The following is a 72,089-nucleotide window of genomic DNA, read 5'->3' as shown; positions in this document are numbered from 1 at the left end:
CAAGTCAGGGGGCCACCAGGAATATTTAAGGTCCCCCAGTCCAGGCGCCTCGATTTCAGTCACTCATGCGTGGGGCCCCCAATGTGATCAAAGTGCTCTACTCCTCAGTGGTGGAAGGAGGACACTCCTGGAGGCCAGTCCCCAGGCCTCTCGCCTGGGCCCTAGCTCAGTCTTCTCGGGGCTATCAGGGCAAGCCTCTCTCCAATGTGGCATCAGCAGGCAGCCCCCCCACCATGTGGGCTTCCTTGGATTCCCCTGTGGACCTTTTCTCTTCCCCACCCTGCAATACCTGGGTCAGGGACATCTCGCATCCTGCTCGCCATTCACAGAGCGGCGCCGCCATTTTACAGCAGTCAGGGACGGCGGGGCCCCTTGAGGTGAACGTCCTTGTGGATGGAGAAGTATATACCTCTCACCGCATGCTATTGGCTTTTTGGGTGTATCAGTTTGACTCCTAAGGAGTGCTTCGATTGCAATGCATGAGGGACTAAATAACTTCTCAGAATATTCTGACTCATTAGGCATTATGTTGTTTAGTCTAGTAGAAACGTTGTGTAAAAAATGCAATTATTTTGTTTCCCACTGTGTTTTATTTTTAACGTTTGAGTCAGCACTAAAAACGCAAGCCTGGCATATTGGGTAAGTCAATGTTAGTTCTCCCGTCCACCCCTCCCGTGTATCCTTGTTTCTAGTTATTTCTATCTTCCCGCCTGATTTATTCCCACTGTCACAAACAACCCGAATCTAAACGCCCGCTTTTGACAAACACGGATGGTTTTTTGTACAGAGCTATTTAAAACCTCGACTCAGAAACAGAAAATGCAGTGTTGCGGCACCCGCTCTATTCCCTATTGATACTTGTTTGAAGGTCATGCAGGTCTTTTCATAATATAGAGCATTATTTCAAACAGTGTTCAGGAGATTGCAGAAGCGGTCTTACGAGTAGTGTATGTTTAAATGGCACCTGACTAAATGTGGCAAGCAATGAATCCACCGATAGCAGCAATTAGCCTTCGAAATATCTTCCCCAAACTGGCCCGTTTCAGATATCAAAGCCCCGAGCGATTGATGCCAATGAGGGCTCTGTCTCCGTGACTCCCTGGGCTCATTTCGCCTTCGAGGAAGGGGCTAATTTTGAGGGGGAGATGGGGAGACGGCGTCAGATCCAACTTATTCAATGATTAGAACAAAAAATCCGCTCGGCGTCTGACGTGCCATCGGCAGTTTAAGGGCTGCTCACTCAGAGCACTGATGATACATCGCCATTGTATGCGGCAATGACACTATATTTGCTCCATTAACCCCCGGGAATTCAGTTTCCTCAGCGACTCATTATGTCGCGTGATGCTTTTTTCTCTTTTCATTGTTTTCTTTTTTTTTAAAGGGGTGTTTCCAAAAATATAGGATTAATAGAAAAGTCAGGTCGCTGACAGCCTATGTCTGTATTGCTATGTCTGTGAGTTTATCTCTGGCTGAGGCTATTGAAATGAGTACCTTCGAGTTTTGAAACTATTTACAGGCGTAAGAAACGACGGGGGCTGCCGCGGAAAGTCTGTGTTATAACTAGATATTATGTTATTATTACTAATAATAATGGTATTATTATTATTATTAGTAGTAGTAGTATTATTACAAACTTTTAGTTAGCAGTTACGTCATTTTCCTAAAGAGTGAGAACCTGTAATTAAGGTGACAAACATTAACACTGATCGTTATTTAATTTGGATTGTCCTTCATAGTTGCTGCAGGTGGTTACTCAGTCATAAACTATTGGTGTACCGAACTCTTCAAGGTTTTCACTATCTTTGTATGCAACGTGTGTGGAATGTTCAGTTATTTCAGGATGAATTATCGTTGGAAGGCTGCGCGTGAATTATTATGAGGTATCCAACAGACTTCAGGCGCTTTGTATAAATATGCCACTCAACGCCCCATCAATATAACCTGAAATGCCAACTGGAATGGCAGCCTGACAGGGGGTATTAGAAAACGAGAGGGTTTTTTTTCGTTAGAAGCGCGCTTGGATTGTCCACCTCGGAGACCCGTACACCACTGGGTGTTCTTCCGGGGGAAGGAAGGGGGAAGTTCAAAGGCCAGGGTCCCGGCCCTCTCTTGACAGGAATACATCCCTGTTCTGTCGGTTATAGCAGGGAATTGTGAGCTGTGGTGAAACCTGCACACTCGGCCGTAGCTGCTGACTCGTTTCTTCATATCTCAAATATACCTGCTTTATACAGGACTTTTCAGATAGCACCCGGTGTTCATGACAGACCAAACTAAACAGCCACTTTTAACCCTGAGAAGCAAAAGTAAGTGGCACAATAATGGACCTGGGGAAGGAAAGCGAAGGCGTTTAGGAGAGGATGGGGAAAGGAGAAGCGGGGAAGGTGACGGAGAGGGGCGAGGAAGGGAGGGAGGGGCTCCTTAACCCGGACAGTGCAGGCTTCGGATGTATCCTCAGACTGCCCATTTCATGGGCTAAAAGTACCTCTTTAATTATTGCTTACCAAGAAATCATCAAAAGGCTAATCCACTTTAAGCCACCCGGAAGTCTAGCGGACACATTCTGCGAGAACGAACTCAATGGACGAGTCGACAACAGTTGAAGTTGATGAATGAAAGTTGTTTCCAAATGCCAGTAAAGTGATCATAAACAGAATTCCCTACCTGGAGAAATATTTATTTATTTGTGCTCATGTACCCTAGCCAGCGCGCATCTCTCCCTGCCTCAGTTTCCTTGCAATACTACATGCAGTTCATTTATGGGTGTGAATGTGCAGTGCACCTCGTGTGTAGGCCCTTAGCGTTTGATTCACCCAATATCTGAGTTCAATGAACATAGCCAAGGTGTGGCCTCTTCGTTCACTCAATGTCTCAAGTGTATGGATGTCCTCCATTGGTGTATTTCATGCATTGGAATCCATGTGTGGCTCATACATGGGCCCTACACCCACGTGTGAGCCCTAAGCCTGCACCTCCTGCATTTTATTGTATTGCACATTTATATAAGGCCGAGGCCTATGTACCTACACCCCATGTGTGATCCCTCCCAGGCACGATATTTGTAGACCCACTTCCTGCATTCGTTTAGTTGGCCCTGTAACTTCACTTTTTGCCTGCGTTCCATGCATTGATCCAGTCTGAAGGTCCGTGACTGTACAAATGCATCCAATGTATTGTCCCCACGCATGCACTCCATATGTGGGCTCTTTTCCTGCACCATAGGGAGTTACGTGCCTTCACCCCACGTGTAATTCCTCTTTATGAACCCATGTGTGGATTCTATCATGTGCAGTAAATGAAGGCCCAATGAATGCACCCTATGTGTGGGTCGTATGTATTCCCGCATTGCATGTGTGTCCCCCATGCATGGTAACCGTATGGGTAATATGCATGCAACACACCCGTGGGACCTCTTCGTGCATTTTATGTGTGCCTCCTACGACTTGATGGACTCCATTCATGTGCACACATGCTAACAGACTCGGTTCAGGTAAGAGACTCCCGATCCTTGAAACCAAAAATGGCGTTGTTTCAGTTGTCTCCTTCCTAAAATGTCCTCTTCTTCAATATGCCAATGGGGAAACAGAATGCCCTGATTTTTGCTTTTTTTTAAATCCCACCCTCCTGCTCTAAAATGTTCCCATACATGCACGTGTTCCTAGCGTGCACCCCATGTGTAGCTCTATTCCTGTTCCCTATATGTGGTTTTACATGCATGCATTTCAACAGTGGGCCCTCCTGCAACCCCATGCATACAGCCCACGTGCGGGTCCTATGTATTTAAGCACCGCACGAGGGGGCCCTATATTCAAGCACTTCAGGTGTGGACGCTGTCCATACAGCATACGTGTGGGTGATACGCACGTACCACCACACACACTGCAGGACATAGGGCGGATGGAAGGGTGAAGAGCAGAGGACCAGGTTGGGGGAGGGGCTTGACGCCCCCGGGAGCCGGCCGGCAGGAGCTGAGGAGTGAGTGTGTTTGTTGTTCTGTCTGTGCGCTGAGGTGTGGTGGCTCCGGGCCCTGCTCTCCCAGGCCTGGCAGATCCCCGGCCCGGGGCATTCAGCAAGCCTCTTTTAGCTGATCCCAGAGACAGATAAGGAGCCGCCGAGCCACCAGCGCTGTCTAGACGTGGGACCTCACAAGTCAAACTTGTTTGGATTAGTAGTCAAGATCAGCCCGATCAGCCTCCTGGCCCGGGAAGGCACACACCAACACCCTATGTTCCTCTTCCGAGGCCCGGATTAGTTCCCAGGGGCTCGGGGCCTGGGGCTTTATAGGAAGACATTGTGTTGTTATTGTCACCCGGCCGCGCTCAGCCCAGGGCTTGGGAAAAAGATATGAAGTGTGTATATCTGCGGCTAATGAGGGGCGCTATCGGCGGCACTATCGGCAGGATTGTAAATAATCTCCTGGCAGGCCCAAACGTCTTACACGAAACTTGACCTGTGTACACGAGCAAATACAGTGCAGTAATTTGTCCCAAAGCTGCTGGGAGGGCATAGGCTGTTAGGCCACAGATCACACAATGGGAGGACTGCAGTGTGGAGGCGAGACCTCATATACGAGCCCCCACCTTACTCTGCACTGACTGCACCTTGGTTTGAAGGGTGCCACGTGCTTACTAGGGCAGCGTTCCGGAAGTGAGCCTTCTTGTAAATCGGCATTCAGTGATTTGTTGATTTAAGACCTCACTGGCCTTTGGCACCGGCTTAGATGTGGGTGTTTCATTGTACGACCAGTGATGGCAGCGGGGAGCCCTCCGCCACGTTCACGAAATAAAGCATGTATGACTGAAATCGCTACACGTCAAATCACATTTTTGGTGCATTTTACTAAATACAAAAAAATTATGTCATAAGCAAATCTCGATATAATTTTTGTGCATAGGATTCAGGCCCAACACAAGAGTTCTAGTTTTCATAGCACCAGACTGCTTGCAAAACCACGTGGGAACCCCAAATAATGTATGGCTTTCCTTGACCACCTGCAAAGTGCTGCCAGAGAATATGTCAAATCAAAAGCCGAATAAAAGGTACGCACTTCATATTCCCGTAGTAAGCACAGTGCTTAATTTGTGCTTGTTGTTTCCGGTGCTGAGCACTGGCACTTATTTTTGAAGGCCTGCACTTTTCTGCCTCAAGCATTTACTGCGAATAAAATACACATCGGGAAAGACGGAGGAAGAGAAAAACAAAAAAGCGTCACAATGGCAGAAAGCTGCAAGAGTGAGCTGAAGCGCAGGGAGGGGCTTTTTAATGGATTAAAGAGGCCCGAGGTGGCTTCACCATTAGGCTGGCTCAGTACTCCGCGCGCACACATTTTTAACTGCAGCAGCCGCATGTTTCAGAGGAGAGCTCTGAGCACCCGCACGTTTTTATTTACAAATTGAGCGCTGAGTAAGCATACATAGTAAATACGCCACCTCTCTTGCAGACCCGTATGTGCTCAAAATGAACTGAAAGCAGGAGAAAGCTTTGTGTGTTGCTTCTCCAGGGCAGGCCTCATAACCGGCTGGACCCAGCATGCAATGCGAGTCCGATACCTGTCTGACTCTGACCGGTCTGTATAACACAAAACGCCACTTCTAAGCACTCGTGTCCTTTCACACAAGCTGGTTGCCGTCTGCATCTAACACGCAATTGAAATAAATCCCCACACTGAGGGTGAACGAAGATTCATGTTTGTTCATTATATTAATGATTTAAACCCACCACTATACTACCCACCACTATACTACAAGTAGCTGACCTTTTTCGTGCAAATGCCAGTGATGGGTTGGTATTAATTGCCATTAATTCAGTGGTTATGTTTATTATTGAATAAAACGCACTTTGGAATTGCCTGCCATGCGTGTTTCTCAAAATCAGCAAAAGGCAAAAACTGGGCACGCATTACAACCGACTTAGGAAACACACAGATGTCCGATGATAAACGGTCTGGTTTATGACAGGTGTGTGCAGCATCGAGCAAAGTGGTGTAACAAAGATGCCAGGGGCCCTAACACTGTCATGCAAAATTGGCTCCCATCCCTTCTTTATGTAGTGACATATTGCCATAATTGGAGTGCATAGAGCCCCTGGGACCCGGTGACCTTGCACCTGTTTAACTGTTTAGTGGTACGCCCCTGGGTGAGTCCAGAAAACATGCACATCTGTACTGGAAGCCATCAGACAAGGCTTGTGAACTGTAGGGCCTGGGCTTACTGTGTCCTCTTGCATACTCTAAAGCAGGGGTCTTCAAACTGGGAGCCGGCCTCCCCCTCAAGTGATCGGGGTGGCGGGAGGGGGCAGGCTCTGGCCAAAAGAAACATTATGCAGATAACAGTGCTTTGTTTAGAGCAGAAGAAAAAAAAATATAAAATTTTTTAAAAGGTAACAGAACTTAACTGCAATGTTTAAACATGTCTAGACATATTTAAGCATTGCCAACTTTATAGAATAATAATTGTGAAAAATTATGAGGGGGGCAATTATTTTTTTTCCCCACTGGGAGGGCTCGGCATTAAAACGTTTGAAAACCACTGCTCTGCAGTGTTTTAAATGGTGAAGCGTCTGTTTCACCATGGATACTACATCCAGCATCTTGTCCATGAAGTAGTCCTTGCCTCCATCCTGTCACACATAGAGATAACCTCACACAGTCACGCTTATGCACACACCTAGACGTGCACAAATAAGCCTACTTAAATTTACATACAAATAAAAACAGATATACCCATGCACACACTAGTGGTATGCATATTTGCAGAATGTGAAATTACTCAACATTTCAGGAAAATGATGCAAAATTATGCATCAATTTACAAAATACAAACCCGTCGTTTAACTCTATATTTTATAGTGAAAGGCGCTTGTGTAACAAATTTTGATATGAGAACATTTCAAGTTAAAACGTAGCAGAAAAGCCCATTTGCCACAAACAGTAGTGACTCATGCCCTGATTGCTCGCATTGTTCTTGCGCACCTGTGCTATAATGTTGCTGTGATGCTGTGAACAGCTGCATATTTACACAACCTGGGGGCTCATTTACAACAGCCCTTTGTGCCTCTGTAACATAATTTTTTCTGAAGCTACGGTGGCACAGAACAGTTCCCCCACCCCTTGTCGTATTTACAAACTGGCGCAATGGTACGATTGTGCCAGTTTGTAAACCCTTGCGCCACATTATACATGCACCAGGTATAATGCATGGCAGGGAGGCGTTTCCCCGCACAAGGAGTCCCGTAGGAATGGCGCAGTGAAATACACATGATTTCTCTGCATCATTCTAGCTTCATTTTCTAACACCTGCTCAGGGCAGGCATTAAAGTGATGATGTGCTTTGTTCTATTGGCTTCCCCGCGCTTTGCTCGACTAGTGTCAAAATATTTGACTCTAGTCCAACAAAGCACCACATCTGCATCAGAAATTCTGACGCAGCTGTGCTAACGAGCACCATAGTTTGCGCTACCATGGTGTCGTTAGGGGGGACACAGGGCAGGGCAAGCAAACTGGTGCATCGTGAGCAATGCACCAGTGTGTAGTAAAGAAGCCCTATAGTGTAATAGCTTCATTTTGGGGATTCAATGTAACAAACAAAATACTAAATTCCTATATATGAATTACAGCAGCATGATTTCAATTTCACATGGACCTAGATCACACATACAAAAGCATGCAGACACATCTGAAAACATACCTTTGTTTTTTTAGTGACTTTCTATGGGTTTGTTTAACTCTATTTCCTAACTGTAACGTCTGTGTAACTTTTGTTTTTTTCAGTGAATTTCTATGTTTTTTTTAACCTACAGTAATTTTCATTACTATACGTTAATCCAACTACCACCGCACACGGCCAAAGGCCGTGCATGGCAGGGCTTGGCCACAGGGCCTGGCCTGCAGCCAGTCCATGCAGCCATCCCCTATAACCACTCAAACCCAAGCTATGCCCTGCCTTTGGCTGCGGCCAGACCCTGCAGCCAACCATTATAACCACCCAACCCTGCGCTGCACATGACCTTCGGCGGTGCGCAGTGAGGGTTGTCAACAGAGCCTGGCTCATTTCAGCCCCGGAGACCCTATCTTCCAGGGTCCAGCCGAAATATTTTTTTTTAGGGGAAAGGGGCCATGCCACCCCCATCTGTAGGCAGATTTCATCCCCGGCACCCCATCCCCTGGGCCCAGCCTAATTCTTCTTTTTTTTTTTTTGGAGGGGGGCTACGCGCCCCCTCCCCAAGCCGATCTTAGCCCGGGGGACCCCATCTCCTGGGGTGCGGCCTAATTATTTATATTTTGGGGGGGAGCCGCCTGCCCCATGTTGGCCTTGTGGGTCCCCATCCTCCAGGGTCCTGCCTAAATAGCAATTATTTTTATTAGTGAACAGGGCTGTATGTTCCTCCTCCCCAGGCCAATCTCGGCCCCAGGGACCCCATCCCCTGGGGCACAGCCTAATTATTTATTTATTTTTTGGGTGGGGGAGGGAGGGTGTGTACCCCAGGCCGATCTCGACCCCAAGGACCCCATCCCCCTGGGCCTTATCATGTGACCTGGGTGCCCCAGAGGGCACCCATTGACAATGTTGGGGACCGTTGGGTTACCCTTGAAGCCCCCCACGGTACAAGCAGGCTCCCCGCCTCCTAAGGGAGCCAGCATTGCTGTCACAGAGAGGGAGCTGCTGAAGAAGCTCCCTCTCTGCGGGAGCAATTGTTTCCTCTGTCTCCCTCTGTCTCCCTGCCTACATCTCTGCAGACAGGGAGACAGAGGAAACCTCTGCTCACAGCGAGGGAGAGCTGTTTGACACCTCTCGCTCACTGCAAGCACAGTGTTTGCTCTGACTTGGTGGCAGCTGTCAAAGCTATTGCCATGCTATAGCAAGCAGCAATGTCCCAGGGGTGGGCACACCCAGGACATAGCAGGAGCCGGCCCTGGGTGTTGGTGGTTCCCAGGAAATTCTGTGGCTCCATGAGGGGAGCCATGGGCCGCCCTCCAATAAGCATTGTCCTGGGGAGGTGGTGGTCCCCAGGGCTCGAGGGGCTGAAATAGACCCCTTAACTCTTTTAGTTTAGTTCCGGGGAGAATGCAGCGACAGAAAAAGCCTTCAAGGATTGCTTTTGTGCAGAAAGATGTTCTTCCTGCGCACAAAAATCCTGCGTGTACAGCAGGCACCTTTGCACCATTTCGCTAGGGTTCCTGCCTTGGCAGTAGGCAGCAGACTGGGCACCAGAACAGGCAGAGAACAGGAATGCACCATATATTGGTAAATTTGGCAGTTTCCTGCCATCTCCCTCTCACGCAGTACAGTACAGAAAGTTGCCTTGCTGCTTTCCATTAAATATTGATAAATCTGGCCCTAAATAGGTATGTTGAAATTGTGTAAGGGACAGGGTGACCAGTCCTCCCAGATTTATCCATAAAGTCACGGTTTTCAGAGGACTGTGCCGGTGTCTCAGAGCTTTTACAAATTTTAAATATATGTCACGTTTTTTGGGACAAAGGTCAAGTGTTCCTCCAAAGCAGAATTTAATGCTTTCCTTTCGCCAGATGCCTCTAAAGACTTCAATAATTTGAGTAATGTATCTGTTTATTTCAGGCATTGTGGGAGGCAATCGGCTGCATGCTCCCAGCAGAGGGGAGAAACAGCAGGTAGGGTGGTGGCCCCCTGAGCCGGGGGGGTCTTCGATTGTCCCCCTTCATTCTTTCATTTCAGCCACAGGGATGTGACAGCTCCCAGAGCTGTGGGCAGGCCAAACGACCCCTCCTTACTTTTTTACAATTGACCCAAGGAGGTGGCGGTCTCCGAGGCTGTTGTGGCATGTCATTTTCCAGCTGTACATGAAGGGAATCGAAATTTATTACAATTTTCTTTGTGTGGACCAGGTCCCCAAAGATGAAAGGGGTGGGGACAGGATATGTCAACTAAGATAGTTGGAATCCTGTTATATTATAGAATTGCAAACAATGACCACTAAGGGATTAAATATGGATGAAGAGATGTGGACCCATGTGGGTTAAAATGTTCAACTGGTAGTAGTTTTGACATCCAGCATGTACGGGTATCAACGGCGTTTGTCCATTCCAGGCTTGATTGTGGGGTTGAATATTTATTGTTTTTTTAAAGGGAATTACGTTTAAATTACAATTAAATTGTTTATTATTACTTTTGCTTTTATTTGAATTTAATCATGGATGTCTCTTGGTGAGCATCAGGTACATCATTGACATATACTGACTGGGTTTTAGGTGCAAAGTATCTGTATGAATTAGGTGGAATTAATTATTTATTTATTCATTTTGTCATATCACATTGAATCAGAGGTTTGCTATGTATGATGCAGTAATCAGTTGAGTACAATATTTTAAGAATCAATTGGTGTAATAAGGTTTGTGAACTTGCTATAAGATGGCCGCTGCCAAACTGTGCTATGTACTATTTATGTGAGTCCGTGTTCAGTTTTCATTATTTTTACGTTAGTGATGTTCCTTTTCTTTGTGTTATAATGACCGGCGAACAATCGGATCTTGACATTTTATGCCAAAACGCATCTGTCAAAGCTTTCAAGAGTGGCCGAATAAAAATTTCGTGAACAAGGTCAACAAGACTCCTTTATATCTCCTCCGGAGTACTTAACATTGTTTCTTGAGAAACAGGAAACGGATAAATATATGTATATGACCTACTGGCAGTTAATAGTAGGTAGGTATAGTTAGGACCTAGTTTCTATAGAAAAAGCTGTTTTTGCTTGTCTACATCTTTGGCTCCACTTGACGAATCTTCACAAAATTTTCCAAAACAAAATTGACAATCACATTAGCTGCTGTTTGGAAAATTTCAGGGTGATCTATAAAGCGGGGGACGAGATAAAGGAGGGATGAAATTTAGAGTGTTTCCAGTCTTGGGTCCCATAGTGAAAAAAATAAGTCTCAAAAATAAAAAAAAATAGCACAGTCGTAATGTCAAGGACTTTTACACTTGGCAATGAGAGTCTGAGTTCAGATCGACTTGTTTCCCTCTCTTTTGTCTTTTTTTTTTTTTATATTACAAATGTTTAAATAAAAAAGGTGATTTTTAAAAAAAAATAAAACACACATTTTAATTTTTAAATTAAACAAAAATATGTAATTCTAAGTATATCATACATCAAAGCCTAAAAAAGACTCTGTCTTTCTCCCTCTCACTCTCTTTCTCTCTTTCAATCTCTTTCTGCCACTCATACACCCACTGAGACACTTAAGCACCCACTCACAAGCCCACTCAGACACTCATGCACCTACTCACAGACCCACTGAGACTCTCTTGCAACCACTCACAGCACCAGTCAGACCCTCACAGGCCCTCTCAGATAGTTACACACCCACTCACAGACCAACTCAGACTCTCACACACCCACTCACAGACCCACTGACAGCCTCATGCACCCACTCACAAACCTGCACATACACTGAAGCACCCACTAAAACACTGATGTGCGCACTCACACCCAGACAACCTCACTGCCACTCTCACCCTCAGATACACCCTCTCACACATATCCTCACACCCAGAGAGACTGCGGCCAACTCCCACCATGCACGGCTAAAGGGCTGCGCAAAGCACTGGGTTGGGTGGTTAGGGGGGGTTGTCCGCAGGGTCTGGCTGCAGCCCAGGTCTTGCGGGAAACCTCTGCGCTGCACGGGTAAAGGCCGTACATTGTGCAAGGATGGGTGCTTATGGAGGGTTGGCCTCAGTGCCTGGCTTCAGGCAGGCTCAGCCCTGTGGCCAACTGCTGCTGTGCATGACCTTTGGTCATGCGCGGCAGTGGTCGGATTAACGTATAGTAATGGAAACTACTATACATTAAAAATACCATGGAAATTAACTGAAAAAAACAAAGTTTACAGGGATGTTATAGTTAGGAAATAGAATTTTAAAAAACATAGAAATTCTCTTAAAAGACCAAAGGTTACAGGGACGTTATAGTTAGGCTCACATTTTAAATGTACAAAACCATAGAAATTCACGAGTTTGTTAGCATTACTTCAAGTAACTATAACTTGTGCCCTAAGGTAACTGTAATTGGCACCCTCACCATGCACTACTAATTAACCCATAAATTACGGCACTCATGACATCTTTGATAACATCATTGATAATATCAATGTAATATTTGCAATAACATTTTTGATGCAAAAACTGTGCATGGTGCAAGTTATAGTTACATTAGGGCACGAGTTATTGTTACTTGAGGTAACTCTAACTATAACTGGTGAATTTCTATGGTTTCGTATGTTTAAAATGTGAGCCTACCTATAACCTCCCTGTAACCTTTGGTTTATATATATAACATATCCACTAGGAATAATTGAGTAGCACAGACATGTTCTCAGGCAGTAGGTTCTCGAAAGAGGTCTTTTTTTCGGTTCCATCAAACAGCAAAGGACACCCTGCGCAATTCGACGCTCCAGGCGCCTTGATCACGAGCGCCGAAACTCGTAGGGTGTTTACATCCGTGTGCAAGGCTTTAAAAGTCTTACTTTTATGGGTGGCAGGTACCGGTTTCTGCTTCTCAATTTCTGGGCACCCTAGATAGGGAACTTCTTGCCAAACCAAAGACCGAGATTTCCAGCAGCCAGGACTGTCGGATAGATATTTGTCCACCAATAAGTTCACATGCTTTGTGCAAAAGGAACAAGGGTGTTGGTGACCCAGTAACTGACTTAAAAATCTGGTGAGTGGCTGAAGCACAAAGGACATACCTGCCGCCTCACGGCCGGTGAGGCGAGGCTGCCTTCACAGAGCTTATTGTCCCTCGGCAAACACTGACAGGGCCTCTGCAGCTCCCACCGCCCTTCCCCTTTACCCCTCCCGTGAAGACGTGCCCAGCCCTCCCCCCTCTCTCTTGAACTTCTCTGTCCACACTTCAGAAGTCCCGGGGAGGTGCGGAGAGATGCTCCGTCAGAGGCCGGGACATTGTTAGCTGTGGGGTTTATGTTTCTGGCGCCTGAGCTCAAACACTGTCATTCACTGACCGGCCCTGTTATCAGGGGCGCAACAATCAGGGGCTATCAGTAAACAGGATCCGCTTCCAGCGGCCTTTATGAGCTGGCGGGATAGAAAACAAAACCCTCCCAGCCGCGGCCCTGCGCAGAGAGGCGCTGCAGACAGGAACGCGGGCAGGGGAGCTGCCCACACCCAGCAATCACCCTCTCTCCTGCTTCACACCCAGAATTATCAAAATACGCATCCCTGGTCACGGAGAAGCCGCAGCGAGGCGCAGAGAAATGCGGGGCGCCCTCACCGAGCAAGGCACTAGCTTTCAGAACCCTGTGTTTTTGTGTCCGGAGGGCAGACTGACACAGATGGTTCACAGGCAACACCTGCCACTCCTATGCATGGGGCACCCTGGCAGTGCCCTTTAGAAACAGGGCTTAGTTTTCAGTAGTGCGGCCGGTGCAGTGTTCACTGGGGCCCAGAAGCCTCACTGAACCCTGAGTATTACTGTACTTTATACACAGCCGCCGAGGGACGCTATTGTTTGGAAACAGAGTCACGCTAATAGAAACGGAGCGTCAATTGCGTGCATGAATCGCCCACTAGACCAGGTGAATCTGCTGCCAATGGTACACGCAGAAACGGTACACACATTACCCCACATACGTGACACCACATGTTAACCTCAAACACCAACTGATATTACGAATCCGGGGGTTGTCTAAATCACCAGGTTACTCACTTATTTTAACGTTAAAGGGCATATTGTTGTACACTTTTTGCTTTATAAATATCATTCCTTCTCGGCGGGTACTTGAAGATCTGCACCACTTAGAACGTTTACCCAGGTACTGCCCTGTAGGGTCTTTCTTCAACAAAAACGGAGCCCAGGCTGAAAAGCGGCTTTATAGACCAACGTGATCAAGCCAAGGAGCACAGAGAAAAAAACGAAAAACGTTGACCAGAGAATAATATTAATGAAAAAAACCGCTTTAGTCCTACAAGAAGAGACGGCGCTGGCAATAATGATAATATAAAATGCATGCACAGCAACGTATGCTGATTTGTTCATAAGTATTCGTCGTATCGGAAAACAGCTAAAACTAAGAATGGAACGTTGGTTAAATAACAGATAAATCACTCGCACGTCACACCACACCCACATTTCATAAAACGCATTTATTTCAAACAAGAATGCTACGAAACCACTTGGATAATTTATTTGATTCCTGAAAAGCAGAGCAAGACACGATTATACCACAAATCCAAGAGCTCTAGCCTGTTGTACAACTAGCGATGTTACTCATTCACTGGTACGTGCATTTTTGTGCTATTCTCGTAAATGACTACCAACGAGTCTGTTTATGACGATAAACAGCGACATAATACCACGTGGTAATATTATAACTACTATGAAACAATTTAAAGTGTAGATACCTTAAATTAAGAAACAAATAGTCCACAAACACCTAAAAAAAATGATATAGCTGTGTGTAAATGTGAGGTTCTGAAGATAAGCCAGTATCTTAAAGACGAAGCAAAGGGCACGCGTGGCATCTCTATTGGAATTACATTTTGATTTAGCCTAATAATAGCCGACTACAGAGGTTGGAATTGAGGGCGCTAAGAGTGTTGTGGGACAAAAAGCTTCTCAGCGCTAGAGTAACACGACAACTAGTTTTTATTTATGGCTATAGTAAGATTTCAGCATCCAGCTCTAAAAACGGTCACAGAGCTGCAACATACTAGCAAATCAAATTTAACTCTCTAAAGCATAAATGCAAAAAAAAAAAAAAAATACACTGCTATGATCAAAGGCAGCTTTTTTGGGACAATTCAGGAAGGTCCTAGTTACACAATTGATATAATAAAACAATCACTGCATGAAACTTCGGCGATGTGTGTGTGATAGCGGCCCCTGCCGGCTAAGCGCTGTAGGACACTGGAAAAGACAGAATAGTCCACCGAGTGCCCAGGTGAGGTGTGCCCAGTGAGAATAATGGTAGAGATCAAGGGGTGACCGCTTGAATTCTGTAAATGTATGCTTCATCCACTTTAAGAAGATGTAGGTATTTAATAGCTCATCACTGGACAGAAACAGACGGAAAACACGTTGTTTTGTTACCAGAGTGCAAGAAAAAAATGCTTGTAGTTTTTGAAAACAACAAGCCACATGCCACAAGTTCAATGTTTTTGAAAACTGCTGCTGTTTCAATGTTTTTGAAAATTGGAAACAAGCATTTGTGGGGTCATAAAATGACACACCCTCCAATAGCAGCCTTACCTTCTGTCTCTCAAACCGGGGTTCAATAAGGAGAATGACAGAAAAAAGACAGACCTAGTAAAGCACTGGAAGGAATGCCTAAATTAATGCACAAGGACACATGGCAGAATCATCAATACTTGATCATCTCAAGCTCCCATCACTTGTAAAACCTGGACTGGGAAATACGGAGAGGCAACACACAGAACGACCCCCTGAGAGGGGATAAAAACATGAAGGGCAGATATGACAGTCCAGAGACGAGACTTGTCAGGTGAGGGAGAGAGAATAAGAGGGGGGAGAAAGAATGAAAGAGAGAGAGAGAAACTACTCGCACACAAACACAAAAGCTAGCAGCACGAGAGAAATATACCACACAAGCACACACAGCTTATATAAGTTAGCAGGTATATGCAGTTTCTTTGCATTTACACATTGACATCTGACCTATAAAGCTGAAAGTGACACAACCAATCATTAAAGCTTTGGCCTCGCAGTTTGGTAGTGTGTCTCCAAGCAGCAGATTACACACTCCAGTAAGCTGGTCTTTCTGGACTGTTAGCGGATGGTCTCAGCGGCAGAGGTGGGTGAGACACTGAAAGCTGCAGGTAGGCTGGAGTTAGATGACTGGTTTTGGCTCAGCTCGAGCTCCTCTTGCACCCTCGAGTCCAAAACGTGCTTTGCTTTCCTGCGGCCCCTGTATTTCACCCTCGCTGTACATCGTGCTGTTAGAACCAAACCATACCCCTGGATCGGCTCTGGCACTCGTGAAGATTTCTGGTCCCTGTGAGCTCATATAGGTCAACAAAGTTAGGAAGTAGAGCAATGAAGTACAACAAATCTTTAAAACTGGGGTACTGGCTCCTGTACTATCACCAAGTTTGCACAAGTACTGCCCTAACAAGGGAGGCCTGACCTTTTGTGGAGTAACTATCAGACTCCTGCATTCCTAGCCAATACTTTTCTGACATGGGCAAGTTCATTTTATTGATTTTATTATTATATGTAAACTTTTTGGGTCTGGCTGTTGTGAAGAGGTGTTTCTAATAATATACAGAGAGATGGTTTTGGGTCCTGCTTTTAATCATTGCCTTTCCTGGAGGAGTCTCTTTCAGCCTTTGACTTGAGACTTTGCCAATCATGTCTTGGCTCCTCCAAGTGCAGTATTCAACTCTTCCCTAACAGCATTGCCTGTTTCCTTGTATTCTTTCACCCTCACGCCAGGGCTTTCAATGAACGGCACGAGGGACCACGTCACAACTGAGTCCTCCCTGCTGCTGCTGCTTTCTCCCTGCTGTGACTCACCCTAACGTGCTAGTATGGCACACATTAACACATTAAAACAAGAGCAATTGCTCTCACCAAAGCCTTTTACGCTATTACATTGGTGTGGTATGTAAGTTATTTTTAACTATCCTTTTTTCTCTCTTTAGCTTTCAAATTGAATCTGTAATATTGTTTTCCTCAGTGGCACTAAAGGCAGAAGAAAAAGCTTTTAAAATAACATTGAACTGCATGGATAAGTGGTAAACGTTTGCAAATATGGCCTATACGCTTGCTAGCTGGTCTTAAAGATGAAAAAGAAGGCCATACACATGGGTAAGTAGGACTTATGTTGGCACATGCAGGCTTTGCCCTTCTGTAAGTTGTTGCATGGTGCACAAGATGTTTAGATGTATATTCAGGCTGTCTATTTGGGACATTAAGGCCCCGATTTACACTTTTTGGTGCAAAACTGCGTTAGTGCACTGGCTTGCACCATTTCTGTGCACCATATTTATGGAATGGTGCAAGCCGGTGCAAAGGATAAGCTAGCATTACAAAAAAATGACGTTAGCAGGGTGGGGCTGTTGGTATGGGAGAAGGGGGGTTTGCACCACAAAATGACGTTAGGTGGGTTAGACAAAAAAAAAAAAGACTCTAACCTGCCTAAAGTCATTTTCTGATACAAAATCATCCATACCACATGACTCCTGTCTTAGAAAAGACAGGAGTCATGTCCACCACCCCAAAGACCAGCACAGGGGACCAGGGTCCCCTGGGCGTGGTCACTGCACCCAGTGCCATGTAGGGGGCCCATTTCAGGGCCCCCAGTGGCACTTAAAAATATATATATATACTTACCTGTACTTGCCTATACTTATCTGGGATGGGGTCCCCCATCCTCCGCTGTCCCTCTGATGTGGGTGGAGGTGTTCCTGGGGCCTGGGGAGGACACCTGTGGGCTTATTCCATGATGTTCCATCATGGAAATAGGCCCACACATCCCCTAATGCCTGCCATGACCCAGGTGTTAAAAAATGGTGCAGAGCATGACCCCTCCTACCTCCGTGCGTGATTTTAGCACCGGGGGATAAATATGGCGCTAAGGCCATAGAGTCATTTTTGCACTCTGTAAATTTGGGGGTAGAGGGGCAATTCTGTGGCTGTGTAAATAGTGCTACACCTGGTAAAGCAGACCCTGTCAATGTGTAAGCAGAGATTACACACAGTCAAGCAGGCCTTAAACATCAGTAAGCAACTCCTGTACCCTTGCAAACACACCCTCAGGATAGGTAAACAATTCATATATTGGTTAAGTGGGTCCTATACATGGTATAGGACGCCTTCCTATAGTCAGGTAACCCCCGACTTTACATTCCACATATATAAACAGGAGACTGCATCGAGCTGAGGCACGTGGACATCCTCGGCATCTTCTAAATTAACTCCACATCCCATCACCCCTGCCGATTGCGTGCTACTAGCACTGAGGATGTGGTCGGGCAACACTGGACTCCCAGCTCTCGGTGAGGAGCGCGCCTCACAAGAATCCAAGCTTAATATTTTGAATTTATGATGTCCACCCACAAAGGAAGCTGGCTCGGCCTGGGAAGTGAAATGTGCACTTGGGAGAAGCAGTCTAGTCGTCTTTATGTACCAGATGCCGAGGAATTAGCAGCGAGCCCGAGTTTACGTTCCTGGCGGCAGTCCCTGAGCAGGAGTTATTAGCCAAGGCAGGCTCCGCGTCACACAGCTTGGGAAGCCCATCCAGCGCTGCTCTACTTTCGTTTTCTCTAACTCCAAGAAAACAAATGCACTCTCTTTACAGCTCCCAGCACCTCCCCGGGGAGCTGAGGTGGGGGTGGGGCGAGGAAGGGAAAAGAATAGGCAGACGTTGGTCTGCGGGTTCTGCAGCGACTTCCCCAGTCAAGCCCCCACATGTGCACCCCCCCAAGAATCAGAAACCGCTTGGTCAAAACGAAACCACGAGTGCAGACCCAGCAAACTAAACACGTCATCCTCTTCACAGCTAGACCTTGCCCCCTGTGCTAAGGAGGGGAATATCTGGAATTTGGCAACTAATTTCACCATTAACTTTCATTTTCAGCGGGTACTAAACAAATGAACAATTACCCATAGAAGTACATAAATATGTAATTCCATACAAAATAACGGTGATCCATATCTACTCATACCTAGACCTAAAATGTCCGTTCATAATTAACATATACACTACCACATGAGCTGCATGTACAGAGCAAAACGTATGCTGTAAACATAAAACCCTTATTCGTAATTCACGTATATTGCACTTGTGATGTGTCGTTATTTTCGTGTATCTATATGTGCACAAAATATATTCCCACGCACGTTTATGAGACATATACATCTGTAAATTGCAATATGTTATTTGTTGGCCTGCTGTACAAGGGGAGGGCTGTGCCTGTGAAGAGAATAGAGCCAAGAAGAGTTCGACATTACTGCCGCATCCAGAGGTGTAACCGAACTGATGAAGCGCCAACACAAATGGTGCCTGAATTACTACCAGTAGGCCTGTACGTGCGCCGTGCTTCCATAATGCCACCGATAACTCCCTGCTCTCTGATATTCCACGAGTCTGAAGGCTGAGTGCGGTGCCATTGTTGAGAAATGTAACACACGCTACCCGGTAATCATGTATTACATTGCATGGATCAGTTTTGCCTAATTGTCATGAAAAATTTAAATTTTTTCAAAAGTAGTAGATTAGAAATTGTAATATATAGTAAGGGAAGTATATTTGTCTGCAGGAGTAAGGGTTTTTGCAGGTCCTCTGTACAATGCTTTGCTAACAATGGCTGTTGATTGCGTGGAAACTTCACGTTTTGTTTACTTTTCAGGGAAACACTGCTGACTAAACAAAGATATTGTTTAAACCACACGGATTGTTTGGACTAATGAAGGCATTTCATGATCAGCGGGAAAAGAGACTGACTGAGAAGGAAATCATAATCAAGCTCTCATTTACCAGGATCTCTATTGGGCGAATTCGTAATTAATGAGAATGATGTAGTAAAATTCTTTCATGACACTCCTATGTTCTGCTTTACAACAGGGAAATATTTAATGGGCACCTATACACCCATACTAACACACACACGCGCGCACACTCAGGTTTGCACATGTTCACACACACAAATTTTGAAACTCATTAAGTATATGCGTCTGAGAGGTCATCAATGTGCCTCTTTCAGTCAAGGTAAGGTTAATGAATAAAAAATGCAGAGTACCTAAAGCATGGCAATCTCTATAAAGAGGCAATAGCGAATATCAATTTAAAAATACAAATTTCTTATTATTTCGCTCTGAACATACGTTTAACTATTTTTGCAGTTCAAAGGTCAAACATGTTAATTAAAGAAAAGGGGTTTGCTTTAGGCAATAAAATTAGTCAGTTAGAAATGGCCAGAGTGACAAATGGTCTTACAGATTTTAACAAAATTCGTCTTGACATTGCACTGAAAAATATTTCCTAATAATGTAAATGAACTATATACAGGTCAAATAGCTAAGAGGCAAAACAGCCTTTCTATGGAGCCCTCTGTTTTCACACAAGGTTAGCCCTGTTGTGAGCCTGCTGCATGTAACAAAATGGACCCAAATCCGACCCAAATCCAGCATAAAATGTAGGCCCAGATTTAATAGGGCCTATCGCCATTCTAACAACACATTAGCGTCATTTTTATTAGCTAATGTGGCGCTAGATGGCCAAAAACGCCGCACCATATTTACAAAGTAGCGCAATGCATGCATGGTGCCACTTTGTAACCCTGTGCGCTACATTATGCCTGCTCCAGGTATAATGTATACAAAGGGAGTTTTTCCCCATAAGGGGGGCTGAAAAAAAGACGCTAAGAAATCCAAGAGATTTCTTTGCGTAATTTTTTCCAGCACTTTTAAAGCCTCCATGGGCTTTGCAGGATGCAAAGTTCCGAACTAGCATATACAATTTTGACACTAGTTCCCCTAATTACCGCCATGGTGCGCCGTATCTTAGATATGGCAAACAAATGGTGGTGTTAGGGGGCGCTAAGGGGCGCATGAAAAGTGCTGCTGCACTGGGTGCAGCACCACTTTTCTTAAATCAGGGCCTTATTTAGGTGTTTTGAGGGTTTCTTTTTCAGTTTCTGAAAGCATGTGCAATTGAATTTAAAAAGTACCCCATCGTTGCATAAACACAGCGGCAATAAGCAATTATATAGCCAATATTAATATGTTTTATTCGGTCTCAGATATCCTGTCTGATCAGGAAATATCTTCATTTGGCTATATCAAGAACTTACATTGGTCTTACAGCCTGCCCATTGCTTTAATTAGTTGGCTTTGTTATAGCTCTCATTTGCTTGCTTCATAATTTGATGGCTTTTCTTTCTCTTACTTCTTCATCTTTTGTTTGTCTCTCCCCTACAGCATACCCTCTTTTTTATTGTCTTTTTACTGTACTGCTTATTCCTACTGAACTATTTGTTTTCTTTTTCTTTAAGCACTATATTAAATTGTGTGTGTTTTCTAGCTCTCTCTCTTGTGTGCTTATTCCTGCTAAAGACCCACTCTCGCACTCTGTGTTGCGCTTTCCCCTGTGTGCTGCTTTTCCCTTTTTTTTGCAAACCGGCTTTATCTTTATTTATCCCTCCCCATCGCTTCTCCCACCCTTAAAGGCAATTCCTGTTTTTTTTAGTTTTATTTGTTTGGAGGGCCTAAGAGCTACCATTTGCAACCAGGGGCTTCACCACAAGAAACGTATAATTGTGCATGTAAAATGCCAATTATTTAATAACCTTTCTAAGTGGCATCTGCCATCTTATATCGGTCAATAAAAAAAAATGGCACCCATGTCATTCTGTAGGCACACATTCATGGTAATGCATGCGTGCCTCCAGAATGACGTAACCAGCAGCAGTGATTGACATGGCAATCCTTTTTTCTTAGTTTTTGCCAAGACTACCCAATTTAGGCAAAAAACATTCCCCCTCATGCAAATGTTGCACACATCAGTAAAAAGCATTGTCTAGCAGATATGACTACATGGTGACATCTATTGGCATGACAGGTATTGTCGACCAGGTGTACCACCAGAGTAGAAAAGCACTTGTGATTAAGATGAGAGTGGAGATTTTCTGGCATGTTTGAATGTTCTCAGTGTCATCTTTGGAAAATGTAGCAGGGCACAGGTTTCACTGTCCAAAGAAAGCTTTTCTGCATAGTGGTTTTGGTTCAGTTTCAAAATACACCACTGTGCACTCCAAGGAGAGCACCACACTGTACGAATTTACATTACCAGACACACAATTTTTAGATACTGAAAACAGAGTTTTGCCATTCATATATATTTAAAGTATATGCTCTATGCATGAGTTCTATTTTTTTTACCAAATATTTATGGATTTATTTCTTACAGAATATGCGAAAATATGTTTTATGTATAAAACATATAATAATGTTTGGTGTGATTTTAAAATATCACAATATATTTTAGTCCTTTTAGCTGATCTCGAAATCATACAAGTGAATCACTTTGGTTTGATGGTTTATGGTTGCAGAAGAGCCATATTGAAATGTATAGTGATAGTCCAATGCAGTTTCCCTGTACGTGCTATTATTAAATGTTTGGACTGTGATGTCTGTCAAACAGCAGCGTTTTCATAACTCCAAATTCAAAGACATGGTGCCATGGGCTTTAATTTCTTTAATTTAACAGTATTCACACACATTTAAGTCTATAGTCGCTGCTATGACGTAATTCCTATGAATTATTGACATCCTTTCAAGAGTTAAACAAAGCACATGTTAAAACATGCTTTATATAAAATGTATACCAACTACTGGGCTAGGGTTGCATTACACAAACATTGGGATCTGATGCCAATTAAACCCAGTAGGCTCTAGGCTGTAATCTTGACACCACAACCATTTGATAGAATTACAGACTCGGTCGTAATGCATGGTTTCCTTTAATATTCAGCAGGATGGGTTGGCTATTTCAGAAACACCCCTGGCACCTATGTGACTGACGTGTCACAAATGTGATTCCAATCAACTCAGAATTCCATCCTCTTGAGGTGGGCAATCGAGTACCGATTAATTAGGTGATGCTAAGATCTATTATGTAGAGTTATTAGAAATGCCAAGCTACTAATGATTTCACCTTTGAGGTTCAACCAATCTTGTATAATTTTTTATGTCATAGTGGGAACACGATTATAAAATATATCCCCTATCGTTTTATACGTGTCCTGGTCTTTTTGTGCTGTGCTGGAGAGAATGACCCAAACATTTAGGGTTTTATACTAACAGATGCAGGAGCTGTGGCTGCACTACCCAATATTGCGCAGCATCAGTGGCCTTTTATAAGGGTAAGTTCATCGATGTAATGTTTTGGGCCACGTGAGAGCACACAGAAAGCTTTAGTGTCAATCTTAATCTGCTCGGCTGTGTTGGACCATTGTCTTTCAGCACTTTTGTACAATTTGACAACATCAATATAAGTGAACAAATTATTATGCATTTTATACTTCACTACTCAGGATGAAGAGACCACAAGATTCAATATTCTCATTTCACAAAGGAGAACAGTGACAGTCACATTAAGAATTCTAACTGTGCAAATCTTTTCTAGCTACATGGAGCATCAGTGTGTATGTATGTTTATAATGGGGTGCACAGACACACACACATAAACATACATGGGCACGCAGATGCATTTTTATATGAAAAGAGGGTGTTATCTTATTTTTAGCTACAATTAGGAAACAGAAAATTCATTTTTGTCATAACCAGAAATGTTTGGTCCTCCTAAAAATGTAAACGAAAAACGATGCTTTCAACGTGCCCTAAGAATAGAGGCGTGTCATAATTATAAACCTGTGATTCAGTTTTGGAGCTTCTAGTATTACTTACAAACTACTTGAATATTGACTCAACCAATATAAACACACACATGCAGACACTTATATTTTGATGTGGAAAATGTAAAATGCTATCTTTTACAATAGCTGAGAGCATGAGTGGCCATGAGTCATGAAAGAGAACTCTCGTAAGGGTGTCGATGCAAATATGATTTATGCCAAGGCACGTTTCTCGTGGATTTGCTAAAAAAAAAAAAACGTTTTCAACCAAAAACAGGATGCTATGGATTACAATTGTGCAGTAAGCTAAAATCACGGTCGAGAGGTCCTATGACTGTTAAGAGAGTTATTTCCGTTATCAAAATAATTCAAAAGTGCAATCTTTGAGGATGTAAACACTGTGTTTCTAATTTAAATTTCTCTGTACTATGGTACTAACTTTGACACATAACTTCGCATTATAATAATAAATATCTGATCTGCATGCGAGTTGATTAGTATATAAGCATGATGTGTTCATGTGTTATTGCCATTGTCTAAAAAAAAACAACTGAAAAAACAATAACATTGTAAAAAATTTGATTATTAGCACAATTATTCTAAACAATTTCTAATACTGATCTACACTTATTTTCACTCTAATAGTGTGTCTATGTGTGTGTGTCCCAATACAACATGCTATTAGGAGCAAAGGAGCAAGTGCTGTGATAGAAGAAGGGTTCAGGCATTTATTATTACTAAAATGAGTAGGTGAAATCCTTTGCTATTATCATAGTTCACAGGAAGACTCATGCCCATTGCCCTCCTATTCTTCATTGCTTGACATTATGGGCATATACAATGCAATTGTAACTGGTTCTGCTAAAACAACTGCATTTGACTTACATACACAAAACCATATATGTAGATGCCCAGACAGCACAGTGCTATCTATTACTGTTGTTGAGTGAGGAAAGAGGTAGCATGACCGACTCGCTGCTTCACCCTTCTGGAGTCATGACCCTCCCACACTAAAACATGGTAGTACCTAGCATATACTGCACAATGCACATCTGTAACTTATATGCGTAGAGAGAGAGAGGGAGACAGGGAGAGAGAAATCTACATACCAGATAACTGTGTAATATGATCCAGTGTTGCCATCAAAGTGTTCTAGTGATATCATAAACCCATAAACTACGAGGCTGAAAGCTGAGTGATTGGTAGATGTCACCAGAACCCCAAAATGGAAATATAGTACAATACTGCTCATATTACCAGTTGTGGATTTTTCTATTACACATTTATATTGCTGTACTTAGCTTGAAAAGGCAGATTTTTTTCAAACAGGAAAATGTTTGGTGAAGATAGTAAATACAATACTGGCGTGTACTTTTTGGTTGTGTGCAAGAAAAAGAAGTGAACATTACTTAACTTTGCAGTTATAGAGGTAGAATTGTAAAAAAAACACTCTTCGACTTGTTCATAAACATATTTTGACTGTGAGAAGTAATAATTATTGAAACTGTTCTCTTTAGGTTGAAGCTAACAATGGACACCGGTTAGATTTAGATTTTTTAGGCTTTGCGTACTTTTCTTGTATAAATTGTTGCTAAAAACAATGGGTAATGGTCAGGCCTGGCGGAATCATGCAGCTTTATGGCTACAGATGTTACTGCACAATAATGGAATTGGAATATTTCGTTTTTGTTTATCTTTCATAAATAACTGATAATACAGTGGAAAATGGTGAGGGCCAGTTGAATCATGTAACTCCGTGGCTGCACAATTAACTGCATAATTCAGAATTTGCCATATGTACAACATAGGTTTCCATAATTTCCAGGTTTCACAACATAACTGTTCCTAGCACAAACAAGAAACAATGACATGACAGCCCACAAATCACTCTGCAGAGCTTTTCTCTGTCATAGATATTGAGATTGTTCGACATCCAGTACCAAATTGTCTAACTTATGAGTCAAACCCGCATATTATGTATTGTTGGCCAGAACAAACAACCTAAACATTGTAACACCAGTTAGTGGCCACTGTTAGCTTCACTTTGAAGAAAAGGGCATCTCCGGGGTAACTACCACAAAATATACATTTAATATTAATATAACAAAATAAATAATGGGAAACATGCAATAAGCTTCTATATTGCGATCGATATTGGGAGTTGGTGACATTTGTAAAATACTTAACATTCGGCCTCATGGTGGTTATTGATGCAATCAAAACCTCCTGATGGAAATTTTATATATACATGAACATACACACACACACACACACACACATATATATATATCCTCATATTTACACACACACATACACATCTACATATAATTAGAGGATTACTAGTTATTCATGTAGTATTAATGGCAAATACTACCATAAAAGCATACAAAATATACCAGATATATAAAGTTGGAACAGGGTCAGTGAACTGGAACAACAACACCAGGGAAAGATCCTGTACTATACTGAATTCTTCCATCTGTACATCAAACCAATCTTAATCGCTCATGATGCTCATACAGCAGATAGTTATTTTACTGCCACATATAAAGAAGGGGAGGGCAATTTTAAAAATTCCATTACAAGCAGGGGATGGGTGTTGATAGATTTGTAGGCACAGAGAACTGAAGTCTGAGATGAGGGATCTCAATAATGGCAATAGCTGAATGAGTTAATTATACAAGGAGAACAACAAAAGCAAATGTGGCAGGAAAATGGGCTTTCCTTGTCGTAATCCTTTCTTCTTTGCCAATGAGATAAATATATGTATAAATAATACATTAACTGGGGAGAGGAGAACTTGCTCATATGTGTGCCACGGGGCAGCAATAATCATACCTCGCTCAGCAATGAAACATAAATGTGATATTATTCAGTTTACAATCCGTGAGTGTGCACACCCTCTTCCACACACACACTGATAAACATTTGTTGGAGAGGATTACATCTCTTATTCTAGACAATAGTGAAATAGTTAAGAAGATACAATTCTACATATGGCGCTTTTATTTCACATATTTAAGAAATAGACAGAACACATAGAATTAAACATATAATTCAAGACAATACAAACTTGTTCTTCTTTTTTACTTCAGCAAACAAAATTAGTCAAATTACATGAAAAGTGGCAAGTCTTTCGACAATAAATAATAAATTACTTTATAATTTTTTCAATGCAAGAGCAAACAAAAAAGTTTCCTTTTCTTCTCTTTATTCCAGAGAGAGAGAGAGAGAGAGAAACACTCTTATTTTTTAACCAATAACTATACACATCTTTGGGGAAAATGTTCTTGGACTGACACAATGTACACACAATCCCAAGACGCTTGTGGCAAAATAGAGGTATACCTTGTTGCAACGCTCTCTAGAGAGGTTATTGAAAAAAAAATATTCAAAAACCTTTTAAAGCAGTGTCAGTTGTGGGTTAGGGCTTCTTGAGAAATGGGGGATGGGGAAAGAGGAGTCATTCCCGTTAAAAAAATACAGCCACATGCTAGAGAAGACCCAACTTTACCCCTTGTAATAAGAGCTTAAAGCATTGCACGCCAACTCAGCTCTACCTTAAATCCAGAAAGGATCCCAACAGCAATTGTCCATTCTGCTGAGGCAACGTCCAGCCTGTTCCACTGGAATCCCGTTAGATCTCCTGTTTGGCAAGGCAATAGTCGAGCCATATTCAATAGATAAACAGCACCATTGGTATGCGGATGGAATTCATTTCTCCTTTTCTCTGTCCTTTGTGTTGCACAGGGGTGAGGGATGCCGAATAATATTTTCTAGGGCGAGAGCCATGAATATAAATCCTCTACGTTATAAAAAAAACGTCTTTGAAGTACTCCTCCGTTCATTGGACATTGTTTTTCGTTGTCAATCCTAGTAAGATCCCATGATTGTCTTCACAGTGTTGCTACCATACCACCTTGTCGTTAAAACAGACATCGTGCATTTCATGGAGCTGTCTTTCCTATGTTCGGTTTTATAATAACTCGGTCATTAAATACTTAGTTTATTTTCTTCTCAGGAGACTATGGTCACAATTCCCATTCTTGCTCCAGCAGGAAAAGCCGTAAGTGAGTTCATGAAGTCGCTCATGCTTCAATGGGACTGGCTACCATGCTGTTGGGTGTGTCCGGGAGCTGGGAGGACATTGATGCCACTTCACTTCCAGTGGAATTGGAGCCTGGTCCCCCTTCGGAAAAATTTACCTGCGGAAAATAGGTCTTCAATTAAAAGTAGAAGAAGGAAATAAAAGTAAATCCTGACATATGCAAAATATTATACAAATAAAACAGTAAACATCGGATAATGCAATAACATTTTATTTCATTCTTTGGATATGATAATTTTGTCAATGCTTTCACATAAAATATTCTCTTTATTGAAAGAACAATCAAGCCTAGTTTCAGTTTAGAGTGCCATCTACTTTGATTGTCATCACATTAGCTGTCTTCACAATGCTACATCCAACCCACCCTTTCATTTACTTACCCATTGTTAATTTTCCAAATTCTAATAGTTTTACAGATGTGTTAACAATGCTAATGGACTTTCCTGCTTTATACTAGTAGCTATATTCCACAGCTAGATCTTTAAGGTAAGCAATCAGACATAACAAGAGAAAAAAGTATTCCACTAGCCATGCCCTCAGGTCAGGGAGCTTTCTGTTTGTCATCCAATTAAATGTAAATTGTAAGAATACTGGAGGAAGTGTTGGGGGCACATTTCCACAATGCAGAGAACACCCATTTGTAATACCCAGCATGCAGTGATTCTAGAGCAAGGACTGTGGGGAGGCTGATAGAGCAATGGAGCAATGGGCTTGATGAAAGTCCATTAATTACTGTACCCTGCCAATTAAAAAAAAAAAATATATATATATATATATACACACACATATTCTCATATATATATATATATATATATATATAATTAACTCACTGAGATCTTAAAATTCTGCCAATTATTTTGAATTTGATTAATTCTCCCTTGAAGTCAGTTTAAGCTCTTTGGAAGTTTGTAAACAGCTCTCTTTTTGTGAAACATCTTTTTTTTATCCTACTACAATAGGCACATTAGATATGTTGTCAAACCGTTGGCAAGACCTGAATAAAGGGAATTATCATAGTACACAATTCTGTTGATACTGCAGCTGGCTACTGGGGTGTGAGGATTTTGACACTTTACTATAGGATACATCACTTTATGCTTCTGCCAATGCTCTGGGTCTGACAGTCATGGCCAACAATATTCTATACTTGTCTCCGCTGCTTAGTTTCATGTGCTCTTGTATTGTTTGGCAAATAAGACTTTCACAGTTTGTGTTCTAAAACAATCAACTTTCCCACTTTTTATTCTCTGAAATTTAGCTGTCTTAATAATGAACAGGCCAGTGGAGGGCTGAACGTATAGTTATTTAGGTGTTGAGAGGAATATTGCATAAACGGTAACAAAATTCTAATTAACAGTGATGATTAAATAAAAGTAATTAAAAGTAATGTGTTTTAATGTGATTTCCTGTGACAATGTGTAGTAAGATACAGAAAAGAAGATCTACTTGGAGTAAACCCCGATCAAATATTGAAAAACTGGATTGGTGCAATTCTAGGAATCAATTTATGGCATGAGACCCAATACTTCAAGCATATGAAATCTTTTTTGAGAAATTGTAAAAACTTTGCCATTTCTGAGCCTATTTTATTCTTGCAGACTGACAAATGGACCAGGCTAGAGTAGGACATTATCAAACATTTTTTATGTCAAATTACAAAATGCACTTTTTTGTTGCACAGTTTTTAATTCTTAACAAAATTTCACCTGTGCTTTAAAAACTAATATACAAACATTTGTCAGTAGAATTTTACAGCTATACAATTCTGCAGGAGACTTCCCTCCTGTGGAGTACATGATAATTTATTAATAGATCTCTATTCCTAACCCAAATGAGTAAACACTTACACAGCCAATTTTCAAGATTATAATTCAAGGCGGATATCCTGTCCGCCTTATTATGATCTCTGTAGGGTATCATGGGATCGTAATAAGACAGACATGATAGCCATAACGTTTGTGACAGAGTATTTCCCTTCACCAAGACCTAAATCAGGCCCTTAGTAGTGCTTTGAAGTTATCACAAGATGACACACAGCACTTTCGAGTGAAACAAAACACAGAAATTACTAAACGTATTGGAAGTTCTTTAAATTGTTCTACTTGATAATCTTCCTCCATGTTGATATGCAAATTGTCACTAGCATTGCCAATTAACTTATATAATATTCAGGCCATAATAAAGACTTGTTCCCACTTATTTTAAACCATTAGTTTCCACTAATGTTTGACAAGCCAGATTTATACACAACAAATTGTAATCCATGTAGTTATATTAGTTGTATGGAATCAATTAATGTATTACTAGTAACCTTCAACTACCATCCTTTAGTTTAGAAACTGATGACATGTTAGGTATGACAAGTTAGGTATCTGCCCAAAGAGCTTCCACTTTCTGAGAAATGCCACTTACCAGTTGCTGAAAGGCAGGCTGATCTATGTCGCTCTGCAGGGCAAAGTCGCTGAGAACTTTCCAGGGTGGCTGGTAGCTCTGCACTTCTACTGAGTTGGCCTGTAAACCACCATCGTGCCTCTCAGGACTGGCAGCCACCATAGGCGTTCCCGTCATCCCTTGGATGTTCTGTAAACAAGCATGACGTCATGAGAAGGCAGTTGGCTAACTTTATTGCAGGCTGACTATACAAGAAGGTTTTGAAACTTATCTATATATCCTCCTTATAGTCTCATTTCATTTAATTGGTTGTCTTCAATGTCAATCAATTTGTTTTTCTAACTCTCCAGTATGAACATGTGTCATAAACTTCGACCAAACACTATAGGTGAGATATTTTCATTCTCATCTTCCAGCATTTCAGCTGGAATTTTTCCCTATGTGATATAGCAACATTAACTCTGACACAAAATCTCGAATAATTGTTTTTTTTTTTTTTTTTTAATGGGGGTTATTTATTCAAATGTCATACATAATGAATTTTTTACACCATTATTAATATGCTGGCATTGAAAAAGACCAACCAATTCATCAATCCCTCTGTCACTACCATGCCGTTAATTCGATTGCACTCATCCTTAATATCAATGTTTTTTTTCTATTATAACACATCCTATCAACACATTATGGATAATAACCGTTATCATCATGTGCAGATCGTTTAATTCTGTGACTAAAGTCCAAAAATATCTAGAATTGTAGAGCACTAGCTATCTAAAGTTGGGTGTTTCAAATAACGGGTTCCTAGTACCTGCGCGGCAACCACAGAACACAAGTGAAACTTGACTTGTCTATGACACTGGTGGAAGCTTGAGATACAAATCACACAGTACTTGATAAACCTAAACATACCATAAAAATTGTATGTAGTAAAGGCGGCATCAGGATCCACCCCCAACAAAATTATTACACTATTGTGGAAGCACAATCAATAAGTATAGACAGTGAGAAAAGAAGTGACAGTGGGTTAAACAACACATTGTCCCATGACGGTTCTCTTGTCCTCCATCCTCCTTCCAGTCCGCCTCCTCCTGAGAAAAAAAATCTGGTCTCTCCTCCCACAACGTGAATTTATCAGTTTTCTTAGAAATTGAATAACAAAACTGTCCAGTCAGAGTAGTCCACTAAAATCTTCCGCCACCACATCACACCTTCATCCCTGTACTCCTCAACAGAGGAAACATGCCCCAGTATTTGTTCTATTCCACTCAACTACCTATACAGCAAAATTAAAACGTGCAGTCTTCTACTTATTTCAACTCCTTCTTGTCCTCCACCTGGGCCCTTGTAGACGAATAACTTTTATAGGTCATCTTTCTGCTCTCCTGGCCATACCATAACCACTTTGGAAGCTGTTTGGATCAGAGCTCTTTGTTTTTGCTGGGTTTGTTTTGGGACCATCGGTCTGTACCCTCCCATTCCTACAGGTCTTAAGCTAGTTTTCTGCCTTGGCACATCCTGCAGGCTCTCTGAGAGACGAGTGACCTGTCCTCAGTTGCCCATAACCTCCCTCAGGTCTGTCATTCTCCAAAGGCAGTGCACTCAGTTCATCCTAGTGACAGGGAAAAGCGAACATTATTTGATCCGGTCATCTTTAACCCTTGGGCACATCGGGATGCCACATCAGTCGCTCCTGGTGAAAGGTTATCAAGATGAAACAGTGGCCAACTGCTCTCTACTGGCACCTCAAGTCATCTGCTTTCAAGAGAATAAATCCCGGAAAGGCCACATCAGTCTCTCTTCTTTCGAAATCAAGTGTATGGAATACCTTTAAATGGCATGTTATTACCAGTTGTTATTTTTCAGCATTATAAATACGAGGCTTACGTTTTAAATTAACTGCTGGATGAAATCGAGTATTTTTAATATTATAAATAAGGTTTTGCGGTTACTGCTGATCGTATTATTAATATTATTTAAACAGGTGTCACCCACAAATTATAAAGGCAGCTTTCGTCGGATAACTTATTGTTAGTACAAGTGGGTCCTCTTTCTGTTCTACTTACACCTCTGTACAGAACCCCCACTCCTCACAGGGCCTTGTACATGTCTGGGAAAACTCCAGAAATAGACACCCCTTCTTGCTATTGTCTCGCCATCTTTCTTTCCGGGTACAGAGTCGCAGGTCTATCAGCAGCACTTGTTCATAATTTCCTTCAAGAAATTTCCCAGTCCCTCAGTTCCACCCAGACGTCGAGCTGGAGCCAGCACAGGGCTCTGGAGCCCTGCATGCAGATTACCGGCAAATGTGCAATACCAGGCCCAAGTAGCCTGGCCATTCCAGCCTACCTTTACTTGTGTACTAATATTAGTTAGCAATTTAGGCCTGTGTGGAAGGGGATGAAATGTATTCTATACAAATGTACACTTATTGTTCCCCCTTGAGCACATTTTCAGCTCTGAAGTAAAACTGTGATGACCTTTAAGTCTTTAGGGACACTGCAAACACCCAATCACAGGGCAGTAAAAATAAATTTCATTTTCAGCAGTGAATGGCTGCTGGTCATTCAGTGCAAAAAACACATATATTGTTCCTTTTTTCTCTTCCAATTTGCAGAAGTTGAACAACATGTTCCTCAGGAATGGTAATCCCACGACACAGCATCGCTTCCAAATTGTTTTCATTTCTATGAATGAGCTTTTACCTCTGCCTGGCAGCTGGCACGCTTTTGTGAATCTTGGACAAAATCCTCTTGCATTGACAGCACACCAGTTAAATGCAGCTTTAATTCTGCAGGGGTGTCAGAGCAGTGAAGAGTATTATATGTGAGTCCACCTCAGGTCTGCGTACAAAGCCTGCTGCACTCAAGACAACAGACAGTACTGCAACAGACGTGTTAGGGAGCCAAGGCACTAATGTCAGAGAGTAGACGGCACTAATCTTGAAAACATATGAAGGTCCCTACTCTCGTTATGCTTTTTTGTGGTCCTCGTCTGAAAAGCAAAAGCCGAGTGTAGTTTTAAGGGAGATTAAAATAATATTGCAGTCTAATGGCGGTATAAAAGCTTCGAGGCCGCCTCCTCTGCACGGAGGAAACATACATTCACAAGCTCTTTTCTCATAATGCATTTTAATACCTGACTCCAATTGTCTAATGGCACAGACTAAATTCTCTGCACCCTGCAGATTAGGGAAGGCACATTTGTTGAATGTCAAGAGAATAAGTATGGGAAATTTTCATTTTGTTTTCTGGATGCTATCTATATGTGTACAAACACCTCATTTTCGCAAACAGAATAATAAGCATGGGAAGGGTGCTCTGGAGAGAGACTAATCAGGAAGGCAAACCTAAGTTTGCAATTGCCAGGTAAATATAATTTTAATACGAGGCCAAACGATTAGTCAGAAGTTTACTATAACTGTCGTTATTTGTGGTGCAAAAAAACACGATAGTTACTCCCTGAATGCAGCAAATCTTAAATTGACATGATGAACATTTAGTAAAATTAAGGTTTGCACCAAGCTAATGTGCGATCCAATGCATAACAAAGGAAAACGAAACTTTAGATCAAGGTACTTTATCTGCAAGCATCTTATCTATAAACGTTATTGATTGTGAGGAAATTAAATAATACATTGAAATTATTTTGATAACACTGTATGCATTCCTTCAGTAGCAATATTTAAGCTACCTCTTTTTTTCAGGCTAATTATGTAATGGGGCACAATACCAGTTGTGCTGTCCTCACTACAACAAGCGATCATCTGAGATCTGAAACAATACACATGAAAGCTTGAATTACTATATTCTTTGTTTGTTGCTAAAGCCAGGCTAAATCTGTTCCATTCAAATGGCCTCCCCTCAATTGCTAACTCCCAAGAACCAATGGAAATAATTAGGAATCCAGGAATAATGTGTCTCATTTTCATTCCTGCCACAAAAGAAAATTGTAACTAACAGTGCACACTGTCAACTATGTAAGCTGAGCAAAAGTATCGCCCTTTTTAATCATTTTAACTACAAAGTGTAAGTAGCGAGCATCCTGGTGCTAACTTTCCTCTATGCCTCTGTGTGTGTGTGTGTGTGTGTGTGTGTATCTATCTATCTATCTATCTATCTATCTATCTATCTATCTATCTATATATATATATACATATATATATATATATATCCCCAATGTGAAACTGTGAAACCTCAGTTAGGGCAAATCCTAGCATTTTTGTTGTCCTGAATTTTTAATAGCACGACGTATCTTACTTACACTAGGTTTTAAAAAAAAAATGTATTATAACCTGTAGAAATGCGCTAGCACTATGTTTCAACACCAGTGATATAACAGAACTTGCTCTATTTAGAAAATTTACGAACATAGTAAGTAGCAAAACGAAATCTTTGCAAAGCTAACTGGTTGTAATTGGCACAAGAACCCTATCAGCAATCGTGACTGCTTTAAATGATGACTAATAGGCATCATGCTGAAATGTTTGAAATGCCTACTTTTAAAAATGGTTGTGTTGTCTTTTTGAGTATGTGCGTTAATAGAAAAAAACATTTTAACATGTTGTACTATTTTAAATTGATCACAATATGGTGAGAAATTAATTATTTGTTTTCTCTTAGCGTCAGGTGTAATTATTTTAAAGATTTTAATTAATCATACCAATAATGTTCTGACAACCGCAATAGCTGGAGCCTAAAAAGGACAGACACATAACACCAGAACTGAAGTCCGTAGACTATCTGTCATTGGAACATGATAATGCTTTGAATGATCACAGTACATATTGGGCTTGGTGGCCAAAGTACCCAAGCAAGCTGACGTGGCACTGTTAACCTACTCATAACCTGAGATGCTAGAAAAATATGCTGTTACTCCAACTGTCTCCAGCTACAAACACTACAGTGTAAAGACACTAGTTACACTGGGCCACAAGTACTGCAAAGTCTAAGCCCTGAACTGGGAATGTAGATCCCGGAAGGAGCTGAAAGACGCCTTCTTTTTTCAGTCCTTCCTGGTGTAAGAAACAGAAAAACAGGACTTGGAATAAGGTTCTGCTTCAGCTACGAATGACTAGCTGTTTATATTTTTATTATGTTTTTCCCCTTCCCTTCTTAGATCCCGTTGACCTTTATAAATATCAATCAGTATATATATATATACATATATATATATATATACACACACACGCATATTTACATACATATATATTACTGCAAGAAGGGAAGCTACAACTCTTTCATTCTTTCTAATGTAAGACCATTACACTGCTGCGACCAATTATTACAATTCGATTTTAAGGGCAATCTTAATTACATCAAGCATATATCACACATCAACTTTAGTAATCTGAATAGTAATATAGGGACATTCAAATAATTCAACTTTGCAAGAATAGGATCACTATGTTTTACTCCCTCTCTATGTTTCTCTGGACTGTTAAGATTTTTCATTGACAAGGTCTTTGGAGACTGCAGTCACTTACAGTTTTGTCGTTGGGTTGCTGCTGTTGAAGCTGTTTCATCAAGATGCTCCTTTTTTTGTCCTTGCAGCGCTTGTTTTGAAACCATACCCTGATGACCCTGGGACTGAGGCCAGTCATTTCCACGAGCTGCTCCTTCATGAGGGCATCAGGCCGAGGGTTGGCAGCGTAGCAGGTCCTCAAAGTGTGGAGCTGCTTTTCATTTAGTACAGTTCGGACTCGGGTGGTCTTTTCTGGCTGCTTGTGTACGTGCGGTCGGAGAGCGGGCTGCCTAGCAGAAATAGGTTCTGCTGTAAGAAAAGTTCAGGAGAAAGAGAGTAGTTTTTAAACTTGCAACATTGAGTGTGACTTTATGACAATGATATTAACTGAGAAGTCTCTGTGTATGTACATATACATATATACATTAAGGAATGAATAATGATTTTGTGTAATAAAGTCTTATTGCGGTATGCATTTTTTTTTTATATATTGTAAGGCTTGAAGCTGAAACAATTAAATTAATAATAATAACAATATACACAAATATACACCACACATGCACACTGTTGAGGTATTTGAAGTTGTAACCATTTTTTTAAATCTAAAATCTGCAAATAATACATATGTTAGTAATAATAATGTCTTGTCTAAGTATATCACTTGACTATTAACACTAAAATATACAATTCCCACACAGCACTGTCCTAGGAGCGCTCTTTAACAAATGTGTTAGAATATTAGATCTGCAAAACGGTTTAGTGTCTGGCAAGCGGGGCCCTCCTCAGAGAGGACCATTTCCTCACAAACTCCTCTGAACTGTCATCTGATGTTCAACTTTATTCTCCCCTTGTGACATATGTGAAATGTGTTTGTATTTTAAATATTATAATAATAGCCCTAGGCCGGGGTGCAGGGTATTCGGTTACCAAGTGTGAATCCTGTACGGATCCATCCTATGTGCCTGTGCTCTACAGTACTCACTGTAATGTTGCTGCCTTTTGTTCCCTATTTAAAAAAAAAAATAACCTTGGATATCAAAAAATATATATTATAACAATAAGGTACAGAACAACAACTTTAAAAACTACTGCACAAACTGTGGCACGGCCATGGCAGGATATTCTTTGTTTTTGCATTTGTTTCAGTCCATCTGAAACACAATCATGTCACAAGCCAGACAGTACATTCTGTGCTGCTCCACTTGGGCTCTACGGGTTAGTTTTCTTCAGGCTCAACAACCTAACATCAGAAACCTATATAAAAGTTTCATGTGGAACTCAGAATTCTATATATGGCCCACGGCAGCAAATTCATATTATTTACCTGCTATGCTAAATTAAGATTATAAACAAGCATGTTTACACAAGAGGCAGCCTTCTGTATGCTGCTCTTCTCGCCTGCAATGATGCTTCAGACTATGGGACAGATCATTATAGTACAAAACACATTTGAGAAACAGTTGACAATTAAGTTTTAAGCGAGAAAACACTTTGGACTAATACATCATACTGGTCAGTCTGCATGTGTTACACGTGGCTCGGGAACCCAAGTCCTAAATGTCCCACTATAGGCATTCTCGAGTGACTGTGTTGGAAGACAGAAGGCCTGCTGGAATTAGAAACTGCTTGATGCATGGTAAGCAACACAAGGTACTAGCTCCATAAGGGCGATGGGGGTGTTTTTACCCCTCGGGCATGCACTGCAATCCGTCTGTAGTGGAAACCAAGAAAGCTCGGCCTTTTCGTAAATATAGAAGATGAAAATGACCAATGTGGTTGGTTGCGCTTTGTCGCAGTGGATGTGTGCACTACTGCGGTCACAGGGAATGCATTAACTGTTTGTTGAAAAGAGCAGCAGCCTCCCAGCCAGGCACACGATGTTTATTTGGTTAAAATATACTCAGCAAAATCTGATTAAGTGAAGCTTTAAGCGCAGCAGACGGTGCAGTCTGCCCAAAGGCATGGAAAAGATTATCTCTGTTCTCCCTGAGGTACCAGAGGCTTTGTCATCTAAAACCAGTTCAATATGGATAGATATTTCCAGTGTTCAGACAAATTAGCCATCACTGACTGGAAAAATTACCTGCGCCGCTCTTGTTTGTGCCACAGTTGTCTGGCTTCTAAAGATGTTTATAGTTTGTTGCCCACTCCTGTGGAAGAAAAGGCAGGGCTACTATAGATCTTTGAGCAGGGAAGCGCTATAATAGTGGATTTTAGGGGACACTTTCGGTGAATGGCATTCAGTGTTTCAAGTAAGCAGGCTCACTCTAAAGGCAATTACGAAAGATTAGCTTGTTGACAGTTTTAAATTACACCCTAAGTGCCAGCCTGCAGTTACCAAGTCTATCTCCTTTCCAGAGTCCCGCTTTCACAAGCACACACATGAAATTAACGTTTTCGAAGAAACAGATGTAATAGGATTTTCTGGCACAAGGTAACAATGTGGCCCAGGATGCCCCTCAGCCGCTTTCATTCTCAATGAGTAAATTCTGTATTTAGACTCAATTCTGAGAAATATTGCCTTATCTGTTCCTGATACTTACACAATCCCAATATGTAGTCTAAATGCTTCCTAATGCATAGGTAGCTATTTATGGTGGATAAGCTCTGAATTTTTTTAAAGTTAAGAATTGCTTACCTAGCGTTATTTGCAGCATGCAAATGAAGGCACTTGAGTTCTTCAGTGCTGCTGGGGTGCACTGTTCACCACTAAAAATGTTGAGAATCAATGGAATTTTAGCCTATGGCTCACTAGAGTGTTACAGGATGACGTCCTCAGGGAAATGCTACATCCCCTGTAACACATCTTGTGGCCTAGTTATTTTTGCTGCTGCAGCAGTGATATACAAATCTCTTTTAAAGAGCTGCAGCGGGAGAGTTCCAGCGTCATAGTGTTCAAACGACAGCACCTAGATAATTACCCCTTCTGCATGTACCTTTCGTTCGCTATGACAAATGCATGCAGGCTCTTCCCTTAAATGTGGGCCTGGATTCTATAGTCTCCCTTTGCAGGCCCCAACCTCCATCAGAAGGTTGTACAAACCAATCACACCTACTCTCATTCTGAAAGCAGGTCTCCTGTTTTTCACAAAGGGTTACACTTGTCTTCAGCAAGAGGGTACTGCATTATGGACTGTATGTCCCAAGAGTAGACACTACTACCTGGGAGAGCTGAGAGGGCACGAGGTTGTGCTTCCTACATTAATCTTGATGGTTTTTACAGGATAGCAGGTGGGAACATCTCAATGCAGGGGAGAGTCCAGAGACAAAATGCGTAAATTCCATAATAGTATTAGGACACCTATAGCTCTTGTAGAACAAGAATTTCAAATAAATGATGTCAGTGCGTTCATAGACTAATAGTCCCTGCAGAAAGGATCCATGGGCTCCGTCCAGCTCTACAACTCTGTTAGTCTATGACACTACAGGGTCTTTTATGAGACCCCACTCCATATGACTCAAATCACAACAGACTTTCCTGATGAACGATGGAAATTATACCCCAAAAATGCAATTAGCACATGCACATATAATGGACACAGTACACAATGGGATACAAGTGTCAGAAGCGTGAGCAGAAAGTTGCACTGCTTACGTGTAACGTGCTGGGTGAGCCTAACACTGATATAAGTCAACAGCTGTGGCCAAAAGTAAGTGAGGGATTATAAGAATGAAACAGCGCAGTTATCGCAGTTTCATAAGCAAAACTAGAGTGTCAGTGGAGTGGTCCAAATATCTATAAATGAAAACATTCAAAATGAAAGACTGATGGCTGGCAAACGCTGAAAATGATATATTAGCATATCTTATTCTTAGACTGACGCTGTGCAGACTAGTTACAATTAACTCAGAATGCTCAAAATGCATCTATCAACAAGACTTGCCAGTCACAAGAACAATTCACCCAGAAAATGAAATCTTCCACATTAAAAAAAAACAATTTTAATAGCCTAATGTGGCCTACTGTATGGAAAGGAGGGTCCATGCATAAGTTAAATATGCTCCTATATGTAAGATCCCTCGTCCATGCATAATTTGAACAAATTGCTAAACCATGTTTATATTGTGTATGTTCAACTGAATAGTGAAGGATGTAGCAGTAAACATAAGGACCTTTGTTAATCTGGACCATAGGGTCTGCCCCTACCTAAAATTACTTTGGTGTGAAATATGATGTTATGCTTGCAATATTACGTTATATCATTCAACATTTTGCCAATAAAAGTAACTGGACTCTGTTTAGATATTTTGATGCAGGAGAAAAGACGAGCCTTGAAAGTGCACATCAAAAGCACAAGGTATAAAAATCCTAAAATTGAACACTATTTGTACGGAGGATCTGTGGAAGATTTATCGTTTCACATCATGCAATGTCATGTGTGTGTGTATTTGCATGTCTCTATATGTGGTTACCAGGGAGTAGACCATTGGATTTTTGTGTGCCCCGTGGAAAATAGTTTATGCCTTGATTCCCTGCACATATATGTTAGAGTGTTTCATGCAGCATCACCATTGTAAGGGCAGTGGCAAATGGAATTTAGAATGTGGACCCAATTCGTGAAGATATTTGTGTATGCTTGGTTTGCATACACATTTATATAACGTTTTTGTGAGTTCATAATTACTTTTGACATTCACAAAAACTGTTATATTAAACTTGTAAAAAGATTTGTTCAGTGGCCAGGGAAGATGTTTCATTTATAGGATTAGAATACAATGGAAGTATGAAAACACAAAGAAACGTACTTGTTTGTATAAAATGACAGACTTTATCCCACTCTGTTGCCACCTCAGAAAGAGTCGGAGGTTACCTCTGTCATGGTCAGGGGAAAATCTGTTTCCAGGGCTGGGAAGGACAGGGAGCACCCCTAAACGTGGTGGAGGAGTGAGGAGTAGGGGTACTCCTAGGGAAAACAACAATTCCCATCGGCGAAAAAATACTTTATCATTAGCACGTACATATATCAACGTTTGGTTTTGAAAATATGGAATTTACACACAAAAAACGGGAATACTGCTGGGAAAACTCCGACAGCAGCAGCCTCCCAGGTTCACTCCCGAAGACCTTTGTCAATTAAAGACAAATCAGAAAACTGCGTAGGAGCGGATTTGTAATAAAATTGGTGTATGGGCCCCGTGACTGTAACACAAGGATACGAGATACACATTCTTGGATATGGTTGGTGACTGCGGAAAACGCATTATGTGCAGTCGTGAAATAAAATATTATGGCTTATTATATTTTCAGTTAGGAGTGGGAGCTTGTGAGGATGAATGGTTTGTGTGTGTGTGTGTGCGCGCGCGCGTGTCGGCGCGTCCGTGTGTGCGCGTGTATTTGTAGATGTGCCTGTGTGAAAGCTAAACAGCAAGCGAAGGACCCGAGAGTACACTAACATGCGGCACGTGGTGTAAGTTATAGTTGTTTACAGGTGTATGTGGAGATAGTATGTCGAGTAAAATGTCTGAGTGGGGCTGTATTTTACAGTTCTGGGGTGTGGGGAATGACATTCGTGGGCAAAGAGCTTCTCTTGAATAGTTATGAAGGTGTATAGCAAAGCATGTGTATATATCATGCTCACGCATGCGAATATAAGTGTTCGAAGCCTTCTGAAACAGGGCAGTATACAGTCTACTGAAAGGCCATATTCTGCCTCCTTGTTTCAAACGGGTTAAAGGGAGGGGGTCTGCCATAGTAAGAATGGGCGTGCCTGCCATCTAGAGGAAGCTGACGACATAGCAACGGCTATAGATTATTTTGAAACGAAAGAAGGACCTCTGTTGGCTGGAGTCAGTGGGGCTGTTTTAGTCCTATTACTCGGCTGATTGTGAGGATCTTTCTCAGACTAGACACGTGTGTACGTAGCTGAAGAAGTACCTGCCATCTGCAGAGGCCGAGCAGGGTGTAGGGGGCTGAGAGGGTCGGCGGCCCCTAGGCTGGCCCTTTCCACCACGTCGTGGTCCGCCCGACAGAAGAGGCCGTCTTCCCGCAGTGCAAACTCGTCGCCAGGAATGAGCTGCCGGCTGCACGCCACGCAGCTGAAGCACTCGATGTGGTACACCTTGGACCGTGCGCGCATCACAAAGTCATTCTTACTGAAGCCAATGTTACACTTTGCACACTTGATTCCGTACAACCTGTGCCAGCACGGACAGAAAGAAAACAAGGACATCAATTAAATGATAATGCACAATTTTCACACGTAATTCTGTACAACCTGTGCCAGCCTGGACATTCTACACTGGGGCTAAACCAATGAAGCTGTGTGTCCCAGTGTCCGCCATTCGCAAACAGCACTTTCTGCGGTGTGTTTAAACCACCGAAGCTCGCAGTGTCCGCCCGGCACAAACGGCACTTACTACAGTGTGTATAAACCACAGGGGCCTCAATGTCCCAGTGTCCACCCGGCACAAGCAGCACTTTATACAGTGTCTATAAACCACATGAGTCTCAGTGCGTCGGTGTCCACCGGCACAAGCAGCACTTTATACAGTGTCTATAAACCACATGAGTCTCGGTGCCTCTGTGTCCACCCGGCACAAGCAGCACTTTATACAGTGTCTATAAACCACATGAGCCTCAGTGTCCCAGCGTCCACTCGCACAAGCAGCAATTTCTATAATGTATAGCAACTACTGAAGTTCTGTGTCGCACCCTCTACCTGGCACAAGCAGCACTTTATACAGTGTCTATAAACCACATGAGTCTCAGTGTCCCGGTGTCCACCCGGCACAAGCAGTACTTTACACAGTGTGTATAAATCATAGGAGTCTCAGTGCCCCAGCGTCCACTCGGCACAAGCAGCACTTTCAATATTGTATAGCAACTACTGAAGTTGTGTCGCACCATCCACCTGGCACAAGCAGCACTTGCTATAATGTATATAAACTACTGAAGTGCTGTGTTTCACCATCCACCTGGCACAAGCAGCACTTTCTATAATGTATATAAACTACTGAAGTGCTGTGTTGCACCATCCACCTGGCACAAGCAGCACTTTCTATAATGTATATAAACTACTGAAGTTCTGTGTCGAACCATCCACCTGGCACAAGCAGCACTTTCTATAATGTATATAAACTACTGAAGTTCTGTATCGCAGTATCCACCCGGCACAAGCAGCACTTTCCATAGTGTGTATAAATCCCGTGAGCTCTCAGTGCCCCCTGCGCCAACCTTCAGAACTTTCTACAGTGCATGAAAACCCCAGAAACTCTGTCCCAAAGTGTCACCCCACCACAAGCAGCACTGTGCATGGAAACCACCCAAACCTTCAATATCCACCTTGCACACTCAACACTTTCTAAACTGTGTGACAACCTCCCTCGCTCCCAGCGTCCTTCCTCGTAAGCTGCCTTTTATCCACTGTAGGTAAACTACTGAAGCTCTCGTGCCCTAGTGTTCGCCCTCTTGCACACGCAGCACTTTCTACGGTGTGTATAAACTACAGAAGCTTTCCCTGTCCACCCTTTCAATAGGCACTTTTTACAAGGAGTTTAAACTATTGAAGCTTTTAGTGTCGGCCTCACTAATAGCACTTCCCAGTGGCCGCCCTGCTGCACACAGCACTTCTACAGTGTGTATACTTCACCGAACCTCTCGGTGTCCCAGTGGCCGCCCTGCTGCACAGGCAGCACTTCTACAGTGTGTATACTTCACCGAACCTCTCAGTGTCCCAGTGTCCGCCCTGCTGCACAAGCAGCACTTCCTACGGTGTGTATACTTCACCGAACCTCTCGGTGTCCCAGTGTCCGCCCTGCTGCACAAGCAGCACTTCCTACGGTGTGCATACTTCACCGAACCTCTCGGTGTCCCAGTGGCCGCCCTGCTGCACACGCAGCACTTCTACAGTGTGTATACTTCACCGAACCTCTCGGTGTCCCAGTGTCCGCCCTGCTGCACACGCAGCACTTTCTGCAGTACAGTCAAGCCACCGAAGCTTTCAGCGTCCACCCTCTCAAGCAGCACTTTCCACAGTGAGTATAAACTACTGAAGCTTTAAGTATCCGGCCTCACAAACAGCAAAATGCGTGTCTTGGTGTGACCGAAACACCAGCAGCACTTTGTACATTCGGTATTAACCACCGAAGCTCTGTGCCCCAGTGTCTCCCGTGCACACACAGCACTTCACGCGGTGTGTAAACCATCGAAGCTGTGTGGCATGGTCTGCTGTGCACAAACAGTGCTTTCTGCAGAGTGTGCAGACCACCAAAGCGCTCACTGTTCGTCCTCACAGAAACACTTCGCACGGTGTGTAAACCACCGACGTTCTGCGTCCCAGTGTCTGCTATTCACAAACAGCGCTTTCTGCAATTAGTATAACATACCTACAGGATGCTGAGCGGGACACAATATAAAGCCAGCATCAAAATAAAGTGCCCCCATTAGTGAACCAGATAGCTAAATAAGTGCCCCGCTTTTGCAAACCCTGGCAGTTTTGAACGTGTAAAGAAGACACGCCGTAAAGTTGTTTTGGAGACTGCATGAAAATGTGCTTGCCGCAGTCAATGTTTTTGGCAATATTAGAAAATTCGACAGCAAAAGCCGGATTACCAGACCATAATACAAACAACAAACAGCAAAAAACGACCCACACAGAAACTTGTCCGACCAGTCTGTCGAGCAGATCCGGACTGCTCTATGGACCAGTCCAACCCTGCATGTCTAATTCAATGAGCAATAATATATGTTCACTGGAAAAGCGCCCCCACGCACACAACCGGGCATTCCTAGAGAACAGTAAAGAAAAACACATATTCAGCACACGAGGAATCCTACAGGACGTCATTGCGGCTTTCAGAGTCAGTGGCACACTAGTGGTGGGGCGTGAACACGGCAGCAATATGTACTTCAGCCCCCGCCGTCAACTCACGGTGACATTATGTGTCAAATGTGCCCTGTAGAGCGCTCTGGAACCCGGGCTGGGCAAAGTTCGCGCTGTACATAAGACATACATATATAAAAGCGTCCAAAAGTTTTGCCTTAAAACATTACCGTCGGAGCAAGAGGTGTATTTTTAATATGTGTTCAAAATACGAGTTGCATGTTCGAGGACATGCACGAGGGAGCCTGTCCCTGAGCTATGTATCCCAGCTCCCTGCCGCCGGCGCGGCACGAAAACTAGCATTTATCCCGCGGCGCTGTCTGTATGGCCCTTCCACCTCTCGGCTTCCCGAGTAAACACGTGCAGCTATGTGCTTTTAGCATAACATTGCTCAAACACATTAACCGGCCCCACATTTGCACTGCTCTGCCTGACTGAAACCGTAAATCCTCTTCCATCAAAGCTTAACCTCCCTTCCGAGCGAGCTTTTATTCAGGTCAGAAAAAATCGGGGCTGTTCATATTTGTACTTGGTCGTTGAAAAGAAAATATGTTTGTGATTAAAAAGGACGCGCGCGCGAACGTCTTACGCTGTTTACCTAGTTTGGCAGCACTTGCAAGGATTATATTTATTTTAATTTAGATTTGTCATAATACCGTTGAGCTGAAATTACACGGAATCAGAGACAAAAGGTACTGTGTTGGTTAAAAAGATGCGTCTTGGCCGGGTGGTGCCCGCGCAGGTATTGTTTCCATATGACTATGGAAACATGCACAATGCGGGGCGCACAGCCTATGTGGGCAGTTCCAGGCAACCAGGATTCTGTATACCCCACCCCTGGATCTCCTCAAACATGTCAAAGTTTAAATGAGGCCACACGAGAAGCGACCTACAAGGCCCCTCTGCCCCGCGGGCCGGACCGGGCATCGCAGAGGCTAGGGAGCAGTGTGCAAGTGTGCAAAGTTTTCATGGCTTTGAGGCGCCAAAACGCATGTCATTTTCAGAAATGCTGACCGAGGCACGAGTCTTCGAGTATGTTATCTAACTGGTAAATCGAAGGACGTCGCGGACAATCGTATAGTAACCGATATACTATGTAAATATGAATTTATTTGTAAAGATTTTTGGAGGTAGATTGCCGCGTATAAAGTCGCGGAGGGGTGAGTTGAATTGGACACTGCTTTGGGTGTAATATCGCAACGGCACCTACCTACAGTATCTCGCACTTTGAGACAGCGGTGTGTCCAGAATCACACGGCTGTTAGTCAAGTGCTGAAGCCGAGAGTAAACGCCAACTCTGGGTGCCAAGAACCGCACCACTCCTCCACTGCCAGCGGCTTCGTTTCATAGGACCCTGAAGGGCGGTGCACTTTTCCCCCATAAACGAAACCGCAAAAACATAAATAAGATAGACCGTAATTATTTTTTTCCAACAAATGCAAACTCATTCAGGGATAAACATTCCAATAGAGCCACATATTTTAATATATCTTGGAATACATTAGTCAAGACGAATAATGCGTAAAGTGTAAGAATTAAAAATGGCGGCGATTTCCGAAGAACACATTTTTCAATAGAATAGTTTTGCCCGGTGCATTAAGTATGATGACTCTGGTATCGAGCACCCTGCAGGCCAAGACGCAAGGTGGGCAGGAGACCAATATGGCACAAAGGCACAGATGGCCAACAGGGGCGGGGCGGTCTGTGCCGGGTGTGCCAGGCACACACCAGCCCCCACTCACTTTATCAGTTCGCGATTTTAGAGAGGAAACAAGCGGCCTCATTATCTAAACGCGGCAATTGTTTGCAGTCAAATGATCGTCTCTGTCTAATTCATCAGCACAGATAAGATAAGCATGGCCGACACCGCAGGCGATGGAAAGGATGCCAATCGGTATCGATTAAATATGGCCCTATTGAATTATATATATATATATATATACATATATATATATATATATATATATATATATATATATATATATATATATATTCCAAAAAAGTTTGATCTAGAAACACACATACACGATTCACATCCACAGATCGTAGAAGCGTACACATAAACACATTTTCGCAACTCTTACAATGCTCAGATTGCTTTCTTCACTTATTGGTACAATTATCTACGCCTAGCGAGCCTGCCCTGGAATGACTGATCGTTGTAGTGATTTGTGCAGCGCATGTGCTCTGCCAATGTGTACATTGAGGTGCGCGTGCTGCAGTTGTTCACAGGTGCCACGGGACGGGTATCGCAAACACGACATCACTTGGTAGATGATATTTAAATGAAACATTCCCTCGAAGGACTAGTTCTGGTCCACGGTAGGTATTTTAGTAACTCGTACTTTGCTGATTATTTTAATATATAGAGTTTCGTATACACAAAGACAGCATTCATTCTCCAGACGTACGCATTTCTCCACGTGTATTATGGAATGCACTAACCTGTTACAGTGCCAGAGCGGACGAACCGCGGTAATTTAAAACGTGATGCATTAATAAATTACATGCGCAGGATGTCTATAACTAAATCCAACTCTTATCCCTGGTCAGAGGCCTCATAAGTTACCGGTGCCCGACGCAGAGAACACCCAGGCCTACCTCATGCAGCCCCGTTTGCAGCAGGTCTTGCCCCCCCTGAGCCCTCTGCTCCATCAGATGTCAGGGTCCAAGCCCCCTTGATGCAGCCCCGCTCACAGCAGCCCTCTGCCCACACTTCAGGGCCAACCCTTGCAGCAGGTCTCTGTCCCCCCAGACGTCAGGGCTCAGACCCCCTTGATGCAGTCCCGCTCAGAGCAGCCCTCTGCCTCGCCAGACGTCAAGGCCCACCCTCGCAGCAGGTCTCTGTCCCCCAGACTCCAGGGCCCACCCTCGCAGCAGGTCTCTGTCCCCACAGACGTCAAGGCCCACCCTCGCAGCAGGTCTCTGCCCCCCCCAAAATTCAAGGCCCAGACCTACCTGACGTAGTCCCGCTTGCAGTAGGTCTTGCCATCCCTCACGAAGCACGTGCAGGTCTCGTCCAGGTACTGGTTGCACTCAGCACACTTCAGGCAGGCGGCGTGCCACTCCAGGTCCGGGGACACCCGCAGGATGTACTGGTCATGGATCTGGTTTCCGCAGCCCACGCACAGCGAGATCAGGCGCTTCTCTGGAGGGGAGAGAAAGACGTGAGCGGCCGGGCTCTCACTCCCCCTTGTAGGACAACCCCATGTCACAAGTGCACAATAGTTTGCAGCGCTTAGAGGCGGCTACTAAAGTGCCATCAAGCAAATGTGTTAGAAACAGGTGCCTAGAACTTCATGGACCGCCTGTATCTGACTTGTGCACGTGTGGGTACAATTATCCTCCTGGCGAACAGACCATGCACGTGCTTTGGAGCAGGGGGAGATCTGGAGAATGCCTGGTGCCCTTGGTTACAACCAGCCCTCCACCCTCCTTCGCACAATAAAAGCAGAGAGGCCAGCAGCACACCCTTCTCTCGCATTAACTGCAATACTGCACGTGCAGGAGATCAACAGGGGCCTACCTGACATAAACCAAAACTATGAGTCTTACAAAGAAAGCAGAAACTTTCGGGAATATATTTTGTTGTTTATTTTCAATTCTTAAAATTGTGTTTTTTTCGGGGCAGCACATTTCCCCAATAGTTTGGTGCTTCTGCAATTCTACACACCAATTAAATTGGAGAATTGTTACAAGATATACTGAATGCATCGACCTGTCATCAATTGGAGGACTACACAAAAGGCATATTCGTGTTAAGTAGCATTAAGAGCCTATCAGCCGCTTGAAAAATCTAAAATCCACCTTTCTTTTGCAGAAAATTGAATATAAATTTTCCTCTTCTATTGTTCAAATTTTTCAGTGTACATTTGTGTGTTTTGGAAACAGACGGTATGCGTGCGTGTATTTTACTTATATAGAGCGCACTGCAAAAACTATCGGCTTCTAGGCGGAATGATAAATAGTGATGCAACAATGCTTTAAAAAGAATGAGGTGGGTCCTTAAAATATAGGCTAAGTTGCATTTGAAGTAATGTTTAATTCGCAGGTGTTGTGCAAAAAATAATATTGCTCATTCACACTCACTAGACATTCAGATTTTGAACGCCGATGTAGAGCACCATATGCTAACGGTCTGAAGTGGACTTCACGTAACATATTTTAGAGCCTCGCAGACAACTGACAATTCTGTACAGGAAAGCAACTTCTTGGTGCTATGTTAGAGCACCGCGCGACAGCCGTGTTAATGGGAAGGAAAGGAGATATCGTTGTCTCAAAAACTAGGTCACGCACTGTGTCAAATATGAACCAGAGGAATACAACACGTACAAACATATCACAGTATATTTGTAGTAATCTAGGCGTGACATTTCAGGTGGTGCACTCCGGTTTTCCAAAGGACAGCAATGTGTGCTCTTATTAATCTCTTTTTGTATTTATTACTTTATTGTATAAGTCTACACAATTATATAAACAGATCATTTTGCTCCTTTAAATGCAACGGTGTGTTTAGAACTGCACCTCTCAGAAAGACATAACAGAGACTCACGCAAATCTGTCGCTGCGACTTAAATTACAGGAGACAGAGACCCGGGACAGGAAGGAACACAGTTCAATGAATGCTTCCCTCTGCCCGGCAGGACCCGCCCTGAAGCGTGCACCACATATTGGTGACGCCACCGGCAACAACCCTCCTGGTCACAACAAAGTTCACAAGAGTTCCAAAAGGGAGAAAAGCCAAGGACGTGGTGCTCAACTGCCTTACATTTTAAACAGCACGGAACAGAATAATTCACAAAAGCCGAAGTCATGTTTCACGGCCTTAAAAAAATGCCATATAAATTATCTGCCAGAAAGAGTTTTAACCTACCCCCAGGCGAATGTGAAAACTAGATACTAAACTATCCCTTAAGCAGCTGCAGAGTGAGTCCTGCAGCATCTGTTTGAAATGACAGCAGGAACACCAGGGCTGCAGGCCTCGGGGCAAAAAGTGATATGGAGTCACATGGCAGTTCCAGCGCCCAGAAGCCGGCCGCTGTCAAAGTAGGAGCAGAGTCTCTTCTGGTAAAGGTGACCGAAAAGAAGGCGATGAGCACATAAGAAAGAGAAAGAAATGCCCATTGGCTACACATGAGAAAAATAAATAATGGGCAGCTTACTTTTCGGAGGGTCTCCCATGTCTCCCATGTCTGAAAGAGGGAATAATGTCCAGAGGGGAATGGTGCACGGTGATGTCAGCCCCGCGGAAGCCAGGAGGTGAGGCGTGAGGGCTGCCCTGGAGCCCGGCTGCAGCAGAAGGTGCCCGGCGCTGCGGGTGCTGTGCTTGCTCCGGTGGGGTGCAGCACGCGCGGCTCTGGGCGCGTCGGCGGTGCGGGCGGCGGCGGAGAGGGGCAGCGCGCGCTCTACTCTTCCTCCTTATCTTTTTCCTTCAAACTTCTCCGCAGCTCCAGGCTCGGCCCCCATCTCCCCCTGGCGCTGCCTCGCTCTCCTCGGTGACGTCGACCTGCAGGACGAGCCCGGCCAATCGGAAGCGCGAGTCTGTGACGTCCACGCCGCGCCCCGATTGGCCGAGCTGGGGAGAGAGCAGCTGTTGCCCGGATCGCGTTTCAGGCTGTGTCTGCCGCCACCGGCGCTCGGGCTGCTCTCCTGCCAGAAACTCTCGGGCAGAGCTGCCGCTCGGTACCAGCGACCTGCGCCCCTCTGCGCCAGAGTGTGCGAAACCTGCCGGGAGCCCGCCTGTTGCCAGCGCGTCACAGCCCTGCCAGGAGGGGTCCGGTGCACAGGTTGCCAGACTCGCAGGAAGCGCTCTAGTACCAGCAGTCTGTGACCCTGTGAGCCCGAGTGATGTAGACCTGCCGTGAGCCCTGCCTGCTGCCGGCCAGGAGAGGCCCAGAGCATAGGCTGCACTGTAGCTCAGTACTAGCAGGCAGTGCTTCTACTGTACCAGCAGCCTGTCACCCTGCGCGCCCGAGTGGTGTACACCTGCCGTGGTCCCGCCTGCTGCCGACCAGGAGGTGCCCAGGCTACACTCCCACAGGGTTCCCACGTTACCAGCAGTCTGTCACCCTGTGCGCCTGAGGGATGCCGGACATGCCATTAGGCTTCCCTGTTGAACGAACTGTCCCACCCTTGCCACGACGATGAGCCTTTATTACAGCTCTTTCAACCTTGCCACAAAATCACCACAGCCCACCCCCAGCACGCTGCCTGCTCACTGGTAACTTGCAGGGAGAGCTTCTGCTTGGTAGTACCAGTGGGCAGTGACTCTGAGCCAGCATGCTGTCAGACCTGACCTGAGCGCTCCATACTGCTAGACGTGTTAGTAGTGCCCCCACCAGAATTTTTCCCAGCTTTGCTACCCTCCACTAGAGCTATCTTACCCCATGTATGAGCGCCACTACACCAATAAGTACGGTGCCCTTGTTCAGTAGACTCGTTGGCGGCACTCCGTCACGATGGGCCCCTCTGTTCTCGAATACTCCCCTCACGGTTTTGCTGCCTGGGCCTACTTTGCTCTCTGTATTGCATGAGTCCAATCAGCCTTGCCAATTGCGGTGTTCCTCCCGAGCCGCCTGTCCGCCTAAGCTCTGCCAGGGGCGGTGTCTGCCGGAGCCCTCCCAGCCAGCCCAGCAGTACTTTAGGCATACTGTCTCATTCAAGCTGCACACCGTGCTCCTTAGCGCACAGAGCGCGTGGTACTACCTACGTCTCAACTGAGAAGAACATTGTACTACTTCAGATGGTAGAGGAAGGGATGACTCTTCTGCATAGTGAATGGGTGTGTCTGGTTACAGACACTGCAGTGTGGTGTGCGTGAGAGTGTGGGCAGGGGCAGAGCGGGTTCAGACCGCACTCAGTAGGGGTTTTCAATCCACTCTTTGAGGGCTTTAACGATGCACTGTATAGGTGACTGTTAAAAAATAAAAACGTACTCAGAATTCATAGCGTCGATCTGACACAACCCCATTTAAAGGGTCCAGCATGGATCAGCCACAGGACTGTTCAGATCTGATAGTACCGATTCAGAGTGCCCTGCATGCTGAGGGACACACTGCACGTGGTGACGTATGACCACTCCCAGGGCACGCTCATGTCTTGCCCACTTGTGATGGGACTTCTTAGGACAGCAAGCAGGAGGGTGTTTCTATGACACCCCTACAGTGTGTGGCAGCTCTTCAGAGTGCGCTGGTGGCTTGTGTGAAAATGCTCTTTTAGCGGGCACGGCGCAGGAGTGACAGAGCCTCTTCGGGTGGCGCTAAGGGAAGTTCGGTGAGAGCACCATTCGGGAGGCCATTCTGTGAAGAGTGTAGCGCTATCTCGTTCGCCAGAGGGCACTCGTGAGAGTGTCATATAACCTCTTCATGTCGCACTCATGATAGTGTGTGCTAGGACCATCATAGAGAACACAATTTGTGAGTGCGAGATCATACCTCGCTGTTCATTGGGCCCTCGCTGGAAAGTGTGATAGGCCAGTTGTGGAGCACTCATTGGAATGTCACTGGAGCGTTTGTTGGTACCCCCCTTTCTGAAGGCCCGTCTGGGGGTGTGTAAGATATCTTTCTTTCAGGCCCACGCTGGAGTGTGGACAGCATCTCTACAGAGAGCTAACGTTGGATGAGATAACGCGTTTAAAGGGTGCACTCTGGGGGATGTGAGAGTAACGCTAGAGGGTGTCATTTTGTTATTCTCTAACAGCGCGTCCACAGACAGCACTCACGTACCACTAACCCTTCATCGTGACGTAACGGGTGTCGGAGGGTGCTTATGGGAACGTGTGTGAAAGTAACTGTCGGGAGCTGACCCTATGGACTGTGTGTTAGCAGGCATTCATCGGGGGTGGATCTGAGTGAAAGACAGGAAGTCTGCCAGTACCCCTGGAGAATGTGCCAATGACTCACCGGCAACGAGGTGGGAAGTGTGGGGGGGGGGGGGGGGTGAGTCTGGATCACTGGAGGTAGACGTGTAGTGCACTGTACAGCAACGGCTGACTAGTTACACTGCTTATTTCGTAAGGTGCATGTGTATAAATGAGTGACAATATCACTTGAACACTTATTTCAGGGAATAGAGGTGATGCGTTTTAAGTATGTACTAATGGGAGTGGTTGTTGTCATAAAGGGTATTCTATTAATGAGTGTGTTATAGAAATCTGTCATTGGGGCATGTTTGAGTACACCTCTCAAAAAGGCAGTGCCACTTGAGTAGCATTAATGAGTACGTGAGAGTTCTTAAGAAGGTACTAATAGGGTACGTAAGGGTACATTTTCAGTAGGCATCACTGGGGGTATGTGGCAGCTCATCTTAAGAAGTTACTAATAGGGTGTCAGTTCCTCTTAAGAAGATACTAATAAGATGTGTGAGAGTACCTCTTCAGTGGGTATTAATAGGATATGTGACAGATCCTTTCAAGAAGGTACTAAGGTGTGTCAGAGTACCTCTGTGAAGGCACTGCTGAGGATGACCGCGAATAACACTTCAGCAGGTACTGACAGAAGTTTTCCAAATGAACTAATTAGTAGATATTGCCGATGATGTGTGGAAGTACTAATAGGTGTTTGCCAGATCACCCTTTCAGAAGGTACCAATGAGCATTTACCAGATCACCTTTTCAGGAGGTACCAATGGGTGTTCGCCAAATCACCTTTTCAGAAGGTACCAATAAGCGTTTGCCAGATCACCTTTTCAGAAGGTTCCATTGGGTGTTTGCCAGATCACCTCTTCAGAAGGTACCAATGGGTGTCTGATAGATCGCGTTTTCAGAAGGTACTAATGGGCGTTTCCTAGATCACCTGTAAGAAGTATCAATGAGTGTTTGCCAGATCACCTTTTCAAAAGGTACCAATGGGTGTTTGACAGATCACCTTTTCAGAAGTTACTAATGGGTGTTTGCCAGAGTAGCCTTTCAGAAGGTACCAATGGGAGTTTTCCAGATCACCTTTTCAGACGGTACTAATGGGTGTTTGCCAGAGTATCTTTTCCGAAGGTACTAATGGGCGTTTGCTGGATCACCTTTTCAGACAGTACTAATGGGTGTTTGGCAGAGTACCTTTTCAGAAGGTACTAATGGGCGTTTGCTAGATCATTTTTTTCAGAAGGTACGAACGGGGGTTTGCCAGATCACCTTTTCAGAAGGTACTAATAGGTGTTTGCCAGAGTACCTTTTCAGAAGGTAATAATGGGCGTTTGCTAGATCACCATTTGGGAAGGTACTAATGGGGGTTTTCCAGATCACCTTTTCAGAAGTTCCTAATGGGTGTTTGCCAGAGTACCTTTTCCGAAGGGACTAATGGGCGTTTGCTAGATCACCTTTTCAGACGGTACTAATGGGTGTTTGCCAGAGTACCTTTTCAGAAGGTACTAATGGGCGTTTGCTAGAGCATTTTTTCAGAAGGTACAAACGGGGGCAAGCCGGATCACTTTTTCAGAAGGTACTAATGGGTGTTTGCCAGAGTACCTTTTCAGAAGGTAATAATGGTCGTTTGCCAGATCACCTTTTCAGAAGGAACTAATGGGTATGTGTGAGAGCTTTCCTAGGAAGATATTAACGGGGGCCTGCGAGAGTACCTCTCCAGAAGTCTGTCGTGGTGCCGATTAATGAAGTGGTTCTATGTACCTCTTCAGAATATAGGCACATGGTGCTGGAGGGTAACCCCTGAGTGGATTTACCGGCGGAAAGCGTCAGTTAACCTTCAAACTGCGCTAAGGAGAATACATGCCAATGTTGCGGTCGATGACCCTCGTGTCATATATAATTGGAAGAGGCGGCATGTATGAGGGTTGGGAGAACACTTCGCCAGGCACCACTAATTAGAGGGAGTGTACGTGTGCGCATGTGACTCCATCAATGGGCGGTGTAAGTACCTCTTCAGAATACCCCAATGCGGGTGTTTGAGAGGACCTCTTCAAACTGCATTAATAGGGTGTGCGTGAAACAGTGAGACTGTTCAGATGGATGAGTGGGGTGATAGATCGTCTTCACAAGGCACTAGCGTGAATGTGTGAGTCCGTTTCCGTCGACACAAATGCGGGTGTTGAAACCGATCTTCCTTTGGCGGTAATGGAGGTGTGTGAGAGCGTCTCTTCAGACGGTAATAATTAGTGGCTGTGTGAGAGGAACTCCGCAGTTAGTACTAATCTAGGAGTGGGAGTGTAATTCTTTAGTCGACACTGTGAAGGTGCAAGAGAGTATCTCTCAAGACTGACCTAAAAGAACGCGTGAGCGCAACTGAGGTCGGCACTAGCGGAGTACTGTAAGAACACCCGTCAGAGGGCACTAAGGGATTGGCAGTAACTCTCCAGTCCGGAATAGTGCAGGAGTGTAAGAACACCTCGTCAGAGGGCACTAAGGGATTGGCAGTAACTCTCCAGTCCGGAATAGTGCAGGAGTGTAAGAACACCCGTCAGAGGGCACTAAGGGATTGGCAGTAACTCTCCAGTCCGGAATAGTGCAGGAGTGTAAGAACACCTCGTCAGAGGGCACTAAGGGATTGGCAGTAACTCTCCAGTCCGGAATAGTGCAGGAGTGTAAGAACACCCGTCAGAGGGCACTGTTGGGCGTGTGATAGTAACTCTCCGGTCGATACTAGCGCAGGAGTGTAAGAACAGCTCGTCAGAGGGCACTAATGGGAAAGTGAGAGTAACTCTCCAGTGGGAACTAGTGCAGGAGTGTACGAACAACTCATCAGAGCGCACTAAAGGAGAGTAAGAGTAACTCTCCAGTCGGAACTGGTGCAACTCTCCAGTCTGTAATAGTGCATGAGCATAAGAACAACTCATCAGAAGGCACTAATGGGAGAGTAACTCTCCAGTCGGTACTAGTGCAGCTCTCCAGTCGGTAATAGTACAGGAGTGTAAGAACACCTCGTCAGTGGGCACTATGAGGCGTGTGATAACAACTCTCCGGTCGGTACTAGTGCAGTAGTGTAAGAATAACTCATCAGAGGGCACTAATGCAAGAGTGTAAGAACACCTCGTCACAGGGCACTAATGGGGGTTGTGAGAGGATCTCTTCAGCCGCCACTAGTGCAGAAGTGTAAGAACACCTGTCAGATGGCACTATTTGACGTGTGAGAGTAACTCTCCAGTAAGTACTAGTGCAAGATTGTAAGAACACCTCGTCAGGGGGCACTATGGAGAGTGTGAGAGTAACCCTCTAGTCGCTACTAGTGCAGGAGCATAAGAACACCTCGTCAGAGGGCACTATGGGGCGTGTGAGAGTAACTCTCCAGTCGATACTAGTGCAGGAGTGTACGTACACCCTGTCGCTATGGAGCGTATGAGAGTAACTGTCCGGTCGGTACTAGTGCAGGAGTGTAAGAACACCTCGTCAGAGGGCACTATGGGCCGTGTGAGAGTAACTCTTCAGTCAGTACTAGTGCAGGAGTGTAAGAACACCTCGTCAGAGGGCACTACGGGGCGTGTCAAAGTAACTCTTCAGTCAGTAATAGTGCAGGAGTGTACGTACACCCTGTCGTATGGGGCGTGTGAGAGTAACTCTCCAGCCGGTCCTAGTGCAGCAGTGGAAGAACACCTCGCCAGAGGGCACTATTCGGGGTGTGAGAGTAACTCTCCAGTAAGTACTAGTGCAGGAGTGTAAGTACATCTCGTCAGATGGCACTATTCTGCGTGTGAGAGTAACTCTCCAGTAAGTACTGGTGCGAGAGTGGAAGTACACCTCGTCAGAGGGCACTATTGGGCGTGTGAGAGTAACTCTCCAGTAAGTACTAGCGCAGGTGTGTAAGAACACCTCGTCAGAGGGCACTATTTGGCGTGTGAGAGTAACTCGCCAGTAAGTACTAGCGCAGGTGTGTAGGAACACCTCGTCAGAGGGCACTATGGGACGTGTGATGGTAACTCTCCAGTCGGCACTAGCGCAGGTGCGTAAGAACACCTCGTCAGAGGGCACTATTGGGCGTGTGAGAGTAACTCTCCAGTAAGTACTAGCGCAGGTGTGTAGGAACACCTCGTTAGAGGGCACTATGGGACGTGAGATGGTAACTCTCCAGTCGGCACTAGCGCAGGTGTGTAAGAACACCTCGTCAGAGGGCACTATTTGGCGTGTGAGAGTAACTCGCCAGTAAGTACTAGCGCAGGTGTGTAGGAACACCTCGTCAGAGGGCACTATGGGACGTGTGTTGGTAACTCTACAGTCGGTACTAGCGCAGGTGTGTAAGAACACCTCGTCAGAGGGCACTATTTGGCGTGTGAGAGTAACTCTCCAGTAAGTACTAGCGCAGGAGTGTAAGAACACCTCGCCAGAGGGCACTATTTGGCGTGTGAGAGTAACTCTCCAGTAAGTACTAGTGCAGGAGTGTAAGTACATCTCGTCAGAGGGCACTATTCGGCGTGTGAGAGTAACTCTCCAGTAAGTACTAGCGCAGGTGTGTAGGAACACCTCGTCAGAGAACACTAATGGGAGCATGTGAGAGTAACTCTCCAGTCGGTGCAAGTGCAGGAGCGTAAGAACCCCTCGCTAGAGAACACTATGGGGCGTGTGAAAGTAACTCCTTGGCAGGCGGTTACGGAGGTGTGTGAGAGTAACTCTTTACTAGGCTCTCAGGAAGTCTGTGAGGGAAACTCTTTATAGCATGTTATGGTGGTGTGAGAGTAACTCTTTTCAAGGCTGTGATGTGAGTTTACGAGAGTGATTCGTTAGCCGGCACTGGCAGGGTTTGTCCTTAGTAAGCGTTGGAGCTGGCACGAGGGTTAGTGACGGTTTTTCATCAGAGGGTTATTCAGCTGCCCGAAAGTTAACATGCGAACCTGAAGGCAGCAGTGATGGAACTCGAGTGAGTGACAGAAGCTCTTGGGGCACACCCGGGAGGTATGAGAGTACCACTTCACATCGAGCTCATGGAGCTGCGTGACACTAACTTGGTGGAGGACACTGCTGGGATTTATGAGAACAAATCTTCAAAATGCGCCAGTCGTAGTGCTTAGGTCTTGTTTAGTCCTTTCGTTATCTTGTGTTAAAACAATAAATGGTATAACGGTTAAAGTCGGCGAAAGCGCCTCTTTACAAACTGCTTCTAGAGTAGCGTGGCTGCATCTTATCTGAAGGATATTATGGTGCCTGCTCGGAAGGCAGTCACGAGAGTGGGCGCTAGTGGTACCATTGCAAAGAGCACCCGGTTGCGTGTGTCACAAACTTTTTTCTGACAAACCCTACCTTCCACTTGAGTGTAAAATCATCTTCAAAACCTATTATTCTGAAAAATGCGCAGATGGACAGGGTCTGAAAGAAGATCAGGAGCACACCACTTGTTCCCACTCGGCACCCGTAGCTTGCCGAGGCGCCCTCAATAGAACTCTTGCTCGGATGTGAACATAATTCACCAGGCAGCAGCTGAAGCCCTGTTCTGCGAACAGCTTTAAAAGCGCATGATACAAATAATTTGAGCATTTACGAATAAGATTCAATTTCAACGAACAGTAGCTACGCTTTCTCTAAGTATGAAACGATAGACCGTCCACCGGTGAGCTAGCAACTCTACCCACACCGTCTTTGCGAATTAAAATCAAGCTTCAAGGTCCTTGTCCCATTACCCGCCCTCGCTCCTCATGCGGAAGAATATTCTTTCAAAGCCCCCCTTAAAACGTTGACGATTCTCCTCCGGAGTGTGCTGTAGGTGGGACTGAGATGCTGTGAGGGGCTTTCTTATGTTGAATAAATTAAAGTATTCCGTGCTCGTTGGCATCATATTTATTTACAACCGTTTCCCTGATGACTCTTCTGAAACGCTAGTTCAGATCAGGGTCTAGTCTCGCTGTAATACTTGCTTTTACAGAGTGCGCCCCTCTTGCCACAGTAACGGGACGCCTGACTCCTGCTGGCACCTAGATGTGGAGATCACCCTACTCTTCCTCCTCACAGAAACTGGCACTTACCACTTACACTACCTGTTGGGCGATCTTGGGGGCGGATGAACCAAGGATTTCAGAAGTTCACAAATTAAAGCACAAAATAACGTGGCCACAACACGGGGAAATGTCATCGATACAGTCGCATGTGCTGCAGCGCCGCGTGCGTGGGGGGAGGGGGTCCCTCACGTGCTGGCTTGTGCAGCTGGGTGCTGCTGAGAGGGACCAAGCATCTAGTGTGCGGCGCCTGATCACGCACCGCTCTTTGACTTCTTATGTGGTATCAGCAGCTTCGCGTGTCTCCAGCTCCATCGTTCTGATGAAACCGACAACAAAAGATTGGCCTCGACATACTATGATCGAAGCACCACGTATAAAATGGAAAGTAAAATATGCGTGGTAGATAGATGTCTTCAACATATACTCTAACCGCGACAATTTAGTTTTACTGAGCAGAAAATAGTAAACACAAAGGGAAATGTTTCTAGAGAAAATGAGTACATTTGGGGATGTGGTGATGGTTCGGAATGCATTGTTATGGTATGTTATATGTTCTCTCATGTTATGTTATATGTTATGTTCTGTCAGTTTTTGTTAAGTTATGTTATTTTATGTTGTTATGTTATGTTATGTTAGTGAATTTGTTATGTGAAGTTATGTTATGTTATTTTATGTTGTTATGATATGTGTTATGTCACGTTACGTTATGTTATTTTATGTTGTTATGTTACGTTATCTTATGTTGCTACCATGAGCGTTATGTGGCACAATACGGGCGGACCTCCGCTCAGTATGCACATCACGTGTGAACTTTCCATGCAGACTACAACAAGCTGTTATGCAGAAAGTTTGAAAGTGGGCCGCCCTCTCATCTGAACGCACCGTTTCAGCCCTGTAAACCCGGAAGTAATGATTGGGATTATTGTCCCGGGCAGCATTCCCGAGGAGACGGACTGGACAGCGGCTACTGACATGCTCCCAACAACAGACACCTCTACAGTGAAGCAGAACAGCAGCATTTCAGTGGTGTGAAAACACAAACGGAAGCGTAACACAGAGGTTTTAAACAACCTTCTAATGAGACTGAGTAATTACTTATCACCGGCGATATTTGAACAATTGATGTCTACTCCTCACAAATGAACACTTTTTTATTCGTTATCTTATGATTCAGTCATTTTTGACGATCCGCTATTCAAAGTGTGTGGCAGCAACTTTGCGCCAGCATGTGTAAAAGGGTGTATTATACCTTAAAATGCGTCCTCATCAAATCCTTTCTTACCGGCCAGATTTTGCGGCTAGTGAACGGAAAACAACTGGCGCATAACGGAGGCGCTTAACATTTTTGCAACAGTATTTGCCAAATGTGATCACAACAGCGCCCTCGTGTGTCCAGAAGTGGAATGCTTTCCCTTGACTGCGAGGACCATGCCGTGACCTTTATGCGCCCAAGCATAGAAACAATAGGCTACATCTGAAAGCGAAGACGTTTTGCTACGGGCAAAAAAAAAAAAACTTAAAAGTGAGTCAACTTTAGAATGCTGCCCACGAGTGTTTTTTTTGATGAGCACTGATTTTTCATTATCATTTTGAATTATAAAGTATTTTTCTGTTTGAATGGTAAGTAACCACTTCCACGGACAAATTGGACAGAGGGGTGGATGATCGGATGGGTGAGTATGGGCTCCAGGTGTGTTGATAGGTGGACGGAAATATGGATGAATGGATCAGTAGATGCGATTAATTTACCGAATTTCTATAGCGTTCTCTGCTTCCAAAACAGACAAAGGATCAAAATGTCACAGAATAAATAGAAATATCTAAACTGAAGACATGATACGTGAGACTGCCAGTAATTTGAAAAAACAGCATCAGGATGACATACTGGGTGTGATGTAATCATTTGCTGATGACAGCGTTATGTTGAAGCCAGGCGCTGCCTGGAATGCAAAGTGGTCAAACGTGTGTTTCTTTAAAGGGGGTATTGACGAACCAGCTCGTGACGGCTGGGCGGACAGTTTTTGGACGAGGGGTTAATGCTGGAGCAGGAACAAAGGTGGCACAGCCAGAAGCCTCTACGCCTACTGTGGCTATGGTTTCTGAAGCCTCTCCATCCTGACCCGCATCGGGGTCTGACACTAGATGCAAGGACCCTGCTCGACCATTATCTGGAGTAGAGGCAAGGCAGGGCTCTAGTGAGCCTATGGTGTGCTGGCAAGAACTTGTCAGTGCACGGCTGCCTGCCCCCTAGAGCCTGTCCAATTAGGCCGCATAGAGAACCAGTGTTCCACCACCAGCGACTACACGAGGGGTTGCTGCGGAGACCCTGCACAGGCGGCACTGGGGCAGACCCCATGCCTCTGTATAGCAGTCTGGATCTGTTCAAGTGATGCCACCCAGGTCCCCTGCAGCCTGTCCACCTGGGCCCCATTGGGACACAGCAGCTGAGGGGGGACTGCTGCTGAACACTGATGCCGAACTTGGCCATTTTGACCCGTTTAGTGAAGCTGCCAGGGCCCCTGCAGCCTGTCCACCTGGACACCATTCGGAGACTGTCTTCCAGCAGTTCTTGCAAGAGGGACTGCTGCCGAGAGCACGCATAGCTGGCACTGGGGCAGACCCATACCAGCGAGGACCTGTTCACGTGATGCCACCCAGCTCCCCTGCTGCCCTGTCCACCCTAGTTCCCAGGGGTGCTCTGTAGTCTGACAGCGCTAGTTTCTGTAGGGCCAGACTGCCGCAGGACCTGCGCTTTATCATATCCATTTACGCGCGTCTGGAGAGACATAAACAGGCGTTTTAGACTTCTTCCCTGCAGCTCATAAAGTATAAACGTTTTTTTTCTCTCCCTAGGACTTCGTGTCCCCCTTGGCATAGTCGTGAACTGGATAGTATACGGCTGTGCAAGCGATCAATATATTTCAGCACATCCAGGGGGCAAATGCGATTGTAAGCACTCCGAGCTTGTCCCATTAGCGGGTCACCTTCCCGCTGTTCGGCACAGAATGGGCCTTTGAGCGGCACAGAACGGACTAGAGTATAAATCCATTGTACAGCTAACAAACACAGCGACTGCAAGCCGGCCCGTCGCTGCTGGGAACCAAAGGGGCACCTGGTCTTGAACGCACCGCGTATTAATACCAGGTCGCCGTTTGTTCCGCAGATTAGACATTCAGTGAGGCTTCGTTTCGTGTGAGTAGAGGCGTACACTATTTAGGCAAATACGGTTTACAATACAGTTTGGGGTTATCGATCAAACATCAGTGGCAGTAGCTATCATGATAAATATGAATTAACATAGGTCTGTGTATGTAGCATTGATGAAAATGAACAAACATAAAGCGAGTGCTCTTCTCACTCCTAGAAGGCTAAAGCGTCGGAAGTGATGCGGGGTTGGTGTGCAGGGATATTGTTCCAATTGCTTCACAATGTTTGCGGGAAGAAGGCAATCGAGGCTGTCCTCTTGATAGACAATATCTGTATTTTTTATTCGAAATAAATGAAAACATAAATAACGTGTACCTGAGAAAACAGAGTGAAATAATCTCTCCTTGAATTAACACCACGGCGGACTGTATCTTAAAAAATCACCTAGCTTCGATTCAGTCTTCAGTTTTCAGACTGTTGTATTTTGTGCACAAAGTAACTGAATACTACATATAAAATGCGCCGATTACTAAACGCGCAGGCACCTGATCACACAATGTCGCAGTCACACAAACGCTCACAAATATCAACGGAAATACAGTCAAAGCCATGCGTGTAAAACACTCGGGCACAAACCAGCGATCACAGTCGCGCATCCAGGGAAAAATACACACACACAGCTACTTGCGGTGTCAAAAACACACAGGACGCTGTACAACACAAACGCTTCGGCGTAATCAAGCACACTCTCATACCCACGGAACCCCACGCACGCACGTGCCACGCAGCTACGCACAATGTGCCTCCCTCCTCTCCAGTCTTACATACACGCTCCTTCTCTCTCACGGAGCTTCTCACAGTTAGACTGACACAAAAGTGGACTTCCAGGTACAAACCGCCCTCTGTCACACACCCACCCACATCTTTCACTCTCTCAGACACTAGCTTTAATTGTGGTTTTCTATGTTAGATATTATTTGAACAATTGCAAACATTAAACTAACGACATAAGTCACTTCAATACACGCTTCACTTCCACATTTTAATGTGAACATTTCATATTTCAAACTGGAACGTAGTGTGGAGGCCGGTGAATAGCTGCCGTTCTCATTTGCACCTGGTTCTATATAGACTGGGTAGCCCTGAGCATATTGTGCAGAGGAAAGGAACCTGCAACGCGACAATGGCAAAAAAACACAGCTCCACACACACACTACACAGGTAGAGCAGCGCTTGCATCTCCAGTGGGTGCGATCTTTACACTCAAGACCTTCCTGCTATTGATGCAGTGGTCAGCTCAACGTCCCCGGCACGGGGGGAGGCGCTGCTAGTCTGGGGTGCAGCCTGTACACCGGAAAGCGCTGCGTGAGCCGGGCAGCGCCTCCAGCACACCACACGGCACTGCCTGAGCCCGGCAGAGCCGCCAGCACAGCACACGGGCTGACTGATTCCGGCCAAGACGCATGTACACCACACAACCAGTACACCACACAGCGCCCTATAAACCTGGCCGTGGCGCCAGCACACACGGCAGCACTGCGAGAGCCTATTTGGTGCCTCCAGCGCTCCACACAGCGCTGCGTGAGTCCTGATGTGCCGCTTGAGACCACACAGTGAGGCGTGAGCCCTGCCGTGCCGCCTGCACACAATAAACCCAGCGTGAGCCGAGCTGTGCCGCCGCACACCACACAACCGTGCGTGAGCCCTCCTGTGCTGCCTGCACAGAACACAACCCAGCGTGAGCCGAGCTGTGCAGCCTGAACACCACAAAACCCAGCGTGAGCCGAGCTGTGCCGCCCGCACACCACAAAAACCAGTGTGAGCCGAGCTGTGCCGCCCGCACACCACACAACCCAGCGTGAGCCGAGCTGTGCCGCCCGCACACCACACAACCGTGCGTGAGCCCTCCTGTGCTGCCTGCACAGAACACAACCCAGCGTGAGCCGAGCTGTGCAGCCTGAACACCACAAAACCCAGCGTGAGCCGAGCTGTGCCGCCTGCACGCCACCAAAACCAGTGTGAGCCGAGCTGTGCCGCCTGCACACCACACAACCCAGCGTGAGCCGAGCTGTGCCGCCCGCACACCACACAACCGTGCGTGAGCCCTCCTGTGCTGCCTGCACAGAACAAAACCCAGCGTGAGCCGAGCTGTGCCGCCCGCACACCACACAACCCAGCGTGAGCCGAGCTGTGCCGCCCGCACACCACACAACCCAGCGTGAGCCGAGCTGTGCCGCCCGCACACCACACAACCCAGCGTGAGCCGAGCTGTGCCGCCCGCACACCACACAACCCAGCGTGAGCCGAGCTGTGCCGCTTGCACACCACGCAGCGCCGCTTGGGACCAGGGGACACTTCCAGAAGTAACATCCTGGCCCCGCTGCCGTACATACCTGACAGCCGCAGATTTATCTCTAAGCAGGCGGCTCCAGCAGACCGGGGGTGTAATCCTGGCAGAATCCTGAAATCCATGAGGGGAGAAACAACGACGAGCGCACTCACTTTGATTTAATGGACTGCATGTTAATCCCAGCCTACTGCACCTCAGACTCGGCCCCACAATGAAGCACAGTCTTTTTAGCAAAGGCTAATGTGGCGAACGGTCGGAAAGCCATTGAGGGATCAGGCATGCAGATGGCTAAATATAGAGCGGCTCAATCTCGGTGCTGCGAGGGGCTCCGTTTATTGGAGCAGGAAACGCTGGCTGACGTTAAAAAGTTGGTGATACATTTCATTTTGACCAGGCTTAGCTTCCTCTTTGCTAGAATTTCCCAGAGCAGCCCCGGGAACTGGAAACTGTGAGATTCAATGAAAAAAAAGACCAAGGCTGTTTTTCTTAATTATTCAAGTTATACAGTAACACATTTATTTCGCATGAAGCATTTTAATGAGGTATAACCCAGGACAGGACGGGATAGCTCACAGAGGAAAGCACAGACTGACACAGAGATAGACAGACAGACAGAGAGTGCCCCAGTGACAGGCATAGAGACAGAGAGACGTAGAGGACACAGGTGAAGAGACAGAAAGGCAGACAGGGAAGCATTAATATACAGATAGGTAAGACAGAAAGAATGACAGAGAGAAAGAAAGGCAGATAAAATAGACACAAAGAAAGACAGGGAGAGTTCACGAACATACATATGCAGACAGACAGGAAAACACATAGACAGACAGATGAGCCACACAGAAAGAGAGATAAGGAAGACAGGGAAGGAGAGGGATTGTGATGAAAAATCATGAAGGGATGGGGAGTATACATGGGAACACCCAGAGGAGTCTAGACAGGAAGGAAGATACTTTAGATAGAAATACTAAACTTTCTGTAGACTGACAGTATTTAGAAAGACAGGCAGAGAGGCTGACACAGAGGGAGAGAGCCAGCGATGCAATAATGCAAAGACCGAAACGCATTAAGAGAAAGGGAAAACGAGGCAAATATGCAAATAGATGCGCAGACCGAGAGACAGCAAGACACACCCATGAAGACGTGCAAGTAGCTATGAGGATGGACAGGCAGACTGGCACACAGACAGACAGACAGGCAGACAGAGAGATAGATAGATAGATAGATAGATAGATAGATAGATAGATAGATAGATAGATAGATAGATGGATGGATGGATGGATGGATGGATGGATGGATGGATGGATGGATAGACAGATAGATAGATAGATAGATAGATAGATAGATAGATAGATAGATAGATAGATAGATAGATAGATAGATAGATAGAATGAATTAATGTTACATTTGTTCAAGTGAGGCTGTCCACGTGTTAGTTTCCCATATACTCTATGTTCCTCCTTTGCGGCTAAAGACAGACATTATGATGGGAAACGGCAATGGGAGAGGACGGCAGAAACCTTAATGCTATAGTTTTCTGCAAAACAGAAGCCGTTTCCCAGCTGCCAGGACAAGTAAGAATGTGCGCAGGTCTCCCGAATAAAAACAAGCTGCAGTTCAGAAAGCTGCTGATCAGACAGGGTGGTGGAACGCAAACCCGAGGAACGATGCTGCGTACAGCAGAGTTAAATTGTCCCCCTTCTGGTATCACGGCGAAATTGACATGGTCGAATTGTCCTTCCCTTCACACCTCCCTGGCTGCTTTCAGCTGAAGGCTGCTTTTAATGGGGAGATTATCTAGGGCGGGCAGAGCTGGTCCTAATCATTTTATCTGTGGTTTGGCAGAAGAGGTTCGAAGAATGGCTGTGACACCGCGTCTGTGTGATCGGGCCGTGTGACCGTCCTCGTGCTCCCCGGCAGAGGCCCGTCAACGAGCTCAGAGCAAGCGTGTGGCGCAGCTCCTGTCAGGGACACGTTTCCCGACGAAATATCAGACTCTTCCTATAGCGGCATCCTCAGTCTCACCTCTGTGAGGTCCGAGAAGGATCCAAGAGTGGTTGTGTCATGCACACTTAACAGGTGCGAGTTCCAAGTGAAACTACTGGGATTAGACTTCCTACAGACTGTTAATGGATTTATCGGTTTATGCATATTTAATCGAGGGTTCAAGCCTGCAAAGTCATAGGAAGAGCGCACTAAAGCCCAGCAAAGAGCAGCGCGGCCTAAGAATCAGAGCAGATGTTCAGCCTTCCAAAGTAATGTTATATGAGCCACACAGCAGATAGCTTGTCTACCTACTAGAAGGGTCATTATCATTAACAAAACACCCTGTCTAACATTGGTGCTTCAATTTAAGAAATGTAAAAATTATATATTATTCGGTATTATTTTCTACAATGAATAGGCCGCAATCAGGGTGCCCATGCAGCTGTCTGGGACTTTTGTCTCATACCTCTCCTCCAGGAGCCTAAGATCCACACCTCAAATCCGCACCCTGTCCCCCAGTTGCACCTCAGGAACCCTTCACAACCTCGGATCCTCTTTCTGGAAGTCCCTCCATTCAGCATCTAAGAGAGTAAAGCAACTTTCTGAGATCCAGGAAGCTGACATCTATTTTTGCAAAACAGCCCACGGCTAGTTTCCAGAATATCACCACCACTTCACACCCCTGGAAGTCTGGCATTTGGCCACTAGGCACTCTGACTCTGGCATGTAGATTTGACGCCTAAAACCAGCCACTCCATGCAAGGCACAGGGGCAGACTCTTAAGAGTCCTTTACATCCTAATCCCAGCTAATCCACTACTTTGGTGTCCTTATCAATATTTAAAATCCCACTTATGCCTGAGCCAGTGTTATCAGGCACATATGATCTGTGGCTACCTCAAATGGCTTTTGTAGCACAATAAAAAACCTCTAAATAAATAAAAATAAAATGGCATTTAATAGAGACAGACCCGCCTGTAACACTCAGTTGTCCCTTCACTAATACACTTTACACTTTCACAGCTCGAAACTTGAGTGATCATCTCTTAATGGTTACTACAATCACTGGATATTTTTCCCACTCACATTTTGTAACTTTTCTTCAGATGAGACTATCAGAGGTACTATGTGCATGTTTAATATGCTACCCTAAAAACATTAGTGAAACGAAGCAGAAAAGTGTACTTTTTGGTATAATGTCTGCATTGATAATGCCACAAATATATCAGGTGAAACAGGGGACCAAAGTGATTCATATGGGAATTAAACTGCACAGCTCACAATAGAAAGCTCCTAAAGAACATGGTTACCTCTTGCTCGAGACAACTACTGAACAAATAAAAAAATGGGAGCAATGATAGGGTCTTAGAAAATAAAAACATCTATAATCAAATTTCCAATTCATGTATCATAAACAGGAAAGTAATGACGAAAGCATCCGCATTTCCAAATCTCAACTATTTAGAGAACCAAGGGGCATATTTATAATGCCCTAGCGCGGCTCCCTGCACCACATTAACTTATTTTTTACTTTAGCGTGGCCCAACATGGCTGAAATACCTGCGCCGTATTTAAAGAGTGTATTTACAGAGTAGCGCAATGCATGCCTTGTGCCACTCTGTAACCCTTTGCGTTACATTATGTCTATGCCAGGCATAATGTATGCAAAGGGGGCATTCCCCCGTTAGGGGAGCCAGAAAAATGGCATAAAGAAATCTATGAGATTTCCTTGCGCCATTTTTTATGACACTTTTAACTCCTGCTCAAGAGGAGGCGTTAAAAGAGGGCTTCCATTCTTTAGAATGGGGCCCTGTGTACTCTGCAGGAGTAGCACCAATATTTTGGCACTACTCCTTCATCCTACAGAGTACATCAATAGCATCATGAGAAATGACACTCTTGCCCCCTACCCTGCACCATGGTGCACTGTATTTTAAATAGGGCGCATACATGGCGGCAGTAGAGGGGTGGTAAGGGGGGCAGGGAAAGTGGCGCTGCACTCAGTGCAGCACCACTTTCCATAAATCTGCCCCTAACATTTTGTCAGCTGTATGAGTTCCCTCATGGGAACTCTTGCTCACAAACTTTAAAAATACCCAATTAACTTTGGTTCACACATGGGATCACCTTTTATAATGACAACAGAACCATGTTATCTGACTTAAGACAGTGGAGTTATGAACCATTCCGAACCGAGGTCCATGTAGACTAGGTAAAAGTTGGGGTGTGCAAAATTTGTGTAATTCTTGCTTTTGTGTAATAAATCCAAAAAATTGGGAACATTATGCAAAGTTACACATACTTACAGAGAATGAGAATCCATCATTAATTGCAATACCTTAGAGCGAAAGACATCAAGGTTTCAATTTTTGATCAAGGATGCATTTCATGATAAAAATGTAAAACCAAAGACACACATGATGTGAGCAGCAGCCCCTCGCGTCCGGGCTGTTTGCTTTATTCCTGCACTCTTGTGTTAAACTTTTCCTGTGATAGTTGGGTAATCACATGACATGACGCAATGGTGTAATTTCTGGAAATTTACATATCAAGCATAGCTAGAAATTCCATAAATGGTGATAATTATGTTCACATAGTTTAAATTCCGCCTGGCCCAAGTCAGAGGTATGGTAACTATGACATGCTAATCGTTGTGACTGTCTGTTAATACATGTCATGACAACGACCTGCAAAGGTAGTCGGTGGCCCTGACTCTCTCTGAACTTTGAGGCCCATATTTATACTTTTTTTTTGCGTCATTTTTTTACGCAAAAGTGTCGTAAACTTACAAAATACAATTGCATTTTGTATGTTTGCGCCGCTTTTGTGTCAAAAAGCGGTGCAAATGCGGCGCTAAAAAGTATAAATATGGGCCTAACTCTGTACACTTTGGCCCATATTTATACTTTTTTAGCACCGCATTTGTGCTGCTTTTTGACGCAAAAGCGTCGCAAACTTACAAAATACAATTGTATTTTGTAAGTTTGCGCCGCTTTTGCGTCAAAAAATGAGGCAAATGCGGCACGAAAAAAGTATAAATATGGGCCTTAGTCCCATATTTATAGTTTTTTAGCGCCGCATATGCGCCGCTTTTTGACGCAAAAGCAGCGCAAACGTACAAAATACAATTGTATTTTGTAAGTTTGCGCCGCTTTTGCGTCAAAAAATGACGCAAATGTGGCGCTAAAAAAGTATAAACATGGGCCTTATAGTGCATGCTATATAAAGTGACTTTGGGTGTGTGTTTCTTGGGGGGGCGGCAGGATACATCAGGGGAACGTCTTTAAAAAATAGTGATCCCGCCAATATAGGAGGCTATCGGTTGCTCTTTCTGTTGTGTTAGTGCGTAAATGTGTACTTAACGATTACTCACGATAAAATGTTATATTATCTTCCAAAATGTTCAGTTGGGTTTCTACCAGGTCAAAGCTAAGGAACCTGGTGGTGAGACACTGCTTTTCCTTGACAGTATCACTTTGTATACAGGGGCAACACAATTTCACTGAGAATTCATTAATATGCATCTGATTTCTTTAGTCATGAGTTATTTCGTTACTACTAGGTTTTTCAAGAGGCCTAATGAATATACTCAACAGATGGCAACTGGATTCCCAAATTCAACCATCGAAAGGTGATGTATTTGCTGCCAGGCTGACAAACTTAACACAGTTAGGAGTCCAACAGTGCTCCGTTCTTATTCCAGACTCACTGTAATATCTACATGAGAGATTTAAAGCTGCTCTGGCAGGCTTTCAAATCTTTTCTTACAACTATATGTATGCTGATTATCTGTTGTTGTATGGTCAGACACCTAGCTAAAAACTAGCAAGTATGTACAGCATACTGCAATAAATAATGGTGTGAAGAGCGACTGGGGAAAGAGTAATGTCATGGCCTACGGTAGATCTTTATTTAAATTCAATTGGAATTACCTCACATAGGCATTTGTGCTGGGGTCGTTAAGCAAGATTACACGAGCCTTGCTAAGTGTGACTTACACTGCTCTGTGTCGTATATCTATTTCGCTCTTTCCATCTCTCTCTGTATGTACACACACACACACACACATATATATTACCTACTGGTGCTTGCCAGTAAATAGTTATAATTAGGACCTAGTTTCCATCAGAAATGTGTTTTTTGACGTGGTTATAACTTTGGCACCGCTTAAAATTTTTTCATGGAATGTTCCAATAAAGTGCCCTCTAGGGTTTTTTGTATATGGAAAGTTTCGGGGTGATCCATCAAGTGGGGGCTGAGAAAAAGAGGGGGGGGGGGTAAAAAAGTGCCTTACGCAAACTGTAACTCGTGCCGCGCCATGCACTGCTAATTACCCGACATTTTACAACACTCATGACATCTTTGAAAACATCATTGATAATATCAATGTGATATCTGCAGTAAAATTAATGAGGAGAAAACTGTGCATGGACAGATCGCAGGTTATAGTTACCTGAGGGCACAAGTTATAGTTACTTCAGATAACCTTAACTGTAACTGCTGAATTTCTATGGTTTTGTGCATGTAAATTCATAACCTAGCTATAACGTCCCTGTAACATTTGACTTTTTAGGTTGAATTTCATAGTTTAAAAAAAAGTCTATTTCCTTACTATAATGTCCGTAACCTTTGTTTTTTTCAGTCAATATATAGAATATATATTTAATGAAAAAAATACAGCTTACAGGGACGTTATAGTTTGGTGCTGAATTTACTTGTACAAAACCATAGAAATTCAACATTTATAGTTAGAGTTCTTTCAAGTAACTAAAACTCGCACCGTAAGGTAACTATAATTCATGCCCTCACCATGCAGAGTTGTCTCATCAATAAGTTTATTTCAAATGTTGCTGTGAGAGTATGAAAGATAGCATAGAATATGTCATCAATGATATAATATGTGGAGTAATGTGCATGGCGAAGGTGCGAGTTATAGCTACCTTAGAGCTATAATTATTACTGCTGTTGTACGAGTAAGTGAGTGAGTGCATGAGGGTCTGAGTGGGTCTGTGAGTGGGTGCATAAGTGTCTGAGTCGGTGTTTGAGTGGGAGAATTGATTGAAAGAGACACAGAGAGAGAGAAAGAAACTGAGAGGGAGAGAGGCAGAGTTTTTTAGGCTTTGATGTCTGATATACTTAGAATGAGTTATTTGTCTCCATTTTAAAATATATTTATATATATATATATATTTTAAATATAATATATTTTTTTCATTAAAAAAATAGAAATTACCCCAGCTGGACTCGAATCCCCATAGGTCTGCGACCTTCACACTGAGTTTTGCGAGTTTATTTTTATTAAAAAAAAAAAATTCTAGCCCTTTATGTGCATTCATATAATTTATTTAAAATGAAAAAAAATATCAAAAGCCCTTTATGGGCTATCTGGCTCTGCGGGGGAAGCCTTAAGGGCTCTACCACTGTCCCTATATATATTGTTTATTACATTTATATAAAAAAAAAAAAAAAACACCCTTTACTGGCTACTTGGCATTGCGGGGGAAGCCTTAAGGCTTCCCCCACTGTGCCACTGTGCCACTGTTTCACCAAACACAGAGCTGCTTTGACAGCAGCTCCATGCTTGCTGAAGCATTTCATCTCTGTCCCCTGAGATGAAAGCTTTGGATTTTGATAGCGGGACCTGCTTTACAGGTCCAGCTGTCAAAAACTTAAATGTTTACTGTGGCTTGGCTGTAGCGCTACAGCCAAGCCACAGCAAACAGCTATGTCCCAAGGCTGGGCACACCCGAACATAGCCAGAGTGGGCCCTGGGGGGTGGCAGTCCCCGGTGCCATCAGTGACGCCATAAGTGGGGCCGCATGGCCTCCCTCCAACAGGACATATCCTCCAGGGGTGGATGTCCCAGGGGCATGGGGGTCCCATAGGGACCCTCTTTATTTTTTTTTATCCTTTGCCGCAGGTGTTGTGGTCCCTGGGGTGCCTGGAGCCACGGGCCCTGCATTGTTTTTTAATAAATGCCCCAGAGAGGTGGTGGTCCCCAAGGTACGGGGGGCGTGGTCACCAGTATATATTAAATTGAAAGCCCTGGGGAGGTGGTGGTTCCCAGGGCAGCAGAAGGCAAAGGGCCCCATGTATGTCAAGAAAAATTAAAGCTTTTTGGAGATGGTGGTCCCCAGAGCTGTGGGGGGTGGGGTCGGGAGCCCCCCAACTCACTAAATTTGTAATGCACCTGGGACCTGGCCCACCAGAGGTCCTACAAAAAAAACAAGCTTGGGAATCCACGCTTCTTTTTGAAAAAAAAATTTGCAAAGGGGTCAGGGTGTCCCAACCCTGATCCCTCTTATTTTATTTTTTCTTCTTTATTGGGCTCAGCTCAAGCCGAGTCCCAAGATGGCTGCCAACATGTCCTGGTATGAAGTATGCAGCCAATCTGAGCTGTGCATTTGCCTGCACAAACTCATGTTTATTCATGAACACTTCGCGGCCAGAGTTGTCCAAATTAGAATTTCCCTACATTTCTCTAAAATTACTGAATGGATTCACTCCAAATAAGCAAAACTTTCTACCAAATTTGGTGTAATTCTGCCCAGTGATTCGGCCTGTAGTCATGTCTAAAGAATCATATGGAAATTGACA

General features: G+C 44.4%; 1 protein-coding gene across 6 annotated transcripts; it reads right to left on the bottom strand.

Annotated features, from left to right (window-relative positions):
- Positions 1 to 26,356: 26,356 nt before the first annotated feature.
- On the bottom strand, positions 26,357 to 64,331 carry ISL1 (ISL LIM homeobox 1). 6 transcript variants are annotated; one of them, XM_069221648.1, is made up of 6 exons: positions 63,554 to 64,331; positions 47,109 to 47,298; positions 41,204 to 41,463; positions 35,351 to 35,637; positions 29,887 to 30,054; positions 26,357 to 27,571 (listed from the first exon to the last, which is right to left on the bottom strand). In XM_069221648.1, the coding sequence occupies exons 1-6, from the start codon at positions 63,630 to 63,632 to the stop codon at positions 27,455 to 27,457; spliced, it is 1,101 nt and encodes a 366-aa protein (XP_069077749.1). In that variant the 5' UTR covers positions 63,633 to 64,331; the 3' UTR covers positions 26,357 to 27,454. The 6 variants fall into 6 exon arrangements, with proteins under 6 accessions (XP_069077749.1, XP_069077729.1, XP_069077770.1 ...); XM_069221628.1 differs by having other exon boundaries at positions 26,357 to 27,586; positions 63,554 to 63,759; XM_069221669.1 differs by lacking the exon at positions 63,554 to 64,331 and adding an exon at positions 49,313 to 49,601 and having other exon boundaries at positions 26,357 to 27,586.
- Positions 64,332 to 72,089: the final 7,758 nt, after the last annotated feature.

The sequence above is a fragment of the Pleurodeles waltl genome, chromosome 1_1 (assembly GCF_031143425.1).
Source record: "Pleurodeles waltl isolate 20211129_DDA chromosome 1_1, aPleWal1.hap1.20221129, whole genome shotgun sequence".
In the NCBI taxonomy this organism is placed as follows: Eukaryota; Metazoa; Chordata; class Amphibia; order Caudata; family Salamandridae; genus Pleurodeles; species Pleurodeles waltl.
This window is presented reverse-complemented; position numbering and strand designations above follow the sequence as displayed.

Excerpts from the sequence above, each read along its gene's own strand:
- ISL1 (XM_069221628.1), bottom strand. The coding sequence starts at position 63,632 with ATGGATTTCAGGATTCTGCCAGGATTACACCCCCGGTCTGCTGGAGCC. Across the intron at positions 47,299-63,553 it reads GATAAATCTGCGGCTGTCAG|AGAAGCGCCTGATCTCGCTG; the intron begins GTATGTACGGCA and ends TCTCCCCTCCAG. Across the intron at positions 30,055-35,350 it reads AGCAACCCAACGACAAAACT|AACATCCAAGGGATGACGGG; the intron begins GTAAGTGACTGC and ends GCTTGTTTACAG.